Genomic DNA, 71,384 nt, shown 5'->3' on the forward strand with positions numbered 1-71,384 from the left:
AATAATCACAAAGAAAGAAATTAATTAATTATATATGTCCGATGAAGATGGTATCATGATATTCATCAGTCATTAGAATTGAGTTTCGAACATGAAATGCCGCCGTAATCATCTCGAACGACTGCACATGGCATGTTTCTTGAAGTTAGTGTTGAAACAAACTGATGATTTAATTAATATGTATAATTTCAATTATAATTAACATGAGTTGTTGTTTCATATGCTAAATCATCAAAGTCAAAAATTAAAGATTTAACATACCATTTTAAAGTAGCAGACTCCATGTGCAAGTTTGTATATATAATGATACCACCCGTTTCGCCTCACTGATGAAAATAGGTTGAAAATCTTAATGTGTGCCCTCTATAGCTTGTTGGAAGGCTAATTAATCCGATTTTAGATTTCAGCTTCTAAATTCTCTCCAAAAGTTGTTAAAACTTGTTTTACTCAAAGAAGTAAAGAGTCGAACAAAAGTCCAATGGATCAACCCGTCAACGACGCGTTCAACTTAGTTATTCAAGACGAGCTTAAACGAATTAATGGATTGATAATCTCAATCCAGCATACTATTGAGGAATTTAAGTGTGAATGATTGAGTGAAAAAGTCTTACATTGGTTAAGAATAGACTAAATGAGACCATATAAATGGAAGGACTCATGCACCTAATGTCTTAAGGTTTTGGATTTGATTGTAGTGTTCCAAATCCACTTAATATCATTGCTCACTTGGCTCATAATTCGTGGCCTCTCACCTAATGCCTTAAAGATTTTGGGTTTGATTGTGGTGTTTCAAACTCACTAATGTTGTTCTCTTGGCCCATGATTAACGGTCTCTCCCCGTTATGAGTTTTCCCTGCACTAATGGCAGGTTAAACATGCCAATTGTTTTTGCCACACACACACGTATGTATATATATATATATAGACCGTTATGAGTTTTCCCTGCACTAATGGCAGGTTAAACATGCCAATTGTTTTTGCCACACACACATGAGTTTGGTGTTTGTCATTTTAAATGACATAAGTTATGTCATTTTAGGAGAGAGATAGACACAGAAAAACGGAAATCACGGGAGAGAAAAAGTGAGTGATTTTTTTTAATTTAAAATTTAAATAAAAAAAAATTATGTGTTTGTCTCTCTCTTAAAATGACATAACCTTATGTCATTTAAAATGACAAATACTTTTCTCATATATATATATATATATATATATATATATTATGGTGTCACGAGTTTGATACTTTGATCCTTAATGCTCCTTATTTAATTAATAATTAATTAAATCTTAAATTTTTTTTAGCTAAGTGGACTTATATATTGTTCACTCTTTAAGTTCAGTAACTATTATATAAGGAAACATATTAAAAATATATAAAATAATTAAAGTAATCTCACTTATCAACTTAAACTTTTTGATTGAATTGATAAATATGGATGGACAAAATTGTTGTCAAGGGCATAGTGGTTTTGCCTGCTTTGCAACAGCACAGTTTGGAGTGAAGGGCTCGTATGTGCATGTGACAGTGAACAGTTTTGTCTGTGACCTACACCAGAAAACATCCAAGAGTCGGTTCATATTTTAACACAAATTCCAAGGCAATATGAAGTGTTTGTGATTGAAATTGAAGATGTGCATGTGAATGGCATATTGGCAATTTTACTTCAAATCTTAGTGCCTTTTCGTAACAAAGTATGTATATAAGGCCATGCTCACTTGCTAATTGCTATTCTCTCAATTTTCTTCCCAACTGGTCTCTCCACTAAAATTTCTGCTCAAAGACAAAGCCCCTCTATAACATGGGAAGCCTCTCGTTTCTGTTGCTGCTCTTGTGCTCTGCCTTCCATGTCGCCTTCTCTTTAACGGACGGTAAGCTACAAATTAAACATATGAGATACATACAAAAGAAATACTACAATTACATTCTTTTTAATATTTTTTATTATTAAACCACCCCTCATGTTGATCTTAATTGTTTTAATTATTAAAAAGGTGTCAAACATTACTCCATAAAATATAATTTGTTAAAGAGAATATTTAAAACAGACGGTTAGTAAATGCACATAATTGTAGCAACTCCGTTCTTTTAAGTTTCGAGTGTCAAGTTAATAGCAAAAATTTATTCTTTAAAGCCACATGGTGTTCGATTTGAACTCCAATGCTATACTAACTAAATTTAATCGTATGTTGTCATCCACATAATTACCAGTTAGCAAACCGTATACACAGTTACACACCCAGTTTGATACACTTCAGGGTTAATTCATCATATTTCCCTTAGTTGTTGGTTTCCTAGCTAGCAAAGCAAACACTTCCTTCACGTTGAATTAAGGTTAATAGCCTGTCTGATGGCGACATGAGTGTTTATACAGAAATCCTTTTTCAAATTTTTTTCCATGGAAAAGCACATTCTAATTAATCCATGCATTCAGAACGCTCTGAAAATTCAGATGGCCTTGTATGCTTACCGGGGATATTGTGAATGGACAGAGCGCACGTGATATCATAAAAGTTTTGAAATCAGTTCAACATTAATAGCAACTGGTCAATTTCAGCACTGTACTGGTAATACTGAATTGGGGACTCGATTTGGATTTAAAATATTTGTTGCTGATTTGCAAAAATTATGCTCCAAATGATTAATCACATGGTTCAATTTGTAAGGAATTATTTCAACTTAACCAATGGTCTCGAGTTTGAGTGGATAGCTGTATTAAAAATTTGATAGGAAAAACTTTGTCGCATTTATAGTCCTGTCTGACTTGACAGGATCAGTCAATTAATCGATGAACCGGTGGAAATTTTTTTTTAAAAAAAAAAATGCTCCAATCAAATCCAAGGTCAATCCTGTTGTGGGACTAGTTATTTGCCTATTATTATCATTATCATGAGATGAAAATAATATATTGTATTAATCAGAGAAATTAAAGCTCTAATAATATATGAATTGATGATGCAGGATTAGTGGCAAATGGAAAATTTGAGCTGGGACCAAAGGCATCGGACATGAAGGGCACGGTGGTGACCGGAGGTCCCCACGCTATACCAGGGTGGGAGATCTCTGGCTACGTTGAGTACATAAAATCAGGGCAGAAACAGGGTGACATGTTGCTAGTGGTTCCAGAGGGAGCTTATGCTGTGAGACTTGGCAATGAGGCCTCTATTAAGCAAAAGATAAAAGTGATAAAGGGAATGTACTATTCTATTACGTTTGTGGTGGCACGCACATGTGCACAAGATGAGAGACTCAATGTGTCTGTGGCACCAGATTGGGTGGTGCTCCCAATGCAAACATTGTATAGCAGCAATGGTTGGGATGCATATGCATGGTCCTTCCAAGCAGATTACCCTGAGGTGGATCTGGTTATTCATAACCCGGGAGTGCAGGATGATGCAGCTTGTGGGCCACTCATTGATTTTATTGCTCTCAGAACTCTCTACCCTCCTAGACTAACCAATAGTAAGTTTTTTCTCTTTATTTAATTAGTCTTTCATACCTTGACAATGACACAATCACACACACGCACATGCACAGATTGTTTGATATGAAGTGATATTCCTTAAGATCGTTCTTAATAACATAGCTATGAATTAGAATACTTATTAGTCAAAGAAAGCATAAAAAACAGCACAAGCCAGACGGTTTATTAATATATATTGCCAACTTGCCATGTATTGAAAGATGCCACAGGTTATAAAATCGTTGAGTGTGACCCTATAAAATCGTAGAAGTAGGTACATAGGTTGTTTCCATCGTATTTATGAAACAACAGTGATTAATTCTGAGATATTTCGTATCTTCAATGGGAAAAACTACCCGTATGCTACATGTGATAAATTTCTTTTTTACACATCTTTCAATAATTGTGCCACCTTTTTCTTTTCTTTTCTTTTTATTTTTCAAGTGGTGGAGCCCACAAATTTGTTTCTATGACATGAGATAACTTATCTCCTTTAACATGATATTAATAAAACTCATCTTCAATAGGTTGACTATTTATGAAAAATGCACCTCATAATTAATTTTCTTTCAGTAACTACGAATTTAGTATCCATTTTATTTTTTAATTAATTAATGAAGTATCTTTAAAACAATGGTTTCTGTTGAGATATAAAAAACCGTTAATGTAGCCCCATCCAACAACTTAAGCTTTTGGGTTGAATTGGTTCTTTACAGTTTCATTTATGCATGTTCTTATCTGACACTTGGCAGGGAACATATTCAAGAATGGTGGTTTTGAAGAAGGACCATATGTGTTCCCAAACACATCTTGGGGTGTGCTTATCCCACCAAATATTGTAGACCTCAACGAACATTCTCCATTGCCAGGATGGATAGTGGAGTCACTGAAGGCAGTGAAGTACATAGACTCAGAGCATTTCTCAGTTCCACAAGGAAGAAGAGCAGTGGAACTTGTTGGAGGTAAAGAAAGTGCCATTGCACAAGTAGCCAGAACCATTCCTGGCAAAACGTACGTTCTCTCCTTTGCTGTGGGAGACGCTGGTGATTCATGTGAAGGGTCATTGAGTGTTGAAGCATTTGCAGGTAAAGACACTATAAAGGTTCCTTACGAGTCCAAAGGCAAAGGTGGGTTCAAGCGTGCAGCTCTCAAGTTTGTAGCTGTTAGCCCAAGAACACGCATTGTGTTCCTTAGCACGTTCTACACCATGAGAAGCGACGACCTCTCTTCGCTGTGTGGACCTGTGATTGATGATGTCATCTTGCTCAGTGCTCGCAAACCGTAGAGGATTCAAGATTGGGAATTTGGAACACCACGGTGCATCGAATCATATGTAAAATTTATACATGGGTTCTGACATCTGAGCCTCTGATTTTAATTTATGTTAGCAAAGCGTTTTTTTTTTTTTTTTTAAAGATTTCGGTGTGATTTTAAAGAAAGTATGTCCTATATAGACATGCAGCATGCTAGCTAAATGTAATGTTGTTCGTTTTTTGACGAACACTGCTATACTGTTACTTTAAGATTCTGAAATTCTGACAAGTATCACTTAATTAATTACAAACTTAAATATTTATTAGAGATTAAGGCAGCGAATAAGACGAAACTAATGACTTAAAAAGATACAAGTCAATGATTGAATGGTAGTGGCCCAAAAATAAGAGAAATTTCTTAAATTGATCTTTCAAAAATTAGCGTGTCATTACTCATTACATTAGTTATCCAAAAAAAATTGTTATCAAATAGGTTTATCTTAAATATAAATTATTATTATGTAAATTCATCTTTTTATATTACTACTTTAATTTTTCATGAAGAAAAATGTATTGACATTTTAAATATTTTAAAAATTAATTAGTGACAAATATTTGAATAACTAGTTTAAAATTGTATTTAAAAAACAAAAAACACAAAATGATATTACAATTTGATCATGATTGTTTTTTAGTGGTTGATTATGAATGTTTTGATATCAAAATTCAAGGGGGGACAAATTGAGTTTTGTAAAATCTTTTCAAATATTGTTTCTTTTGATATTTTGAAAAATTATTTATTTCTACTATCTTTGATTTAAAATCATCAATCTTAAGTGAAAATACAAGTGTGTGATTGAAGCCACTCGACCAAAATTTTCACTAAAGATCAAACTTCATATTAGCTTAACAAACCTCTACAATTCTCCAAGTTTACGACACTCGACAATCTTACGATTCTCTTTAAATTTTTCTAGGTATTTTAGCTACCTCTCAAACTCAATGGATCTGATAACCCTCAATAAATAAAGATATATGGCTGTGTGAAAATAATGAGCATCCTCAAAGTATAGATTAAACAAATTGAAGAACTAGATGCAAGGGCGGACCCAAGGGAGGGGCGTGGGTCGGCGGTCTATTATGCACGGACACTGACACGGGACACGACACGACACGACACGCCGACACGTTAATTCTAAAAAATGGCATATTTCGACACATTGGGACACGTTTTGATATTAAATAATATTTTTAATATATATAACATTATTTACATTGAAATTATTTATTGTATTTATTTTAATGAATAATTTTTAAAATATATCAATTTGCTAATTTTTATTAAACCGTTGTCCCTTTTATTTTTTCTTATCTTTTCCACTTATTCAATTTGGTTCCCCACTAGTCAGTCGTCTCATCCTTTTAAAATTATTGGATGTCCAAGTTTACATATTTCCTCTCTATTTAAAATTATAATTGTAATATTTAAAGGTCTTTTTGTCATTCAACCATTAAAATACCCCAACCCCAACCCCTACCCCTCCCCTCTCCTCCCCTTCTGACTAACGTCTTTATGGTGTACATTGGTAATAGGAATTGCAGCATGAATACTTTCTCCCTTTAATAAGTTTTTTATATGACCAAACCCTGCTCTTCCTTCTCAACAAATCTGTTCCCGCAGCGGCCAGCAGCGACATGCAACCAGCGGCGGAGACGGAGAAGGTGGAGGCACTGACCATGACTCCCCATCTTCGACAAACCCCTTCTCCTGAGAAAACTAGCGACCAACGGCAACCTGTGACTTCGACGGAGACAACGAAGATGACCTCACAAACTATAATTTTGTGATTTTCCCCTCTCCACTTTGTTCGGAAACTTTGTTCTCTACTCTCTTTTTTTACAATTATTTTAAACTGAACTGCAAAGGTGCTTGAAATCGTGTCTGAAACCGTGTCCGAAGATGTTGACTTCGTGTCTGACTCGGTTAAAATCGCGTGTCAAGATAGTCAACGTGTCCTAAAATATTGACTACGTGTCCGACACGTAATTTTTTAAAAAAGGAGTGTGTCCGTGCATCTCAGTCGGTGGTCGCCCCTCATCCCTAAACTTTGATATTTTTTGCTATTATATATTTATGAGGTAGGATCTTTTGACACCAGTTTCAAATTTGAAGTTTGATACCTCATCTGAGAGCTGTTAGATCAAAAAAGATCAATAGTGTCACATGCTTAAAAATCAAAGTCGTTGATCTTTTTTGATCTAAGGACTCTCAGATAAGATATCAAATTTCAAATTTGATACTGGTGTCAAAGGATCCTACCTCTATATATATATATATATATATATAATTCTATTTTTGTAATAATAATAGTTCATAAGTCTTAATAGTTAGCCCATCCCTAGAAAATATTTGTAATAATTAATTCTTTTTATTAATCTTAATAATATTTATAACTTTAATATTTATTTTTGTCCTCTCTTGTAAAAAATTCTGGATCCACCACTGATTAGATGGGTGTATGACTTAAAGCAAGTAAATGAGCTTAAGAATCAAACTATCAAGAACGAGTGTAATCAATACGTAAACCAAGTTAGGTACAAGAGTTAAAGCCCAATAAATGATAAAAACAATGTTATTTTACCTTATAGTCATTTCAAATAGATTTATAAATGTTTCCAATGAAATATAGCTTTCAAACAGACGCCAATTGTCGACTCTAAACTTTTTATTTGTTTTTATTTTCTTATATGATAATTTTTTTAGAATTAAAAAAAATTATCTTCTTATATGATTATATTTAATTTTCAATCTATTATTTAAAAAATGAAATTAATGTTTATCCTTTTAAAAGACACAAAGTTGTGTCATTTTAAGTGAGAGAAAGAGATAGACAATGAAAATCAAGGGGGGAGAGTGAGAGGTTTTTCTCTTTAATTTAAATTTTAAATAAAAACATTAGTTTTAACTAAAAGGATAATTCTTTAAAAGGACAAATATTTTTCCCTTAAAATTTAACATGTTTGTATTATTTTTGTTGTGTTAACATAATAACCATTGTAGTTTCTTTTTTCCAATTATTTTCTTTACCAATTTATTTCTTCCATAATCATAAATGGAACTTTTATTATCTTTTTCATTACTTACAATTTCAAATATAATATATATCAATGTGATCAGTGAATTGCTGTTGTGCAATTTCGCAATCAAATAAATCAATCACACAAGTATGCAAGTGCACGTGTCACAAGTAATAGAGTAGATGCGTGAGTCCAAGTATCGATCCCACGGAGATTAAGTAAAGATGTGGCTCTAAGTGAAGTAATAAAAGTAACAATAATGTTTTTTGATTAATTGAAAACTAACTTAATAACTAATAATTAAAATAAACTAAGACTACTTACTAACTGTGAAAATGCAGTAAAAAGATAAGTTTCAAGTATTCAAAGATAGATTGGGATCAATTTTTTCATCATTGCAATTTCACCAGAATGCAGTCACAATGCTATAGCAATCAGTAAACATTAAGGCATGCAGGGACTCTCGCCAACCTTACATGCATACTAGTTCCCATATCTCTATGGCCAACATAGTTATGCATCCGTTAAATTCAAGTTCCATATGATTTTATGGTGTGAATGGTCTTTCTACCCACGATTAACAAATTAACTTAGTTAAATCACAATGTTTAATAACTTTATGAGTTCACCTGTATCTCTATAGCCCAAACCCTAATTATCTTGCATCTCTCTCGATAAGTCAACAATAATAGAGATAATATAAGTACTTTACCAAACAACTAAATGGAAAACCATTTAGCAAAGTTTAGGCAAACTGATCACACCACAATAAGGGTACTTTCTCACTCAATCCTAAAAAATTAGCTCATACTTGAATAGAAAGAAACAACAAAGAGGGATAAAGATTAAATAAAGCTAAAACAAAATAAACAGGGATGTTCCTATAACTCTGCTCTTGTAGCAACCGTGAGCTCCACCACCTTCCACCATATCTCAGCCACCGAAATAATGCAGGGATCCACTGGATTCAATGATCTCTCTATTAAACCTTAACATTATCCTTTGATATGTTGGATCTCTCTCAACAAACCCTCAATATCTCTTTAGGTGTTTCACGGTTTGAAACCCTAACTTTCTCTCTCTACAGCTTTGAAATTTGCTCTCTAAAACATCCTGAAAGCTTATTTGATATGTGTATATTTCCTCTTTTTATAGACTCTAATGAATTTGGCTCCAAATAATTCTTCAAATCCTCTACAATTATCGTTGAAATCTGCACTGGATAGAGCTGAAGATATGCTTTGATTTTGCTGCAGATATGATTTGTAAAACAGAGTATGTTGTCTCAGTGCTGAATCTCTGTAAATATTTTCTCAATATCCCCAAATAATATTTTGATTTGCTACAGATTCAATTCTGAATTGTTGGAGATTTGATTGGAATTTGAATGTGATTATTCTGAAAGGGGAGATAACTTGCGCGCAAAAACATTTCCTTCCTTTAAATTGGGCTTGGATCCCAACAGCTAGTTGGTGCTGATGTCAATCAATGCACTGCTTACCTCAGCCCGAGTGTTATAGCTCTGTTTTCCAATGCTACAGCTCTGATCTACAATAAAACAGTAAAGGCAATAAATGGATCTAACACTCAAAATATCATCAAGTATCAACACTTAGCATATTTCTCATTCAAATCATAAAAAAATACAATTCACGTAATAATTATGTAATTCTAAGAGAATTATGCATAAATAAAGCATCAAACCATCAAGTAAAAGCCTAAAAATAACTCTCTATAAAAGAGTTATCAATTACACAATATAATTTTTTTTCCTTGTATACTTATTGCTTATATTATGCATTCGTCAATAATTTTATAGAATACTTTGAATAAATTAAAATCTTATATGGAGGATACATTATAGTTGTTTATATTACTCCCTCTTAAAGAAATTATTCGAGTTATTAATAAATTGTAATGTAAAGAGGCTATGAATTGATATATGTGAGGCCAGATTAGGTATTGAAATATGACTTAAATGAGTTGATAACACTGATTATAGAACATAATATGCAAGAAAATAAGGTACTATGTTACATATTTTCTCTTGGTCGAACATTATAGGAAAAGTTATATTCTACGACGGACGTTTCATAACGATTATGCTGAAATCATCATCTTATCATATTCCACTGTGGTAACCGCGTCGGTTAAGTTAAATGTCGGCTTATATATGATTTAGGACGATGTTCAACAACGATTTTGACAAACCACCTTGGAATGGAGGTATTACACGACAATTATATTTATCCGCCGCATAACATAATATTCCATGGTGGTTTTTGTTTTGTTTAGAGGCAGTTTAATGATGTTTTGGGGCAATTGATTATTAATTAGTGCGTTATAATCAATGAGATATATTTTCCACTAAATTTAACTAAAATATAATCTTTTTTTGTTTGAATCTTTTAACTAGTTATGAGGAATCTCTTGATATTTTAATCTTATTACCTCATTAACTTCCCCAAAATTTCTTTGTGCAAGCATGCACATTTATATATATAACTCATCATGGTATTGTAAATACATGTACGTAAGCAACTGGAGATTATTTTCTTATTAGAAACCTTATATGTATTGGGGGTTGCATCTTGGCCCTTGCTCAATGAATAAATTTAACAATTCACCAGACCAAACAAAGAATGTCCTTGTTTATCTTTGTCCATCGATTTATAGTTGTGGATTCTCCAGAAGAAGAATATCATAATATATATCAGTTTTAAGAATGAATAAATTGCAAAAAGTGACATAAATGAAGCAAGTATCATGGTGATCGACGTTGTGAAGTTAAGACAGTTGAAATATAAAAAATATCTTATTTGATATGAAACATGCCAGGTGCTTCTTCCATTTGCACAAGTCACTATCACATGCGTGACTTAAATGCGTACACTCTCATGTGCATCTCACTATATTATTTTAGTAATATGTTTTCCTTTTGAATTAATGGGGGAAAATATTTCTCTTTTTGCATTATTACAATCAAAAAGCCTGTTTAAGTCATACATGTGAGTATTAATGTTGGTTATGACCTATACTCCACATTCAGATGACAACTCTTGTTGGCAAGGCGCACAGAAAACCAACGGGGGTCCCTGTTAAGTTGTAGGCCTCTAGCTTATTTTCTTTTTTCTTTTTTTTAGTAGTTTAGGCTTGGGCTCATGAATATATTTACAAATGCTTAAGGAAATAACCTCTAATTATTATTTTATAAATATAATAAATTTACATTAATATTATGAATAAATATTTTGAAATGTTATAAAATAACATAACTAAAAACTCGAACCCTGTTCACTTAATCTCCAAACTCATCTTAATTGCTATGCTCATTGAACAAGTTTTATTGTTTTGAACGAAATTTATATTAAAATACTCAATGGTCAGCCTGCTTTTGTCTATCCCTCAATTAGTTTCCTCTTCCACACAATTTTCATTCCCAAAACTATTAGTGCATTTCCACTTTACCATTCACATTCACTCCGAAACCCTAAATCACTTTTTACTTTTCAGATTGACTTTTCATTTTCACTATTAACATTCTCTCTTAGTCGAAAAACCTAAGTTTTTCAAGTCACAACCATTGAAAATTTCTCACTAAGTTTCAATGAATGAGGTGAATCTCTTCCCCTAAATCAACCATGCACTCACACAAGTTAATTAATCTTAATTTATTGTTGTTCTTTTTTAAAGTAGAGGTGCCAATTTTGAATACGACCCTCTAACATGAATCGTCATTTCACAAAAAATCTGTATTCAGGTCAACCCATTTTTAAATAGGTATAACTAGGGGTGTTCATCAACTGATTCAAACCGCGGTGATCGAACCGAAAAACCGATAACTAAATTAATCGAAAAACCAAAAATCAAAAAAAAAAATCCGCATATTTTAATTGGATTGGATCAATTTTCAGTTTGATTGGTAAAAACTAATTCAATCCAAACCGATCTAATGTGCTATGTATGGTGACTTAGAATCTTGTTATTTCGTAGACTTAGAATGTTGGATGTTATTGATAGCAAACTATCTTGTTTTCGTTTTTTATTGTCTATTAATTTATTTAAATCCATGAGTTTTAAGACTTGTTTTAGTTTGAAGACTTGAATTTTCTAGTGGTTTGTAACTTTGAATGACTTTATTTTGATATAGCTAGTAATTTGTTTGACTGAAATTTTAGGTTTTTCGAAAAATCAAAAATCGATCTAATCCAAATCAGATAAATGGGATTGGATTGAATTTAATTTTAAAAAATATCCAAACCAAATAAATGATTAAATGATCAAACCGCAGGGATTGGATCAGATGATTTGTGCTTCAAAACCTATCCAAGACCACGAACACCCCTAATTTGTGACTCTTACAATATATTAATGATAATTAACGTAATTATGATGACTATTGATATTATCTGCAGTTTTAATAATTGAAATAAATATGATGACTATTGATATTACCATAATTAATATGTCTCAGTTACAAAAACTTCAACTATAAATAGGAGTTTAACCTAACCAAACTAAATCACTTTCATATTCTCTCTAGTTACCTGCATCTCTCAATTTTTCTTCTTATTCCCAACCCTTTTCAAATTCTGTTGTTATAATTTTCCTTTAGCTGTCAAATGTGCTTCCCCTCACGAATCACCCATCTCCCAAGGAAGCCTTCAACTACGGAGACCAGGTAATCTTGATCCTTGGGGCATTTTAAATTAGTTTTAGATGAATTTTATTGGGTGTATCCTAATACTTTGGGAATAATAGATTAATTTTATACAAAATCTTATTTAATGTAACCTTGACCTTTATGGAATCATATATTAGTTTTATATTAATTTTTTGGACCTAATCCAAATCTTTAGGTAACCATAAATTAGCTTTAAAGAAACTTGTTATAATCCTGATCTGTAGGGAGTAATAAATTAGTTTTATCATTTTGAATTCTATTACATGTAATCCTAGTTCGTAGAGATAGGTTAATATAAATTTTGATGGTGTGATTATGACCTTTAGGGTTTCATAAGTTAATTGTAATTCTTGATCTTAAGGGTATTATAGGGTAAATTATATATGTTGAGAATTTTATTGAATTTATTTTTAAAATCACATAACAAATATAAAATATGATAGTATATTATAATATTAATGGAATATTTATTTTATCATGATTGTTATGATTGCGAAAATGGTATATGGCAACAGGGACTCCCAGGGTACTAAAAGCAACTTTGGAAAGAGAAGTGCACATTAGGATTGATGTGTTAATAATGGCCAATTTTGATTATATGATACCACTTTGGATTTAATTCTTCAAAGTGGTATCTGGCAACAAGGACTCTCGAGGTACTAGAAGCAACTTTGCGAAGAGGCGTTTACACTAGGATTGATGTGTTAATAATGGCCAATTTTGATTACATGTGGCTACCAACAGGGTCTCCCGGGTCACGTGGGTAAGCTGGTAACAGAGACTCCCGAGTCTACCATGGTTCTCTTCCCACTAAATCCACTACATGAACTTAATAAAGATAAATATGATGAAAAATGGAATTGATATGTGATTTGACGAGAATATTTGAGTTACGGTTATTATTTATGAAATATTATAATTGATGCTTGAGTTGAATATGCTAATTGATTAATTTATGATTATCCTTAGTAAAATATCATAATTGATGATTGAGTTGATTATGCTGATTGATTGAGTTATAGTTATTCTAAATAAAATGTCTCGATTGATGTTTGAGTTTATTATAATTATTGATTAAGTTATGACTATTCTCGTTGTGTTTTGCATTGGGATTACCAGTGTTTGCTGATTGTTGTGTTTGTGTCTTTGTGCTGCAATGATCATTCGGGGGAGCAAATTCTCATTGAACAAGTTATGAAGTTTAGGGCTAGCAGTGACAATGAGGTTAACGTCTTGGACACTTCAAGTTAGGCATGAATATGCTTAGGATGTAACAATTGTAAAGACATATTTAGGTTAATCTTAGATTCCATATTTACATTTTTTATATATTTTAAATATTTACCTTGAATATATTTTTCGTATAAGATTATGATAGAGTTAGCTTTGCACTTGTTCCTGTACAGGTGCAACGTTAATATTTTCCCATATTAGTTTTAGATCAGCTTCCATAGTATTTATAAGATCCTAATCAATAATTAAATGTGAATTTTGACAATTTCTTTATTATAATAATATTTTAAAAATTGTTAGAAATTTGGGGCGTTACATAGCACCTCTCTAGCAATGCTTGCACTTGCAAGTATTGGAAATCAACTTGAATTTGATTTCCACCAAGGTAAGATATCAAAATCTAAAAGTTCTCTATAGCTTCATCCAGGTACTTATTTAATTCAGATTTAGCATTTGATTTATTCCTAGTTGTTTATTGAAATGATTAAAAAAATAATAATCATCATCTTTGAATCTCCTGTGAATTATCTTGAGACACCCCTTGACCACTATATTCTAACTTCTCTCTCAAGCCAACTGCCTCATCATTATTAAAATTATTATTAATAAACTAATTCTAAATACTCATTTTGCACCTAGAATCCAATACAACTGCAATCAAAAACAACATATTCACATTATTAGAATTTCCCAATACTTATCATATTTTCTCTTCATCCTTTGAGCCATCTCACTTATACTTGAATCATTAATTGGACTCACACATCTCTCTAATCTTCTTTCCAATTTTGAATACCTCTATCATATATATCTATTAGTGGTAACATAAGAGGTACCATAAATAGACAAAGATCTTTAAAAATAGTAACATTTGAAAAGGAATCAACTGTCGTTGATAATAACATCCTAAATTTGAGTTTAAGTTCAAGAATATAGAAGTAAATTAGGACAGAGTATAGCAAAGTACATTCCTATGTTCGAGTTTAATCTTTACGATTTCATGTCAATTTGTTGCATTTACTTTTTCATAATTCATCATAAATAAAATCCTAACCTTTCAAAAACTCAAGAAACATTGTTAAATATAACATAATTTAATAATAGTAGGTTGTGAGTAGGTATTCAGATTTTTTTGCAAGCCTATATGTAGAAATAACACATGTAGAAGAGAATAGGTCATGCATGTAACTTTCATGTCTGATGCATACAATATCAATTTGTGTCCTAAAATTAATATTTGACATTAAGAAAACATGAACATGAACAATCTTATGAACTCATAATTTTTCTCCACCTTTTTTTATTTGACTTTTAAAATTTAGAGTAAACATCCTTTTTGGTCCCTGACAATATCTACGAAATCCTTTTTAGTCCCTGGCAATAAAAAAGGACTAAATTGGTCCCTAAAATTATGAAAAAAGGGCCACATTAGTCCTTATGTCAACTCCTTCGTCACTAACGTGCCCCTTTTTACATACTGTTAAGGACCAATTTGGTCCTTTTTTATTGCCAGGGACTAAAAAGAATTTTGTAGATATTGCCAGGGACCAAAAAGGGTGTTTACTCTAAAATTTATCTTATTTCATAAGCGATGTATCACTTGTTTATTATCAATAAAATTAAATATGGTATGGGACTCAACTTATATAATAAAATATTTATATTTTTTTGTAGCCAAAAAAATTTATTTGAGCATTTTTATTTATATTTTGTTATTTTATATTGTAATTCATGCTGTGTAATTTATATGTTTTTAATATTTTTATTCAATTATATAAATTTTATTTTAATTATAAATTTCATGATACTTGTAATTTCGCTCCTTTCATAAAAAAACTTAACTAATGGTCCTGATTGGGGAGACACTAGAAGGTAGTCAGTCTCCTTGTTGATTTCCCTTAGCTTTTAGGCGAAATGTAATGTAAAAATAACTGTAACCATAAAAATTGATGAGTAACTAACAAAGCTCCATAGAGTTGCTATATAATTAAGTTCTTTAAGCATGCTGTTAGGGGTTCAATTTCTAGTCGTATGTATGAAAATGATTTTATTGATAGAGACAAAATTTACTACGGTGATTTCTACGCCTCGAAAGAATTAGTTTTCTGTTGTCGATCACCGAGAAATACTTTGAGAAAACTAAAAAATAAAATAAAATTGATGAGTAATAATTTAAAATAAAAAATATTATAGAAATAAATTTGTTGTGACTTTAAAAATTGATAAATTAAGGATAATTTTTTTAAAAAAAATAAGGACTTAAAGAAAATTAATTTTATCCAATGACTACAGAATATCAAATCCAGCGTGTTGCAGAAACCCATTATTATACATATAATTTTATCCAATTCATTTCCATTCCCGTAAAGAACCTTCCCTACCCCAATTTATTTCATTTTTCAAATATTTTGTGAAGGATTTTGTTGTTTTTGCTATTTTTTTATAAAATTTTAAAAGTACTGAACAAAATATTTTTTTTATTATTATACATATAATTATCAATAAAAATATATTAAGTACAAGTAAAAATAAAAACAAAGAAAAATAGACAAAGATAATGATAAAACTTTATATGTGTACGCACGTAGAGAATTAGATGTGGAAACAGCACTCTTGGTACTTTGTATGCTTTCGCAGTAATGAATAACGGAAATACAGTTCATTTATAGATTTTAAAAAAAATTTGTTATGGATTTTAAAAAGTTGAGAATTTTAATCATTATTTATAATAGAATATTAAAGGAAAAAAATTCAAGCAACCCAAATTCAATAATTTAAGATTTAGGAAATGAATAATGGAAATACAGTTCATTTATGGGTATAGGAGATAAATTCATCTCATACATATACATAAAAGTGTGTAGGATCTTTTTTTTCTCTCTTCTTTTTACATGGTCCCACATAAATCTCACATTTTTATATGTGTAGGAGATAAATTTATCTCTCACAACACGAGAAACATTAAATCCTTTATTTATTGAGATATAATTTTGTGTCATTTGAAGTAAAATTATTGTGTTTTGATATTTTTTATTTTCTATCTTTTCTATAATACTCTCTCCTTCTAATTTTGTGAAAGAGAGAATATAAAAAACTATTAATATACACCAAAACATGATGTTTAACTTAAAATAAGATAATGTTGTGTTATTTAAAATAATAAATGTTTTTACCTTCATTTATTTCAAAAAAAATAAATATAAATTACATTCTTTCTTTCTTTTTTCGAATCTAAACGATTCTTCCGCTTTCTCTTACTCGGGCAGGTTTATCTAAGCGACTGATTACAAAGTAGATTATTAGTTAGTACTGTATATTGTATAAGCAAATAACTGATTAATTCAAACAGAAATTAAATGCATGTCTGATGAAGATGGTATCATGCTACTCACAAGAATTGAGTTTCGAACATTAGATGCCGGCGTAATCCTCTCCAATGACCGCACATGTCATGTTTTTTGTAAGTTTTTGCTGAAAAAAGTGATGATTTCCCTTTAACTAATTATGCAGATAGTTCCCATTCCAATTCCATTTATATGAGCTATTGTTACAGGTGCTTAACCATCCAAATCAAAATAACATACCCTATTGTTCTGTTTAGTGCATGAAATTAGAAAATAAATTAGAGTTCAAAATAGCATACCCTATTTTATTTAAAGTTTATTTATGTTCGAAAAGTCAGTAGAATCAGATAGTTAGTGCTTCATATAAATATAAAATGTTCTAAAAATTTTAAAACCATTAAAACAAACATTTTTAAAAACCTAGCTCAAACTTTAAGAATTACTAATTCCAAAACCTTAAAATTTAGCTCTCTCTCTCTCTAGTTTTTTTTATTTCTTTTATTAAAATTAGTTTAACATAATTATTTTGTATATATAAAGAAATAAGATAAATTATATTTTACATCTTATAGTTTCATCGTTTTTACAACTGCAGAAGTTAGTATATATCCCTTTTAGGTAGTGTTTGGTTGAGGTTTTATTTTTGGATCCCCATCCATCTGATATTGGTATTTCATGTTGTCAACGTTTGGTAGTAGAAACACAAAAACTTACCCATCAATATGTTTTCCCCATCCTTTGTGAATTGCATGCAGGGAAAGAATGCACTCTTGAGGTTTACCATTTGTGAGAAGGTATTTCAAGAAAATTAGGGAAATAGAAAAAGGTGAACCAAAAATATGACTTATTTAACCCAATTTTTTTAGTAAAATTTTGTTCAACCAAACAACTTTTTTTTTTAACTTTCCTACCAAACTCACTTTTTTTTTTTTTGAGTTACCCAACCCTAATTATCTCTTTGAGACGAGTTGGCTCCCTCTGGTATCCCCACGAGCTTCGACTCTTTGAGCCGACTATGGGACTAATCCGGAGTGCGGGAGAACAGTGATGGCTAAAGGTTCAGCCCCCTCCCCAAGAATGCATTCAGCGGGAATCGAACACATATCCCCGCTGAATGCATTCTTGGGGAGGGGGCTGAACCTTTAGCCATCACTGTTCCCCCGCACTCCGAATTAGTCCCATAGCCGGCTCAAAGAGTCGAAGCTCGTGGGGATACCGGAGGGAGCCAACTCGTCTCAAAGAGATAATTAGGGTTGGGTAACTCCAAAAAAAAAAAAAAAAAAAAAGTGAGTTTGGTAGGAAAGTTAAAAAAAAAAAAAAAAAAGTTATTTGGTTGAACAAAATTTTACTAAAAAAATTGGGTTAAATAAATCATATTTTTGGTTCACCTTTTTCTATTTCCCTGATTTTATATCTACCTGGTTATTATATTTCCAAACTCACTTTCTTATCTTTCTTATCATATTCCTGGTTATTATATTTGCCTGATTAAAAAAAATATCTCTTCTACCAAACATAACTTCTCTTTTTACGAGAGAAATTCTCTCTCTCCCTGCTGACAGAGTAATTATGGAATATCAGGAGAGAAAAAGCAGAAAAAAGGCATATCTACGAAATAATATATATTATGCGCATACAAAGTTGTGAAGCTCGTCACTAAAAAAAACCACTACAATCGATGGCTCAGCTGCAAAAAAATTTCCTCATATGCCACTGGAGTATATATCCCTTTTAAAATAACCCATCTCAATTTATCATGTTATTTGACTTCTTTCAATTTAAGTTAAAAACGTAAATATTTTATTTATCGTTAATCTTAGTTACTATTTAATTTACACATTACTTTAATGTAATTTAACAATTTTTACACACATACCTTCACTAAAATTAATACTTATTTTACATGTTTTTGCTCAAAAAAACTTATAATGAGATAACTTGAAAAATTTTAAATTGTTATTAAAATCAAATTTTAAAAAATATAATTTTCAAAGTCAAGTAAGATTAAGTGATATAAAGAAGTTGTTATTGTTATGAAACAATAGGTAATTGGAAAAATAATAGAGATAAAAAAAATATTATAAAGTAAAAGGAAACCAGAAGAGTAGAGATAACTTTTCATTCTATTGTAATGAATTAAATGATAAAAAATAATCATCCTAATTGCATATCATTAACTTATAAGACAGAAGTTATACATTATTTTTTGGGAGTTATGAAAATCTATATTAATATTATTTATAATATTAAAGTGGAACTAATTAAATGGATAAAGTGTAATTTATACTGAAAATATATACTTTTTTTACGTAAATAATAGTTAAACTTTTGTATGTATCATCATAAATAAATAAACAATATTTTAAATTGTATATTATGGTATTCTTTTATGTCTTCAACCATAATTAGTTTTTTTACCCATCTCACTGTAATTTAATTACGGGTAATAATATTTTTCTAAAAGGTAAAGTAACAGTTATATAAGAAAACTTCCTATAATCCAATACTTTCAAATAATTTTCATAAAACAATACAATATGATAACAATGTGTCTTTCGTATTTTTTTACTAATATTTAACTAACAAATTATATTGATTCTAATTTTATTATATAATGAAATTTATAAATAAATAAATTTAAAAATTTAGATAATAGATTTAAACAATTGGATTGAAAGTGGATTTATAATTATAGTTTCATGTCCCTATTTTTTGAGAAATTTTTGTGTGCTAATTACGGTCTGAATCAATGGTGGACCTGCACTATTGCCCATGTGGGCAAGTGCAGACACTAAATTATAAAAGTAACTCTTTTTTTCTATTAAAAAACTGATTTGTTTTGCTTTTAGAGTTGTATAGTTAACTTAGTTTAGATTTACTAAGTTGTTACTTTCTCTTGTCTTAATGGTTGGTATTGTGGTCATGTACCTAAAAGTCACATTTTCAATTCTTATATTTAACATTTTGCAAATGCAAAATAAAACTATCTATCGTATACCCTTCCATGGATCATGTGCATGGCGAGAGCTTTTAAACAAAAAAAATTCGGGACACTGCTGTCGAACTCCTGCCAATAAATGTGCATACATAAATATAATTTTCTAGGTCCGCTGTCTGAATGAACCCGATGAATGTACATTTAACAAAAAATTTGATTTATATATGAAATCCTTTTGTTAGAAAATTTATAAAATAATAATTCATTTATTTGGAAATCAATATTTATTTTATATAAATTTAAGTTTATGTAAATTTGTTAGATTTTAATGATTTTGATTTGATATAAATTTTGGATTTAAACATGGGGGAAGTTAAGTTACTACCTCTTACTACTAAATCTTAACCGTTGATTTTCATCAATCTAATGGTTGTAATTATTGTTGGACTTCCTCTTCAATGCTAAGCCCAAACCCATTAAGGGGTTTTCTAAAAACTCTAAACCCTATATTTCACCTCTCTATATATTCATTAGTTGTGGGTGGAGGCTAGGTTAGAACAAGAGAAGATTATTTGAGAGATTTGTGAGCAAAGCTTTGAGCTTTGTATTTTGAGAGATCTCTAGAGAGAGTTTGAGTGAAACTTCTTTAGGAAAGTTTGATTATCACCATTGTTGAAGAGGTTGAGTTAACCACCACTTTGGTGAATCTTGATTCTTTGTACCCATTGTTTTCATAGTGGATGTTTGAACTGGATTAGGTCTCGTGGGTTTTTACTTCTTCATTGGAGAAGGTTTTCTCACGTTAAAGCTGCTTGTGCTCTCTTTCTCTCTCCCCTTTATTTTTTGTTTTTTTCGCTGCGCTGCCCGACTTGGTGAAGTTCAGGCCGAGGTAATATTGTCAAGATCCGAGATCCAGGATCTTGCTTGACTGACTTCTGCAAAAGGCTTCTGAGTCGAGTTGAGGGAACCGAGTTTCCAACAATTATTGGGTCATACTTATTAATTAATTATTAATTTCCAATAAATTATAACCATTAGAATGGTAGAAATTAATTTTTAAGATTTAGTAATAAGAAAAGGAGGTAGTAAGTATAACCTCTCCTTTTAAACATTTGAAATTATTTATTAAGTCATCTTAAATATTTTAAGTACCGTGAACTTGTCAGAAAGGAGTAGTAGTTGATGTATCACAGATAGGTGGAGTATGTCAATATGATGGTGGTGATTGAAAAGGCACTAATATACCTCAGCTCAAAGAGGTCATCATTCAAGTCTCCGACAAGTTAAGAATCAAAGATGGGGTAAATGGACATGTTTATGGTTGGTGAGATGTTAATTCAATGGAGTTTCAATAAGGTCGTGATGGTGACGAAGATGGGAGGTGATGGAGTATTTATAAAGTGGAGAAAATTTCGCTAGTACGAAAAATGTGACGTCATAATCATTTTCAAACTCTATCAGCCTCACAATGAGGTGTGGCTGCAGGACTCCTCACGTGTACGGATCGCGCGTGAGCGTGTGAGAAGTGTAGGGTAATCACATATAAAGAGGAACCATCAATCCTTTAGTGCATAAGCATTTTGGCTTTGTCGTATTATGTTTGGCAAAACGGGTCAAACCAGCACGACCCGACTCAACCCGCTTGCAACCCGAAAAAAAGAGTCGGGTTAGAGTTAGCTCGCGGGTTGTCTCAATTTCAGCCTATGTTTATTCCTTGTAACAGATCATGTGTGCTTATCTATCGAATTTGTATTCCTTAAACAACTGATTCATTAACTAAGCCTCCACATACGATTTCAATAAGAACCTTCCCTTTTACTGCCTAGCAGACAAAAAGTAATTAAAAGGAGGAGGGAAATTACACTTGCTGATTTTCACCACCATGCTTCTATTAACATACAATTTTAAATTTCTTTTTCCTATGTTTATTTTCGGTCCTGCCAAAGACTTTCGTTGATCATTAAATAACAATTGAACATTTCATTCTATAACCTGCTAGGACCGGAGTACCCATGGCCTATATCAAGGAAGCCTATGTTGCAATCAACACAATTGCACTATCATTTTTCCATGTCCAAATGAACATGCATGCTCATGAAATATATGTTAGCACAGATTTTTTTTCAGCTGAGAAAAGAAACACAACAACAACAGTTGAATTTTGGTTATCCGATCAAGATCATAAAATTTAAGTAACATTTTCCTGTTTGAAAAAAAAAATGAGGATATACGCCAACACCAAAAGAAAGATCCATTCTCCTCTCTTTATTTTCTTCTTATTTCACATGAATCACGTATTTTTTTCAAAAATAAAATAATAAAAGACTTCTAACTCCAACAAATGAAACCATTCTATGAGAACCACAAAGGGAAGCCTCGAAGCACAGAAGCGCAAAAGTATACACAAGCTATTACTGATAGCAAGATCGAGTATACTCATACTGATACACAAGCTGATGCTGATAATGATAACCCATATTTCCAGTGGCCGTTTTTTAATTCCTCGAGCCACTGAAAACAAAAAACAAAAACTAAAGCAACCCCAATTTTGAGTTCACCTTAAAATCCTAACTCACAAACACAGTATCCATTTTCCCAAGATTCCAAATCACCCATGAGTCATCCCTCCAAGCAGATGAAAACCCAAAAGCCAAAAACAAAAAATAAGCCAAATTTATAGAAACCCAGAAATCAAAACAAGCACAAGAACGAGAAAGATGAATATTTTCACTTTACCTTTGAGTTGATCCAATCCAATTCAATCTTCCCAGCCGATGAATCAGAACCTTCGAGTGAACATGGGCGCTGATGTAAGAAGATTAGGTTAGAGAAAAAACTAAAAGCGTGCTAAGAAGAAAGAAATCGAAGGCGGCGTGGTGGGTCTTTGATATTTTGTATTTTTTAATTAAAAAAAAACTCAACACGTAGGCAGGCTGACTCGTTTGACCCGCGAGTTGGCTTGACTAGATTTTTTTCAAGCTGGCTCAGGTTATCAACTCATTTGTATCAACTCCACAAGCTCATTTTTAGCAGGTTGCGAGTAGGGGTGTAAATGAATTATGCCGGCCTACAGGAGCTTACGACTTAGCCTATATTAGGCCAGACTTGGCCTATTATAAATAGTAAAATAGAATAGGCCTAAGCTTTTAAGAAAACCTATTTAGAAAACAGGCCATAGGTTTTTTTTTTGTACATATCACGCCTATAAGCCTACAGGCCGGCCTATATCATATTATTTATTTTAAATTAAATACATAAAATTAATATTTTTATAATTTTTAATAATAAAGTAATATTTTTGTAGTTATTCCTTTAATTGTTGAATGTTTAATAGGCTTAAACAGACTAACAGGCCTAGGCCAATGCTTTTATTTTTTAAATATAAGTCAGGTCAGACTTATAATTTGAGGCATACACAGGCTAACAGGCCAGGCCATACCCAATATTTTTTACATAGGCATAGCCTATTTAAGTCAAAACCTAGTGTAGCTTAGCCTATTTAGACCCCTAGTTACGAGCCAATTAGACGAATTGGCTCATTTTTGCCATCCCTATGCCAGATGATGCAGTGAAAAAGCCGGCCAAGGTCATATAGTCGCTTTTGAACATACGTGTAATATAGCAAATTTATAGGGAAAGAATTCGTTTACAAAATTTTGTTTTACAAACTTACAAATTACACTATGTTTGATCGATAATACTCTACTCCAAAGTATATTACGGTCAGACATGCATAGTTTAGTTTGTAAACAACAAATTTGTAAATATAATTTTTTCCAAATTAATAATATAAAATAAATTCATTGAATCATAATATATGTGTTCTAAAGGTGAATTTTAATTTGTATGTAATTTTAAATCACATTCTTAATATATATTTTTAATTTTAATCCAATTTTTTTTTTAGTTTTTAATGATTCCAAACACAAACACAACCTTGGGTGTGAGCTAAAAAACAAGGTTTTACAGTGATTAGTCCTCTCTTAAATAAATAAATAAAATAAAAAGTCATTTGAAAATAGCAGACTCCAGCTATATATGCTTAATGAAACCCAACAATTTTATAGTTAAGATTGGTACCGGGATAACAAAAAATGCCATCCGGGGCAGTAGTGATATAGTGAGGTGAAGGACCTAGGAAAATTTGTCATCAGGGGATAGCTTAATTTCATGCTTTGCAACGAGTGAAGGACCTGGGAAGAGCATGTGACAGTCAATAGCTTTTGTCTACGACCTGCACCAGAAAACATCCAAGATTCGTTTCAAATTCGATTGCAAAAAAAAAACACACACGGTCAAATGACACGCAATATATATATATATGGCCTTGCTCATTCCCTTCTCTGCTACCTTCCTTTCTCTCAATTATTTCTCCCCTTCTACCTTTCACTCTCTTGAAATTGCTGTGTTTCACAACCCAGCACACATGGAAGGACTCTCGTTTCTGTTAGTACTCTTGTGCACCTCCTTCCATGTTGCTTTCTCCTTTATTGACGGTAAGCTACTAACAAAATACGTACGTTTATATATGCTTACCCAACAAATATATATATATGGCAAAATGATTTCTGCAGCTGCCTGTTTTTTTTTCTTTTTAAAGCTGCGGGAACTATTTTTCTGTGTCAGCTGCAGATAACACTGTCTACGGTAGCGGCAAAAATGTTAAGCCCTATATATATATATATATATATAAAGTCATTAATGTACGTGATTGCCAAAGAATTTGCAGATTAATTGTAGCAACTCAAGTCTTTTTAGGATTCGAATGTCATGGTAATAGCAAAAGTTCCCTGCTTATTTTGTTTTATTTTACTTGGATATACGGGTGGAAATTAAACACATAATTTGATATACAAACTACCCAAATCCCTTACCAGACCAATCCTAGTGGTTTGTTGCTTATTATTTTTATTTTTTTGTATAAATGTTGCTTATTATTTTAAAAAGCCACATTTTCTCCCTTATCAAAGTGTTTGCGCTGTCTCATGTCCATGCGTGCAGAGTGCTTTTAAAATTCACATTACCCTGTATGATTAATTACTGGGAATGTTTCAATTGGAGAGTCAGAAAGGCACTAACATGGCATAAATATTCGAAATGGAAAATATGATTTCAAATGTGCTGTTGATTTGCAAAATATGGTCCAATGAAATCTGAGTCAATCATGTTTTTGCTCATTATCATCATTAGATAAATAATATTGCTCATTAATTAATACAGGATACGTGGCAAATGGAGAATTTGAGATGGGGCCGAAGCCATCAGACATGAAGGGCACGGTGGTGACCGGCGGTCCCCACGCTATACCGGATTGGGTCATCTCTGGCTACGTTGAGTACATAAAATCAGGTCAGAAACAAGGTGACATGTTGCTTGTGGTGCCAGAGGGTTCATATGCGGTGAGGCTTGGCAACGATGCTTCTATTAAGCAAAGGATAAAGGTCACCAAGGGAATGTACTATTCTATCACGTTTGTGGTAGCACGCACATGTGCACAAGATGAGAGACTCAATGTCTCTGTGACACCAGACTGGGTGGTGCTCCCAATGCAAACATTATATAGCAGCAATGGTTGGGATGCTTATGCATGGTCCTTCCAAGCAGATTTCCCTGATGTGGATATGGTTATTCATAACCCGGGAGTGACAGAGGACCCAGCTTGTGGCCCACTCATTGATTCTATTGCACTCAGTGCCCTGTACCCTCCTAGACCAACTAAGAGTAAGTTTATCTTTTTAAAAATCTTGTCTCTATTAGTGAATCTCACATGATAATTAAACCCATTATCAAAAAGAACGTATTATTAGCATTTTTCTTATGGGTTTTATGTTTATTATTTTACATAACTTCACTTTCCTACACACACATTAAAGAGGTGGGGTCCACATGTTTTTCTTTCTCTTTCATCATTCCACTTTTCTCTCTCCATTATTGTATGTGTTGGAAAATCCACTTATATCATGTCAGATAACATTAATAAAACTCTTTTCTTATTTAATTAATTACTCTTCCTACTCTCTGACATAGAACCATATACACCCATACAGGCTGTTTGATTTGATGCAGTATTCCTTATAAAATGATTGCTATTTGCTAATATACTATGAATAGAATGCTTATTAATCAAACAAAGCATATAAAACAAGTGAGTAATAGCACAAGAAAAGGACGGCCTATTAATGCGCATAATGGAAACTAGTTAACATATATTGCCAGCTTGCCATGTAATGTAAGATGCCAGCAGGATATAAAATCGTTGGCTGTGATCCTATAATGAGCTTCATAATTCCTCATAGAGGAAGATAGACTGGTTTCTTTCGGTCATATATTTATGCAAAAGGAGTGGTTTTGAAGAAAAACAGATATAAAAGGAGTGATTTTCATATATTTCATATCTTCATCTGGTTGACTATTTATGCAAAATGCTCCTCGTAACTTTCTTTCAGCAATTAATTAAGAATTTGGAATCCATTTTATTTTATAATAAAGTTCGTTAATGATTATGCATGTTCTTATCTGACACTTGACAGGGAACATATTGAAAAATGGTGGTTTTGAAGAAGGACCATATGTGTTCCCAAACACATCTTGGGGTGTGCTTATCCCACCAAACATTGTAGACCTCAACGAACATTCTCCATTGCCAGGATGGATAGTGGAGTCACTGAAGGCAGTGAAATACATAGACTCGGAGCATTTCTCAGTTCCACAAGGAAGAAGAGCAGTGGAACTGGTTGGAGGAAAAGAAAGTGCCATTGCACAAGTAGCCAGAACCATTCCTGGCAAAACGTACGCTCTCTCCTTTGCTGTTGGAGACGCTGGTGATTCATGTGAAGGGTCATTGAGTGTTGAAGCATTTGCTGGTAGAGACACTATAAAGGTTCCTTACGAGTCCAAAGGCAAAGGTGGGTTCAAGCGTGCAGCACTCAAGTTTGTTGCTGTTAGCCCAAGAACACGCATTGCGTTCCTTAGCACGTTCTACACCATGAGAAGCGACGACCTCTCTTCGCTGTGTGGACCTGTGATTGATGATGTCATCTTGCTCAGTGCTCGCAAACCATAGTGGATTCCATATTGAGAATTTCGAAAACCACAGTGTGCAACGAATCAAATGTAAAAATTACACATGGGTTTCTGACCTCTGAAGTGTTGTTTTATATTTTGGTTTGTTTACAAATTAAGGAAGCGAAAGGCTGTAGTTTGTTTTTTATTTTTTATATGAAAATAAGTGTATACGAAATGATGTTGGTATAGACGTGTACGATGCATCAGTGGGTTTCTTAAAAGTGTTTTATGTACTTTCAGCAAATAAACAATGGAACTTTTTAGACTTTTTGACTCTAGTGATCTCTGTTTTATATGGTTTGACCGGAATAATTTTTTAGTTAAATTTATTATTTATATAATGCATAATCACGCGGCATTAATGGAACCACATTAAGATGTGACATTACAAAGAACCGCGTCCGAATTGGCCAATTGCTTGAGAATGAGTGCTGCAATTAATGGCTCTGAGACGCAGCAGTTTGGGTACCACTTTTTTTGAGTGTCAACACGTGAGAATGAGTGCTATAATTAATGGGAGTGACAGTTTTTCTACTGCATTTACGTGTAACCAGCCTATCACTGAGATCAAAATTGTAAAGTATGTTTTGTGACCATGGCTTTGGTTTGAATTTGAAAAAATTTCGTGTGTGATATAAGGAAAAAATGAAAATTTATTTACTAGATGGTCCAGTGCATTAAGTTTTTCTGCGAGAATTTAGTGCACTAAATATTATAATGGTGTTTTTTTGAGAGAACATAGTTATAATATTTACTATAATTGTGTTCTCGCAGGAGAATTTAGTGCACTGGACCAAATTTTGTATCCAATCATTGTACACTTGCTGAACCCGTGATATAAATGTATATTTTGTGATTGAGATTGATATTTATTTATACTTTTTTATAATATGTTTTGTGATTAAGAATGATATTTATTTGGGATAATCATTTGTCATGTAACATCACACCATTTGTGTCATGTTACAGACACAGAAACACTGTGGGCCCTATTGTACAAAAAAAAGCAAAAAAAGTTGAAGTGGGTCCCACATTATATTGAGTCGGTAGAAAAGTGGAGACTTTTCATGTTACATAACACTTGCATTAGATGCCTTATTGGTAAGCTGGGAAATGTTACTACAGAAAGGTATACAACTAGAGGTTACATTCAAACGAGATACATCCAGAGAACGTGTGTGAGCTGTTACATCTTTACTTTCAACCACGTACAATCCTCCACGCTGCTCAGCAGAACCAATCAGCGTCTGGTAATTGGACGTTTTCTGTTGGATGAAACAATGAGTTTTGTTAAAAATAACAGAGTAAAGATTTGAACTTAAAAGTTTCGAAACTGAAAGAAGATTAATACGAAATTGTGGTACATAGAGGACATTGTTGATGGTGAGTGTGGGAGAAATGTGTATAGTACCAAAAATACAAGCTGTAACATTAGCACCATTCGGTAAGGAAACAGAAATTGGTGAGATTTTTTTAAAAGATGAAAAATGAGAAAACACGAAAGTGATGTGATCAGTATCACCTGTATCGATAATCCATTCAATGATACCGATACCTGGTTGCATATTATCAGCAATGGAGTTGGAGACAAGGACTGCATTAGCATTATGAGCAGCTGCATCAGGAGGAGTTGGTTTCTGCAACAAACTCAAGATTTGTTGGTACTGATCTTGGATCATGTTGATGTTAGGAGGAGCTTGAGGATTGAATGGAGCTTCTGAATGAGTGGACACATTGTTTGCCATGTTCTTTCTGTAGCCAGGGGGAAAATCGTGTAAAAGATAACACGTTTCAATGGTGTGATTGGTTCTATGGCAGTGAGTACACAGTTTACTGAAGTTTCTTCCACCATAGCTTCCAGCATAGCTACGGCCTTCGCCACGTCCTCTAAAAGTACGACCTCTTCTGCTGTTATCATGATAAGTTCTTCGAAAAATCTGATCATTGACAACAGCCTGAGCTTGAGGAAGATTGTGATTGTCTTCGGAACTAAACTGTCGTTCTTGTTGGATCACAAAAGAAAATGCCTTGACAACATTAGGCATGGGCTCCATCATCATAATCTGGGAGCGTGCCTGGGCGAATTGTTCATTTAATCCTCTCAAGAACCTTATGGTATGATCTTGTTCACGAGATGTTCGCATTTGAGCTATAACACCACATTTGCAAGGAACTATTGGAGAATGAAGTGGTTTCAAGTTATCTAATTCATCCTATAGTGTCTTGAGATGAGTGAAAAATTCAGATACAGGTCTGTCACCTTGTTGTAATCTACATATCTCTTCTTGAAGATCAGCGATTCTGAAGACGTTTGATTGAGAGAATCTGTCATGCAGATCTTGCCATGCATCAGATGCCTTTTCGATCCACAAAATGGACTGTGTAATCGTTTGTGAAATGGATCTATGGATCCAGCCTAGCACCATCGTGTTGCAGCGATCCCAGGCTTGAAATTATGGATCATCTTCTTCTAGAACTTCTGTAGTACCGTTGATGAATCCCAGCTTGTTTTTAGAACGTAATGCCATGGAAAAAGATCGCGCCCATGAGTGATAGTTGCGACCATTCAGAATTGGATTAACAAGAACTTGCGATGAATTTTCATTGCTGTGAAGTGGAGATTGAGTCGGTAGAAAAGTGGAAATTGTTCATGTTACATAACACTTGTATTTCCTTATTTATTTATACTCTTTTATCTGACATTTATTTATATTCTTATTTAGTTTTATATGTTAAGAAAAAAAGTACCGTTAATGTCCCATGTTTTTTATGATTTAGTAAAACCGTAGGTTATTAGGCTTAAATTTTGTTTTAATCATTTTACATCTATTAGGCTTAATAGATGTAGATTTTTTTTTTTTTTTTTATGAACCAATTTATTTATCTACATCTATTAAATAACCGCAACAAATTATTAACAAAATACTAAAATCCTAGCTTAATTTAAAATCAAATATATGTAATACAAAAATCCTAAGCCCTAAAATTAAACACGAAAAAAATGTGTGTTAATTTTGTTCTTAACATATAAAACTAAATAAGAATATAAATAAATGTCAGTTAAATAAGTATAAATAAATATCAATTCTAATCACAAAACATACTTATGTATCACTCATGGAACTTTTTCGAATTCAAACCAAAGCCATGGTAACAAAACATACTTTACAATTTTTGATCTCAGTGATAGGCTGGTCACATGTAAATGCGATATAAAAAAGAGTTTTATTAGTGTTATGTTACATGATTTAAGTGTTGTTTCTAACACACACAAAATTGGAGAGAGAAAGTGAAATGATGCAACAGAAAGAAAAACATGTGGACCTCACCTTTTTAATGTATATGTAGAAAAGTGATGTTATATCATATTACATGATAAACATAAAACCCTATAAAAAATGTTGGGTCATAGTCCCATTAATTACAGTATTCATTCTCACGCACTGGCACTCAAAAACGCGGTACCCAAACTGCGCCGTGTCTTGGAGCTATTAATTGCAGCAGTTACTCTCACGCGATTGGCTAGTTCAAATTGTAAAGGACGCGGTTCTTGTAATGTCGTGTCTTAATGTGATTTTATTATAGAGGAATTTTACATGAGAGTAGCTCTCTCACGATACAGAGAGAAATCATGTGGGATCTATTATTAAAAGATAAAAAAGAAAAAAAAATGAGTGAAATTTTCGATGTGAGACAACATGAGATAACTACCTCGTGTAAAATGAGAGTAGTATTTCTCTTTATTATATCCATAATAAGTTTGACCAAAAAATTATTCCGGTCAAATTTTATAAAAAAGAAATTACTAGGGTCAAAAAGTCAATTTGTATGTTTATTTTAGTTTGTTTCATAATTATAATTATTTAAATTTAAAATTTGTTTGAAACTCATAACTAATTTTATAACAAATGTTAACATGTGTTTGTAATTGATATTGCACTAGTATAAGATAAGATGCACGTACTTATAAGAAAGATAGCAATCATCCATTGCAAGTTAACTCCTAAAATTACTTTAGTTGAGTATATTTTAATAAAAAAATTATGGTAGTTTATATTAGTTATTACAGTTTTATACTAACAATATTTTTTTATATGAATTGTAAAAAAAATAAAAATTAATATCAACATAGTCAGATATGTTTTATTTTTGAAATATTTATAATACTACATATATTTTTAATTCGTACGGATCATTAATTCTTAGGCAAATGTTTGTTATTTTAGTTTTTTTCTTTTTTTTTTATAGTATTTTTGGAAAATCAATAAATAAATTCACTTGAACCAGACATCTTAAAGTAATTTTGTTGGAAAGCAATATTATTCTTATGAAAGTTTCAACTCTATATTTTGGGCCGAGATTATCATAAGTGTAGTTTTTGAGTCTCCTAATCTGGTTCGAGCACTATCGGATTTTATAACGGGAGTGGCTCTCTCAAGACTATTTTTTTTATTCGCAAGATGAGACTTCTGGTTAAAGGACACAAGCTCTTTACCACTTGTGTCAATGATGTTTGGTATCATAAGTGTAGTTTAGTTATGAATGAACCATTCTTTCCGTCACACATAAATTAATCCAAGGCTTTTTTAATATTCTATTTGGCTAGAAAAAATAAATTTTAGGTCGTCCAATAAAAAAGAAAGGAAAGAGAGAGACTTGTTTGGGTGGACTGAAAAAGCCTGGAAAAAAATAACTTTGTAATTTGTATAGTGGGCTCAGCCAGGGGTGGAACGGTGGGCCGAGCCCAGTTGTAGTTCAGTGCTTGTTTGGCATTTATATTCAAACTGAGGAGGGGTGTGATTTAATCCAAGGGCTGAGAAAGCTGCGTAAGTTTGAAGCTAAAGGAGGGCGCTTAGTCGAAACCCCTTCAAATATATAAACCCTCGCTCCTTCGCGAACTTTCTCAGATCCATTAACAATTGTTCTTCTTCTCCTCAACGCAAAGAAACGAAACAACTCTAATCCCATTCCATGGTACGTTCTGGTACTCTCTCTTTTTTGTTGTTGTTGTTGTTTCTACGTTCAATTTAAATTTGATGTTTTTTTGCGGTGCAGGCTCTGCCCAATCAGCCAACCGTTGATTACCCCAGTTTCAAGCTCGTACTCGTTGGGGATGGTGGAACTGGTAAGTTTTTCTTCCTACAAGTTTATTGCCTTTTCTGTTGTTCTTTTCGTAACGATCTAGGTTAGGTTGGAGCTTCATTAGCGTGGTGTTTCGCCTTATACATTAGGTTATGAACTTTATTGTACTGAACATACGTTTGCAGGAAAGACAACCTTCGTGAAAAGGCATCTTACCGGTGAATTCGAGAAGAGATATGAACGTAAGATTGATTTTTAATTAATGATGTTCATGTATATATGTTCATCTTCCTCCGTGATTAACTTATTCTTTTTTTTTTATTTTGTTCAACGCAGCAACCATTGGTGTGGAGGTCCACCCGTTGGATTTTTTCACAAACTGTGGCAAAATTCGCTTCTACTGCTGGGATACTGCTGGACAAGAAAAGTTTGGTGGCCTCAGAGATGGATATTAGTAAGTGATTTCTAGGAGTGAGTCATTTTTTTATTGTGATGAAAATTGAAATTTGTTTTTATATTTAATGCTTGGAATCAAATTTGAAGATTTGGAGGGTTCTTCGGTTTACATGTTGTGAGCTTTCACCTATGTTTTTTTTGGTTTCTTGCAATGATTAATTGTTTAGTATTGGTGGTCATCAATCATCTTTCTCTCTTTTGGTACCTATAATATTGGTTCTTGAAACCTGATAAATGTAAAATTTGTTTCACATTCTCAACTTCTGCATGGGTGTTAAATGTAAAATTTGTTACTTGTCATTAATCATAGCCGTTCCTTGGCCATGATGCCATGGGATTTATCAATATTGTAGTTTTGCTTTTGTAGTGTTTATCTCAATATTATATGGATGACTTTGTTATATGCGTAGGAATTCCACAATTTAAGAACTGCAATGAAATATTTAATTTGATCCGTTTCAAATGTTTTGTGTAAGCTTTTTATTCTGCCATTATTCAAATCCCCCATCTAGTGCTTTTAACATTATATCTTTTATTTTGCAGTATCCATGGGCAATGTGCTATTATAATGTTTGATGTGACTGCCCGACTAACATACAAAAATGTCCCTACCTGGCATCGTGATCTTTGTCGGTTCGTGCATGAAATCCTTCAAAACCTTTTTAATTGTTTCATCTCTAATTATTCAGCACAAGTTGTTTATATTACATGACGGACACTTTCTACACAACTGATTTTCAGGGTCTGTGAAAACATTCCAATTGTTCTCTGCGGTAACAAGGTTGATGTGAAGAACAGGCAAGTGAAGGCAAAGCAGGTCACTTTCCACCGGAAAAAAAATTTGCAGTACTATGAGATTTCAGCTAAGAGTAACTATAACTTTGAGAAGCCTTTTCTGTACCTTGCTAGGAAAATTGCAGGGTAGGTACAATTAGTTTCTACCTTTTACATAATAAGTAACAACACATCAAACTTTTAAATGCATTTCAACTTACGTTTTGCTACTTGTGTCAATTATGCAGCGATCCTAACTTGCACTTTGTAGAATCTCCTGCTTTGGCTCCACCAGAAATTCAAATTGATTTAGCTGCACAACAACAGTAAGCTATCTGACATGAACTGAATTAGTTCTTTCTGCTGTAACTGTAAGCCTGACTTATGGGCCAGCATGATAAAAACAGATAGATTGTAGAAATTGAAAGTTGCATTTTGAATTTAAATCTGTGTTCTAATAGTGAATTGTCACAATCAAGATGGATATAGGGTTTTTAGAGTGATGTGTTGTTTTACTTTTAAATATAGTCCACGAAATCCATTAGTAATTTCATAGCGATCTTGAAGAATTATTGCTCCCGTTCAATTGGAATTGTTCCTTTTAAATTTCTTAAAATTTATGTATTGGTGGCTTTTGCAGGCATGAGGCTGAGCTTGCTGCAGCCGCTTCTCAGCCCCTTCCTGACGATGATGATGATGCATTTGAGTAAGACTTGCGTCTGTGGACCATCGTCCTGAGTTGGTGCTACTCTGCATGCTACAATATATAGTCTTATTTGAGGATGTGGATTTGAGGATCAGAAATTTTATTCATTTTGAGATGTTTTGCTTAAATTGAAAGTCTCATTTGTAGTCAGACATATAGTTGTAGTCACGGGCTTCAAATATGTTTCATTGTGTTTGTGTGACCCGTCTCTCTCGAAGAGGATGCGGTTTGGTGGTTTCAGCACGTTTTGAATATTTAAATACAAGCGACTATGGGAGTTGGCGACTGGTGAAAGGCATGGGGAGGAACGAAGGCTGTGCTATCCGTTTGAGCCTTGAACCAGTCATTCCAACAATAAATAACTTGCTTGGTTTCTAACCTTTGTTTAAACGTATAATTTATTGAAATTAGAAAGTATTTCTTAAATGAGTATTCTTAAGTTTAGGTGAAATATAAGAATATAAATTTAAAAATATGTTTAACTCAAAAAATATTTGAAATTATTAAGGAGGGGTGTATAATTATAGGTAGATTAAGTAAAGGACCGTCCTCCTGAGTTGCGGCTACTGTGTAGGCTACAATATATGTTTTGGGTTGTATATCGGTATTTGAAGTTGTGGTTTCGAGGATCAGAAAATTTATGGTGTGTTTGAAATTTTTTTAAAATTTGAATAAAAATTTTGAAAACTTATTTTGAGAGTAAAAGATCAATAAATTTACTTAAATATTCTTAAATTTAAAGTTGTAAAAAATTTATAGTTATTTATAAAAAATATCATTAATGAAATTTTATAATTATAAGATTGTTATTTTAAAGTGATTTAAAATTTAAAAAATTAGATTTATTTATTGATGAAAAAGTATTTATTATTTCAAATGACATAATTTTATGTTGTGTTTTTTAATATAATGATTGTACTTTGATGTGGTGTTTTTTTTTATATTTCCTTTCTTTCTTAAAAGTTGTGTGGATTTAAGTGAAATGATTGTATTTTGATGTGATGTTTTTTCATAGGAGAGACAATATAAAAAGTCATTTTATTTTTATTTTTTATTTTTTTGGTAGACAAAAAGGCTAAAAGCCCAAACAAAAAAAAGAAAGAAATACAACCAAAACCAAATATCAGAAACTAAAAAACCCCTAAATATGTCTAGGCCTACTAATAGAAGCTAGGTCCGCTTGAAGAACTAAAAACATCCCAGGAGGAGGATCTTCAAACCACAAGAAAGAATAATGTTGTCCTTTATCCACTCCAAAGTTGGCTAGTCAGTCTGCACAAGAATTACCTTCTCTAAAGGTATGAATAAATTTAATATTTCACTCTCTTGCTATCCATGCTCGTAGACGAGTCACTAAATGAGACTCATGAGCTGCATCACCATTCTTGGTGAGCAAAGTGATGACATTGAAAGCATCATTTTCAATAATGACCTGTCTCCACCCTTTGTTCCAGGCTAATTTCAGGCCCTTTAAAACACCCCATAATTCAGCAATAAAGGCAGTGCATACCCCTATATAATATGAGAAACCACCACACCAAGCCCCATCAGAGTTACGAAAAATCCCTCCACACGCAACCTGACCAGGACTACCTCTAACTGCTCCATCCGTATTCAATTTCACCCAACCCTCATCCGGTTTCCTCCATTGAATAAATTCAACTTGATTATTAGTAACCAAAAGTGGGCAAGCAATACTCTCAGCTTTCCAAGATTCCTGTATCTCCACAGCTCTATCAATTATCATTTGCACCATCATGTTGCCATTAAGTGTGTCACAATTATGGACAGTACTATTTCGCCAAAACCAAATAAACCAAACAGTGCACATAATCAAGGATCTCCAAGAAACGTTGAAAGGCCCCGTGCTATTGCATAATAAATTATCCTCAATCCAGTTCTCTTGGTTAGCGTTAAAATTCGAACCACCTATACTTGGGGAGCAAATTCTTCCATATTGACTTTATGCGATCATAGTTTGTAAGAGCATGTAAAATTGTTTATCTACTCTTCATACATATATCACAAGTTGAGTTATCAACACCCCAACTAGCAACCCAATCTCTTGTGAGCAATCTACCATGCAAGAGTTTCCACGTAAATAATGTCATAATTTCATTTTTTGAGGCCCTTTCCACTTCCACACAATATCCCATTTACGATCTGTATTACTAACACTCTTATCCCTAATATCCAGCATATCATAAAAACCTTTCACTGTTGGTGTACTATAGCCATTACAAGACCAAACAATCTTATTCGGACCATCTAATTGATTAGGCGGAAGACAACTTTTGATTACTAGGATTGTGTGTTGGTTCAACAGGTTTTCAAGCGGGCTTAAATTCCACTCACCGTTATCATCTACTATATCTTTAACCCTTAAGTGACGATGATCAATAAGAATCGAGTCAAAAGCTAAATCCACCAGAGCAGTAGGAAGAGGTGTCCATTTATCATCCCGAAATCTAGCTTGGTTACCATCACCAATTTCCCATCTTTGAAACACTTCCATTTTAACCCAAACTCTACATAAGTTAGCCCACAATCTAGAATCACCCATTTTATGAACAAACAAATTAGGCCTTCTTATGTTGCTATTATATTTAACCATAAGAACTTGAACCCACAATGCCTGAGGATTATCCTGAATTCTCCAAATCAGCTTAGCTAGAAACGCATCATTCATGATGGTTAATTTTTTAAAACCAAGACCCCCTCCGACTTAGGCTTCGTGAGGGTGTCCCACCCAATAAGATGACAAGATCGTTTATTATCCCTATCTCCCCAAATGAAATTACGTTGAAGCTTTTCCACCTCCTTGCAAATAGAGATATGCATCTTTCCACTTTGCATATGAAAATAAGGGATAGACGAAATAACAGACTGGGCTAGAGTAATTCTACCCGCCTGTGAAAGGCATCTAGTTTTCCACCCACTCAGCTTATCTTTCACTTTTTCTACAATAGCTTCGTACACTTGTTTTGTAACTCTGCCATGCTGCATCCACGCCCCCAGATACCTCCCTATATTACGAACTCTCTTGAACCCACTAGCTTCTGATATGGCCTTTGCGGTCTCCTCAGGAGTATTCCTTGAAAAAAAAATAGTAGTTTTTTGATTACTAATTTTTTGTCCCGAAATTTCTCCAAACAAATGGGAACATTTTAAGATGATCTCCAGCTGGTCTTGAGATGCTTCAGCAAATAACATCAAATCATCTGCAAACATAAGATGAGAAATTTTAAGCCCATTTTTCCCAACTCAAATAGGCTTCCAGAGACCACCTTGAACTGCTGTATTAATGATATGAGAAAGTTTCTCCATGCCCAAAACAAAAAGATAAGGAGAAAGAGGGTCCCCTTGTCTAGTGCCCCGTGAAGGACGAAAATCACTTGTTTTACCTCTATTCCAAAGAACATTTATGGAAGAAGAAGAAATTGCTTCTTGTATGATCTCTAAAATTTTATTTGGCAACCCAATTTCTTGACAAGTATTCTTTAGAAACTGCCAGTTAATTCTATCGTATGCTTTTTCAAGATCAACTTTGATAGCCATGAAAGCTTGTTTACCTCTCATTTTATGCATTGAGTGGATTAACTCTTGCATCACTATAATATTGTCTTGAATCTGACGATGAGGCACAAAAGTTACTCGACACGGAGAGACAACTTTATTCATTATTGGCTTGAGGCGCTTCACAATAATTTTGCTGATCAACTTATACACAACTGAGCACAAGGAGATACGGCAAAACTGGTTGATATGAGAAGGGTTCTGGATTTTTGGAATAAGTACCAGAAGAGTTGAGTTAAAGTTAGCAATATATTTAGGATTGCACGGATTGCATCTATTAGTTGTCCTTTAATCTTCTCCCAATTATGCTGGAAGAAAACCGCTGGATAACCATCGCTCCCTGGGGCCTTAAATCCCTTCATCTGCTTAAGAATAATCAATATTTCTGAGTGAGAAGGAATTTTCTCCATAATTCTTAAATCTTCCTCCGCTATACTAGGCCAAAAATTAGAAGAAGACAACCATCTTCTATTAGTATCATCCTCACTGAAAAGCTTCTGGTAGAAGTCACAAGCCATTCTACTTAATTCCTCTTTGTCGGTTATCCTTTGATGGGCATCATTCTTCAATCTGGAGACTCTATTTGAACTTCTCCGACCAATAGTCTTGAGGTGATAGAATCTAGTATTACGATCTCCATTAACTATCCAATCTTGTCTAGACTTCTGGAACCAAAGAAATTCTTCATGTTTCAGAACATCTAATAGCTGAGTTTGAATTCTATCCTCCTTCTCTTGAAGATAAAAGGAATCCTGCTTGCTTCTCTGAATTTGCACCCTCTCTAATTTCTAACAAGATGCTCTTTATTTCTCTGAATATTACCAAAGACTTCTTTATTCCACTCCTTCAAAATAGGAACAAAATTCTGAAGCATGTTGTTGATATTAATATTCACATTCCATCTCTGCTGTATCAGATTTAGAAATTCTTTATGATTCATCCAACTGGCTATAAATCTGAACGGCTTGTCATCCCATCCATCTTTTTGCTTTTCTAGCTTAACAATCAATGGATTGTGATCTGAACCTACTCTAACAGGAACCTCAACTACCGCAACTGAATATTTAACTCTCCACTCCAAATTGCTACAAACTCTATCCAACCTTTTAAACTCTATTAAGATGATTCTACTTAGGGCCTTGCCAAGTAAAGAAATGACCTTTACTACCCAAATCCATAACCTGACAATCCTCTAAAACCTCATTAAACCTCCTACATCTACCAATATTCGGATCTGAACCTCCCTTCTTCTCTGTAGGACTTATGATCTCGTTAAAGTCCTCTCCAATGATCCAAGTCCCCTCGATGAGACTACTAATGTGACGCAAATCCTCCCAAAGCTTTTTTCTATGATATTCTTGAGGGCTTGCATAAACTATGGTTAGCATGAATTTATCACCATCCTTTGGCTCTACTTCAGCATGAATGAATTGGTCAGATTAGGAAATCAAGGTCGCACTCATTCTGTTGGATGCCCACATCAACCAAATCCCCCCTGCAAACCCTTGATCTTCAACTACCAACTGTTTATCCAAACCTATTTTTTTCATCAAACTATTACATCGACTTCCTGGAGTCCTTGTTTCCAGCAAACCAATCAAACTAATCCTATTCTTTTTCAAATACAAATTGAGTGTGCGAGCCAAACTCCTTTTAGCTGCACCACGGCAATTCCAAATTAACAAAATCATAAAGAATGTGACAATTGATTATGATCTTCATTAGCCCATTCAGGATGCATATCCGCTTCACTGTTCGTTAAATGCTTTTCTAGGCGATAGCCCTCACGGCTATTATTGTTTAAAATATCTTCTTGCATCGGATCTTGTGGATCTAGTGGTTTAGGAGTATGTGGTAAACTAATAACCTGAGAATGACCATATTGGCCATGAGATGGCTGTTGTTAAGCATATATAATATTACTAGAGAGCCCCACATTGCCAACCTTTTGTAATAGCTGTTTTTCACAAGTGTCCTCCCCCTTTTCTGATAAGTAACACATATCTTCCCTTCTGTTGCTTTTAACCCGAAAATTACGTTGTTCAGCCCTTATCTTTTGTGCCTCTACCCCTTCCACATTGCTGATTGGAAGAGTGGCGTCATACCCATTATTATTCTCCCCATCTTTCCATGCTAACTTGTATGATGTTCCAATACCCACCACATAAACTCCTTTTTGTTTATTTTGCTTGGATATCGAGTGGGTGTTCCTAACCTCATAAGATAACTGAATATTCTTTTGCATCCCCGCTTCATGAGTATTACGTAATCGCTCCTCATCTTCAGCACCATTCATATTCCCCAGAACAGCAAACCTTGACTCATCTCCATTTGTCACTCTCTTTTGTGCCCTATCCTTGATCTCATTCTTTTCATTCACCGAACTTACCCCAGCAAACCTGCCTCTCCTATTCTTTGTGACTACCATCCAAGGACCATATTGCGGGTTAACTGGGCCGTCTTTATTGCCTTCCTCCTGACTATGGGTGTTATCTTCATTGACCTTCATCGTTTTATCAATAGCTTGGCTATCAACACGAATCACTGTAGGGCAGGTTTCCATACGATGACCATATTGGCCACAACCAAAGCATATTAAATGAAGACCCTCATATTCCACTCTTTTAATCCTTCCATCTAATTTGTACTCAGCTTGTAATGGTTTACTCAGATCCAGTACAACACATAAACGAGCAAATTGTCCTCTATGAAGAGTATTTGTTGCAGCATCCACCTTTATGAACTTTCCCAGCGAATCACCTATTTGTTCAATAAGTTTCATCTGAACATACTCCACAGGAAAGCTAGGTAACCTTACCCAAGCCGCGATCTTGTCAATGGTAGCCCTATAAGGCTGAAAATCTGGTTCCCATAAACGCATTGCTAGGTAATGATCAAGAATGATCCAGGGTCCCGCAGTTAATGCAAACTCCATGTCAGATTTTTTTTCAAACCTCACAAGTAAATAATCGTTATCTATATCTGTAACACGAATATATCCATCCCTAGCCCACATCGCCTCCAGTCTTTTCCTCATAAGATTTAGAGAAATACTCTTCCCTAACAGTTTTACAATGAGACATTGACTCCAAGATTTCCACGCTCGTTTCTTGAAATTCTCTGAAAGTTTGAAGTTGGTACGTCCATCTCCATCCACTTCCCAAGATATCTCAGGTGTACTATCCTTTTCTCCTTCATCCTCAATCCTTTCTTCCTCATCTGGAACGCTAGCTTCTTCCTCCATTAAGATTCTCTTCTCCTCGTTTTCTGAATATTCTCCATTATGTTCCATCAGGATTTCTCTATACGAACGTCTATCCTCCATCCAATCCTCCACTCTAGGAGCCAATGACTGATCATTACTGAATGAACCTCACCTTTGTACTTCTTTTTGGTTCGATGAAGGAGATCCCTCTCCTCTTTTGATAGGTCAGCGTCAGCGGCAGGTTTTTCCATGAAACCCTAGCAGAGCACAATACAATAGTAAAGACCTATTTTCAGAATTTTATTATTCATAGTCATTTTATTTTAAATGATACAAAGTTATGTTCTTTAAAATTATAAATATTTTAGGCTATCATTTTATAAACATTTTTTTCTTTATAAAAATATCATTCTAAATTTTCATATTTACAAAATTGTCATTGATAAAAAAAAGCAGTTTTTTTGAAAACATCCATAGATTAATAAACGTTTTTGTATTCCGGTTTTGAGAATTATTTTTTATAACAATTTTTTTAAATAACTTTTTTATTTTTAAAAATTTAAAATTGTTTTTAAAAGTAGAAATTAAACATGCCCATAATTCATTTATGAGATGTTTTACTTAAATTTATTCGTGATACTTATAGTAAATGTAGTTGTAGCCACGGCTCAGGTGTTAGATTAAATAATTTTTGATATGGTATCAGAGTTTTACTTATCACAGGGTCACTAGTTCAATTCTTATCATCCCTACTTTTTAGTCAAATTAAATAAAAAGTATAAAAGTTAAATAAAAAAATTGAACATATGGAATATTCATGCTTCAAACTCAAAGGGATCTTACATAAAAAATATGTTAAAGGATAATATAAATTATTAAAAAAATTATCATTCAATACCTTAAAATTTTTGATTGAAAATTTGAAATAATTGTTTACAACCCACGTCAATTTTGTTGCGTTGTATGTCTCTGTGCCGCTGCTCTCTTGAAGAGTTGGTTTCAACTTTCAAGCTTCAACACGTTTTGGATGCTACATAATTGAGAGTATTGAATATATTTAATAATGCATGTAAATAGAAAATAAATTTTATTTTTTAATTGATAAGGAGAAAAGTAGGAAGATAGATTGAGAATATTAAATATAAAGAAATTAATGCAGAACCATGTTTTTAAAGAAGAAACCGCCAGTTTAATGTGGGGGGGGGGGGGGGGGAATGTGAGGGGATGGGAACTTATTATCTTATTTTTAAGACGGAGTACTTTAATTTATTATATAAAGGAGAATTATTTAATATTAAGTAAATTATTCTATCCACTTTTCATTTTGTGTTTGTTACATAATTTTTTTCATTTCTAAAATTTTGCTCATTTATTTTTTTATAATTTATAAATAAGTTATGGAAAATAATAATCTCATATTGTAAAACACTAATATCTTATGCCATAGACACATTGATAATTATGTTTTCATTTTTTTTAGTGATGTGTGTCATAACATAAGATATGCTATCTCTTACAACATGAGAGTAGATAAACTCATAAGTTATACCTGATTCTTACTTTACATGCTATTCTTCATGAATTCTTTAGTCAATAGTGTAAATTTCTTTTTTATACCGACTCTAATAATTATTAATTTTGAAGAAAATTGACTATTTGAGTATCTTCACAAATTTTAACTTTTTAAACTGATTATGAAAGTAATCCACACCCTCCTTGAATGATTCAAATGGGTGGTGACACCCTAAAAAAATATAATCCTAATAAAATAGCTTTTTCCATCTTATTAGTATTATTTATATTTTATAATTACTGAAATTTAACTCGTAGTGTTCCTCAAGTATTTTATTACTATTTAATTGAGTAGGGCACGAATACATGCTTCTCCACCGGTCCATGCTTTGCCTCAGTAACCCTGATGCATTTTCGTAGCTAGAAACCGTGGAAGAGAGTTGTGTCTCCATCGTAGGATTTTGGAAGGAAATGTTTATTAGTCTCCCCATAATTGTGCGGTTGTGCCTGTCTCCCATGTAGCTAGAAACCGTGGATGAGAATTGTGTCTTGTGTCTACCCTTACTAATGTATATAATTTAGTTGAGCACAACATGCAATTAATACTTTGAGAAAAAAATTTATTCGGACTAAAATAATTGAATCTTATGAGAATATTCGGATCGATTCATCTCAAAGAAACATTAAGGGGGTGTATTGGATTGAGATTTCAAAGGATTTTAATGGATTATTTTTGGACAAAAAAATCCATTGGTATTCATTCAATTAGGATTTTAATGGATTGAAAATTTTTTTACGTGATATTCAATTAGAATTTTAAAATATTATTTTAGAGTTCGTCCAAATTCGTTGGTATTCAATCAAGATTTTAAATAATGGAAAAACAATCTTGTGAGTGTCGAGGTCGTGAGACTTTTTAGTAAGAAATATAAATAGGATATCTCTTTCACAATCTCACCATGCCTCTTTCACAATCTCACCTTAACCCCTAGGATTTCTTGAGATTTCTCTATCGCAGTGTTTTCTTCTTTCTTTGGCAAGTTGACCCAGTTGAAATTAGATTCCGCCATAGCAGCTTCGTCAAAACTCAAAAATAGCATATTTTTGACCGATTTTCATCACAAAATAACCCAGAAACAACAAACTAACGAAATTCTAATATAATGTATCTCAAAAACAGCATATTTTGAGAAATTTTGGAAGTTTAAAAAGTGATTTTTCAAATTATAGGTCGCGATTTTTCTTAGCACAAAAATGTGTGATTTTTGTATTAAAAATAACATAAACCAGTGAAAAATAATAGGGGAACTAAATCTCTCAAACCAATTTTTATTTTACATCAATGAAACAATATCAATTTAAAGAAAGATTGAAACTTTCATAATATGAATCATATATTTCGTAACAATAATTCATGAACGAAATTCTTTCACTATAGGAAACAATTTCAAACAATTTTTGTGTTAATAAACAACTAAAAACTTGTTTTTGAAAAGCCCCAAAGCAATTTAAGGTTTTAATGTATCGATTGAAAAAAAAATGAGAAATTTTCTAAACTTTCATGTAATAAAACCTAAAAATGCAGATTTGAAATTTTCTTAGAATATTCAATGAAAATATGCATATGATATATGGTTAGAAAACTCTCACCACGTAGAACAAAAATTCCAAGGTTTTCAAGATCAATTGCAAAAAATTTCAAACGAAATTTTATCATGAACTTTAGATTCTATATGCAAATTTATAATTATTTTAATAATTAAAAAAATTGGGTCTTATAATCATATATGCATAGCTTTGATACCAAATGAAAAAGATAATTTTTAACCCATTGGTTAAACTCAAGAGCATGAACGAGAAAATGTGAATGAATGGAGAACTAGTATAACTTTAGATATGTGAAAAGTTGTTGCTTCGTAATTTTGAATGTTTGTTAAAAAGTATATTATGTTTTACTGATTGAGAAAATTATATTAGGTTTTACTTTTTTTTATTAATTTTATTGCATTTCTTTGTTATTTTTTTATTGACTCTTGTAATTTTGAATTTTTGTTAAAAAATCATATGATTTTTTAAAATCTTATAAATTCATATTGTCCTTTCAAATCTTATAAATTATATTAAAATGCTTTAAAATTCAATCTTATGAAATATTGATTGTGACAAAAAATCTTTTAAAAAAGTCTTTAAAGTCCCTTCAATTCTAAATAGTCTTTTAAAATCTATAAAAAAAATTATCTAATTTTTTTTTTAAAATCCTAATCCAATCCCCGTAAATAGAGAAGATTTACCTAAAAGGTCATAATAAGATAAGAATAAAATTCCATTTCGAGATAAGAAAGTCCATATGTGTTCCTAATTTAATACAATTTTTAAATACTATTTGAGAATTTGAACCACAATTAAAACAACTTGTAGAGAAGAAATAGAAAGCAAGTGTGAATAAAATTAGAAAAAAAATCTGCAAAGAAAAATGTTAATAGGAAATGAGTTATTTAGTTACCGTATGCATAACAGAATAATTTTAAGAACATATATTCATTAATATGAAATAAGGGTAAAAGTTAAACATTAAAATGTTTAATAAATATTTTAACATTATAAAAAACTTTAAAATAAATATATGTTCGGAAAGTATAATAAAGAACCAGAAAAGAACATTTTCACCCGAATAAACAAAAAATATGGATGGATCCTTGAGGATGGACGGGCTAATGGGCGGGTCGAGCCCAATTTGGATTGAGATTGAAAATTGAGGAGTTGTGATTTAATCCAAGGGTGAGAAGAGCTGCGTTAGGTTGACGCGGAAGTAGGCTCTCGAAAGTCGAAACCCAAAAATTGGAACCCTTCTTCGTAAATATAAACCCTCTTCTCTTGTTTGCATATTCTCATACTCATTCCCTCTCCATCCACAATCCACATCACTCGTTCTTCTTCTCAACGAAACGACACCACTCCACTCCGCATCTATGGTACGCTCTTTCTGCTTCAACTTGCTTTTCACTTTTTTCGTTTAGCGTTTTGTTTAAATTTGATCTTTCTTTCTTCTCTTTTTGCGGTGCAGGCTTTGCCCAATCAGCCAACCGTTGATTACCCCAGTTTCAAGCTCGTACTCGTCGGTGATGGTGGAACTGGTGAGATTTTCTTCTTTTCTGATAATAAAACAGAAATTAATTCAATTATTGATGTGTCTATTGTTCATTTCGTAACGATCTTGATCGGTGTGGTGTGGGCTCAGCGTTTTCGCCTTATACATCAATATATGAACCTTTTTGTGCTGAACATTTGCAGGAAAGACAACCTTCGTGAAAAGGCATCTTACCGGTGAATTCGAGAAGAGATATGAACGTAAGATTGATTTACAATTAATGATGTATATGTACATGTTCATGTTTATCGTTTGTTTAAAGTATTCATTATTTTCATTTTGTTCAACACAGCAACCATTGGTGTGGAAGTCCACCCATTGGATTTTTTCACAAACTGTGGCAAAATTCGCTTCTATTGTTGGGATACTGCTGGACAGGAGAAGTTTGGTGGTCTCAGAGATGGATATTAGTAAGTGATTTCCACGAGAGAGCCCTTTTTACTTTAGTTTCTAACTTTTGCGTCTTATGATTAGTGTTGCATGCTGACCAATTGGCAATTAGTGTAATTGATTGTGTTTTGTTAATCAAATGTCCTCTTGACTTATTTATACATATCATGCATGATATTTCATCTATTGCTGAAATTTTAAATGTGTTTTATATTTAATTCTTAGAATCAGATTTCAAGATTTTGAGCTTTTCTTTTGTTTTTATATACTGAGCTTTCTCCAGTGCATTTTTCGTTCTTGCAAGGATTAGTAGTTTGGTATTGATGGTCATCAAATCATCTGTCTTTGTTTTGGTACCTATATCCTATGACAGCTTGAAATATGAGATTTTGAGTTCTTTTATCATATTGTGCTACCAACACATAACTTGATTTCCAGACTCACCTTCTTTTGTATGGATGTTAAATGTAGAATTTGTTAATTGTCAACATTTATAGCTGTTCCTTGGTCTCGCTGCCATGATAAAACTCTCCTTCACTTTTTGTTTTTGTACTTTGTTTTACTTCCTATCCAGTTCTTTTAACATGGTGTTTTGTATTGCAGTATCCACGGGCAATGTGCTGTTATAATGTTTGATGTTACTGCCCGATTAACATACAAAAATGTCCCTACCTGGCATCGTGATCTTTGTCGGTGTGTACATGAAGTCCTTGAAATTTTTTTTTAACTCTTTTGTCTCTAATTATTCAGCACCAAGTTGTTTATATTACATTATTGACGCTTTCTGCATGATTGATTTTCAGGGTCTGTGAAAACATCCCAATTGTTCTTTGCGGTAACAAGGTTGATGTGAAGAACAGACAAGTGAAGGCAAAGCAGGTTACTTTCCACAGGAAGAAGAATTTGCAGTACTATGAGATATCAGCTAAGAGCAACTATAACTTTGAGAAGCCTTTCCTGTACCTTGCCAGGAAACTTGCAGGGTAGGTACCACTTATTTCTACTTCGATCATAAGAACCAAAAACACATCAAACTTTTTAAATGCATTTCAACTAATGTTTTGCTAATTGGGTCAATTCTGCAGCGATCCCAACTTGCACTTTGTAGAATCTCCTGCATTGGCTCCACCGGAAGTTCAAATTGATTTAGCTGCACAACAACAGTAAGCTATCTGTCATGAACTGAATTATTCCTTTCTCCTTCAACCGTAAGCCTGACTTATGGCAGGCATGATAATAACAGATAGATCGTAGAGATACAAAGTTGCATTTTGAATTTTAACTGTCTTCTAATAGTGAATTTCACAATCATGATGAATTTTGAATTTCTATATTATTTTAGTTTCTCCATAGTTACAGATGGCAAAGGGAGGGGAATGGGAAGGGACAAGTGACTCGTTCCCATCATTTGGACGATTTTTATTGAGTGGGAAGATGGAAGGAGGGGGAAGTGTTCATCCTCCTACTCTCCCCTTGTTCATTTTAAAATTCTTTCCCCTCAAGTTGGGGCGTTAGAGAGGGGGGGGGGGGGGGGGATTTTTTGTTTTAAAATGAACAATCCTCGTTCAAATTAAACATCGAAATAAGGGAAATTAACTGACTACCCCTACAATTTCTTTCCTCTTCTCTTCTCTCTTCATTCTTTCCCTTTCCCCTTACTTTGGAACATTCAATCATGTACTCAATTAAGTCCACAGAATCCATTATTTGTTTCATAGAGTTTTCGAAGTATTATTGTTCTCGTCCAATTGGTTGTTTCATATCCATTATTTGTTACATAGAGTTTTCGAAGTATTATTGTTCTCGTCCAATTGGTTGTGTTCCTTTTAAATTTTCTACAATTTATGTGTTGGTTGCTTTTGCAGGCATGAGGCTGAACTTGCTTCAGCTGCTGCTCAGCCTCTTCCTGACGATGATGACGATGCATTCGAGTAGGACTTTGCGTCTGGGGACCATCTTCCTGTGTTGCTGTTATTGTGTATGCTACAATATATATGTTTTTTGGGGTTTGTGTTATTTGAAATTTCTGGATGTTGATTTGAGGATCTGTATTCAATTCCTATGAGATGTTTTGCTTAAATTGAAAATCTCACTTGTTAGCCATATCGTTTTCGTCATGGGCATTAATTATGATGTGTCTGTGTGACTCGTCTCTCTTGAAGAATATTATAATCAACTTTCTATATGTCTTCGGAACCTAGATATCTTTTATTCTAAATGATAATTAACTACTCCAAAATGAACTGCCGTTTCTGAATAATAAAAAAAACATTTTATTGCGTTATTGTCATGTGGATTTTTCTTATTCATATAAAAAACTCATTTTATTTTATAAATTTGTTTTCATTAAATAAAGTTTTATTAATAACTTTATGAGGGAGTGCTTCCCATTATTCTGTTAACCTTTGTTCAACGTCCAGTGTTAAGACGCGAGTTTTTTTTTTTTCTTTTTTGTTAATCATTCAGAGTTCATACTCGAGTTTCCATAAAATTGTAAGTTTTTGGGAAGAAACTCTAATTTTAATTTTAATTTTTGGAACGGATTTACTTACCATCGAAAAAGTTTATCACTCTTATAACAAATTTAATCGTCGTTGATTTTTGTTAATTTAACTGTTATAATTTATCGAGAATTAATAATATTTATTGAGTCATATTTATTAATTAATTATTAATTTTTAATAAATTATAATCGTTCGATTGACAAAAATCAAAGGTTATTAAATTAGTTGTAAGAGTAGTAAATTTTTTTGGTGGTAAGTATACCTGCCTCATTTTATAATATGGAAAAAAAAAATTCTCTCTAATTTGCTTTAGAATCATTTAATTCTTATATTTTTTATTTATCACTTACGTCGTGATTTTTTTTCATCCAATCGATTAGCATGCTTAGAAATTAAGAGTGTGCATGGTAACCATTCTGTTCCCTGGCACTGTTTCTGAAAAGAAACAATTCTTTTCTATTTATGTGCCTTGGAACAATTTCTGAGAAAAAAATGTGTTTGATAACATATTTTATTTTTATTCCGAGAATGAAAAGTGCGTTTGATAACACAAAAAATGATAGAATAAAAAATCATTCCTATTAAGCATAAAAAAATTTCGGATCATCACTTTCCTTTTCATATGGTGTAGTGGTGATGATGGTGGTGGCGGCGGCAACGGTTGTAGTAGTGGCGTTGTGGAGGTGGTGGCAGTAGGGATGGTGTCATGGTGGTGGTAATGGTGGTGGCGACGGTGGTGGCAATAGTGGTGATGGTGACAGCGGCGACGATGGTAATGGTGGTGGTAGTGGTGTGGTGGTAGCTACGGCGATGGTGGTGACAGTGATGGTAATAGTGGTGATGGTGGCGGTGACGTAGAGATGGTGGTGGTGACAGAGTGGCCGCAGCGATGGTGGTGGCAGTAGTGGTGATGGTGACGACATGGTGGTGGTGGTGGCGGTGGCGGTGGCAATGGTGTAGTGGTGGTGGCAATGACGTGATAATGGTAGTGGTGGTAATGGTGGCATAGTGGCAGTGGCGGCGATAGTGGTGGTGGTGACGGCAGTGTCTGCGACGATGGTGATGATGATGACATGGTGGCGATGGTCGCGGTGGTTGCGGCAACTGCGATGACGGTAGTAGTGGTAGCGTGTTGGTGATGGCAATGACGACGACGGTGGTGGTGACAGTGAAGGTAATAGTGGTGGTGGTGGTGGTAATAACGGTGGCAGTGGTGGTGGTGGTACGACGATGGTAGCGGTGGTCGTGTTGGGATGGTGGTGGTGGTGGTGATGATGGTAGTGGTGGAGAGTAATTGAGAGAGATAAGTGTTTCTCATTCTGTGCCCAGAATCAAAAAAGCAAAAAAATTTTGATTCTTTTTTCTGTTCCTCAGCACAAAAAATAAACCGGTTCATCCCGGGAACAAAAAAATAAACTGATTTTACCAAACGAGTTTCCTATCCATTTCTGTTCCCGGGAACAGAAATTTAAAAAGAATTGATTCCGGGAAGATTGTCATGCACACCCTAAGAGTATCTGCATATTTTGCACTTTAAAAAACAAAAATTGCTTTGAAATTGCTTTTTGTAGTCTTTTTCCTCACTGGTGTTAGAGCTCGCAATGATTACGATTTACCTAAACAAGTTTCACTTCTGTAAAGAATTCCTCATAATTTCTCCACACGAACGACAGTTATAGACTTATAGTGTTATAACAACTCTCCCTTTATTATATTTTTATGATGTTTAAACCTTTTTTAATAAATTGATATGTTATTCAACTGTATTCTAACGCTATTTTATATTGCAAATATTAAAATAAATAAATCTATTGAGATTTTGTGTGTCAAATGTAAGACTTAAAATAATTAATAATTGAATTAAATACAACCAAATAGTATAATAGCATATAAATGCTTCTTTTTCTTTTTTTCCATTATCAGGCTTATTTTTATTCACTGAAAATTTATTTCAAACGTTAAAATGTTCTTAATTTTTTTAGTAATTGGAAGAGACTATTTTGAAGTGTCCCAATTGATTTTACAAAATTCATATTCGGGACCGTATTTGTAAGCATATTATATAATGCCTAAACTCATGCCAATATGAATTAACCTTGCAAATTAAGAAGAAGAAAAATATGCATTTTTAGCTATGATGTTATTGGCTTTTAAGTGATCATTTCAACTTTTAGGTGTTGCGTGCCTGTTGATTGTTGCTAATTTGTTGTTGTGTTTGGAATTAATTCTCTCTTAAACCCATATGACGTCAATCATGTTTTTTCAACTTGCCTTTCAATGATTTTCACGTATATGTTTTGGAGAATATATTTTACATTATAATTTAATCTCATATATGCATAAAAAAAAAAAAAAAAAATCCACTAAGAAGAAGAGGAAAAAAGTAAATAAGTGAATCTGATCCACTTTTTTATTGGTGAAAAAATCAAAATTGTAAAATTATCTTATACAATATCAAAAATATAAACACCTTTATGTTTTTTATGCACAAAAGTTTAGGCAAAGGATACATTGATCCATTTCAAGGGCATGCCCATAGGCCTCAGTGAGAAAAGCCTTCCATCAAAATAATAATAATGAGCCTCATTGATTTTTTTATGCTTTCTAAGTTAGCATAACTAGAGAATAATTTAAAATGTACATATTATTTGATCTTCACAAAAATTTATGAGTCCACCATCGATCGTTACTATTGCTTGCATCTATCTATAATTAGCAAGCTTCATGTTATAATTAAGGATGTTCAAAAAAATTGGTTCACTTGCTCTGTTCTTGATCTGATCCATAAATATTTATATATTTTTTCTGAAATGAATTTAAATATTGATCCATTTTTATTTGGGTCAATTTTAGACCTTACTTGTTTTAATAATTGACTCAAAATTTGACTCACACCCATTATGTAAAAAAAGAAAACAAAAAATCAATAATCATAACTCGTTTGTCAGTGTTGATAATATATCCCTCAAGCTCTATAACGACCCTGAAACTATTCAATTGGCTTCCATTGACTATGACAATACGGTGCGGGAACTCCCTACAGTAGTGTTTCATCCATCTTCTATGCACGACATAGTGAGGTTGATGAAATGATCACACAATAGCTCTGTCCCTTTCAATATAGCTACGAGGGGCCAATGTCACTCCACTAGAGGACAGACCATGGCACGTGATGAGGTTGTTAAAAAAATTATATTCCTTTATTTATTCAACAAATATCAAATTTATTATATAATTTATATAATATATGTATTTTAAAACAAATAAATAATTAAGTTACATGAGTTTAAAAATTAAATCAATAACTATAAAAAAATAAAAACATATTTTGAAACAAAGTTAAAAACGGATCAGGTCGAATTTGATCTGATTTTGAAACCAAGTTAGATCCACTTCAGAAACCAAGTCAGGTCAGATCTGATCTGGTTTTGAATTAGTTCAAAAAAATTCAAACCAGATCAAACCTAACTTAGATCAAATTAAATAGAATCAGATCAAAATACTTAATCTATAAAAATCAAATTGAATTGGATCGGATCGATATCAAAATTTGAGCTGACGTGACGATGCACACTCCTCCTCCCTCGTATATTGCATTCCCCATTGTGAAATTTCACTTTTAAGCCCCCAAGCCCGTTTTGAGGGTGGATGGGCTAACAATGGATGGGTTAAGCCCAGTTTGGCGCATTGTGATTCATTTAATCAAAGGGTGGAGTAAGCTGCGTGAGGTTGACGTCAAAGGAGGGGATCCTTCAAAACACAAAACTTGATTTGAAACCCTTCTAATATAAAACCCTCGCTTGCTCGCTCACTCACCCTCCCTCATTCCTATTCTCTCTTTGTTCTTCTTCTCCTCAACGCCAAAACAACCATGGTACGCTCTCTCTGATTGACACTTTGCTTTTTAGTTTTCTTTCAGCATTCAATTTAATATTTGAGATCTTTTTGTGGTTCAGGCTTTGCCCAATCAGCCAACCGTTGATTATCCTAGTTTTAAGCTCGTACTCGTCGGTGATGGTGGAACGGGTCAGTTTTTCTCCTCTCTTTTTATTTTATTTTATTATTTCATCATGATTTTCATCTCGAGTAATTTTTTCTGAAATTAAAACGGAGATTCACTCAACTTTTCAAAAAAGGATTATGCCCCTAAAATTTTGTTGCTTGGTATTTCGTTCTTTTCATGACGATCTGTGTTGGAGCTTGATGGTCGTGTTGTATCGCCTTATAACATTTGGATATCGACCTTATTGTACTTAACATACATTTGCAGGAAAGACAACCTTCGTGAAAAGGCATCTTACTGGGGAATTCGAGAAGAGATATGAACGTAAGATTGATTTATAATTATTGATGCACATGTACATCTTCATCTTGATCCTTTGTTTGAATTGTTTGTTCTTGTCGTTTTGCACAAAACAGCAACCATTGGTGTGGAAGTCCACCCACTGGATTTTTTCACTAACTGTGGCAAAATTCGCTTCTACTGCTGGGATACTGCTGGACAAGAGAAGTTTGGTGGCCTCAGAGATGGATATTAGTAAGTAATTTGTAGGAGTGAGCCCATTTTACTATTGTGAAAATTTCAATGTGTTTTTATATTTAATGCCAAGAATCAAATATTGATATGTTATGGACCAATCAAATGGTCCCAACTTCCTCTCCCCAATACATGATATGCACGAAGCATGTCACCCTACCACTCTCTGTCAACTTCCCTCCACTACACTTAACCATCCACTAAGCATTGCATCACACCACTAGTCACCTGCTAAACCACCCACTATGTGCACAACCTCCCTAATTGCTAGTGCACTTCATCTATATGGCCCCCTATAGTTAATGAGGGGATAATCTCATAGGTTCTTCAGCATTCACAAGGCTTGCCACCATGGCTACAGCCTTCAAACTTGTGCCTAGAGCACATCCTATCCATTGAGCAGGTGACTCACACACACCCCTTATAGTGATTTCATAGTACTTTGGCATGAGGTGCTGGACTTCTCATTGCCGGTCATCTCTATCATAAGCTTCGTAGATACAATTTCTAGCTACCCAACTAGATATTGATGTTCACTTCCGAACAGGATATTTCAGGGGTTCTTCTGTTTGCATGTTGTGAGTTTGTACGCCTATGCGTTTTTGGTTCTTGCATGGATTGCTGGTTTGGTATTTGTGGTCATCGATCATCTGTCTTTGTTTTGGTACCTATATTCTATGTCGACTTGAAACTAGGATTTTCAGTTCTTTCATGTTGTGCAGTTACATTTCATAATTTTACTTTCTCCACTTTTTTCTGCTTGGGTGTTAAGTGTATAATTTGTTACATGTCAACAATTATAGTCGTTTCTTGGTGATGGTGCCATGGATTTTGTCAGTGTTGTAGTTTTGCATGTCAATTACTTGTTTTTGTTGTCTTTATTCCCGTAGGGGTGTCTTTGGTAGATGCGTAGGATTTTTACCACTTAAGAACTGCTATGAAATATTTAATTTGACCTATCAAAATTGCTTTTGTATGCTTTTTATTCTGCCATTAAACAAATCTCCTATGTAGTGATTTTAACATGGTGTCTTATATTGCAGTATCCATGGGCAATGTGCAATTGTAATGTTTGATGTAACTGCCCGACTAACATACAAAAATGTCCCTACCTGGCACCGTGATCTTTGTCGGTATGTATATGAAATCTTTGAAACCTTTTTAATTGTTTTCTCTCTAATTATTCAGGGCCAAGATGTTTATATTACATTATGAACACTCTGCATAACTGATTTTCAGGGTCTGTGAAAACATTCCAATTGTTCTTTGTGGTAACAAGGTCGATGTGAAGAACAGGCAAGTTAAGGCAAAGCAAGTTACTTTCCACCGGAAGAAGAATTTGCAGTACTATGAGATATCGGCTAAGAGCAACTATAACTTTGAGAAGCCTTTCCTGTACCTTGCCAGGAAACTTGCAGGGTAGGTATCATTAGTTTCTACTTTCTTCGCAAAAAGCAAGCACACATGAATCTTTTAAATGTGTTTCAATTTATGTTTTGCTACTTTTGTCAATTTTGCAGTGATCCTAACCTGCACTTCGTAGAATCTCCTGCATTGGCTCCACCAGAAGTTCAAATTGATTTAGCAGCACAACAACAGTAAGCTATCTGTCATGAACTGAATTTATTTTTTCTCCAACTAACTAAGGCCTGACTTATGACCGGCATGATAAAAGCAGTTATTGTATAGAAATTTAAAAGTTGCATTTTGAATTTAAAGCTGTCTTGTGATGGTGAATTGTCCCAATCAAGATGGATATAGGGTTATACCGATCTCGCAGTATTATTATTCTCGTTCAATTGGAATTCTTCTGTTTAAGTTTCTTATAATTTATGTATTGGTGGCTTTTGCAGGCATGAGGCCGAGCTTGCTTCAGCTGCTTCTCAGCCCCTTCCTGACGATGATGATGATGCATTTGAGTAGGATTTTTTGGTCTCTCGACCATTTTCGTAAATTGCTGGTATTGTGTGTGCAACAATATATGTTTTTTCGGGGTTGTGTATTCTTGACATTTTTGGATATGGATTTAAGGATCTGAATTCTATAATTATGAGATGTTTTGCTTAAATTGAAAATCTCACTTGATAGTTAACCATATTTTAGCCATCGGCATTTATTATGTTTAATGTGTCTGCGAGAATCATCACTCTTGAAGAATGGGAGTTGGTGGTATCAAAATGTTTTGGGTCTTTAAATATACGCCACTATGGGTAGGGGGTTGGTGGTTGGGAACTGCTGGAAGGTAAGGGGAAGAACAAAGGATTTGTCCTTTCATCCTTGAGTTTGTCCTTACTCCTTTCCATCAAGAAACTACTTGGTTCGCTTCTATCCTTTAATTTAAACGAATAGTATCCCCTTATTTAATATTTGAACGGAATTTTGTTCAAGACACCGCATGTATATTTGTATTCATCCCAGTGGTATAATCGGGGATGTGGTTATTCATTTTTCGTCATTGTTTTCTTTCGCCAAGCGGTTACGTGAAAAAAGCCTTGTTTTGTCTGGAGATATATCTAGATTTTTATAAAGTATATCATAAGGTAATTAAGTGGTGTGCTTTTAAGTATAAATTCGGAATGGTGGTTCGATTTTGTGATTGCCAAAGTAATGGATTGCTAGTGCCGTGTGCTGTTCTTGGTTTGAACTTTATGAGTAGATTATCTAATTGTCTACCGGGCACAATGTGAAGTTGTGTGGTGTAGGACAACACGGTGTTGAGGTATGGCCTAACATGAAAAACTAATGCTATTTTAATGGATCTGTTTCGCAATAAAGTGATGAGCAGATAATTAGATTAAAATGTATTGTAAACAACTAACGGAAAGGGGTGCCCTTCAACGTTGACAGTTTCATTTTTAATAGATTCAAATCTCCTGACTAGTTTTCTATCCAATGTAGGACAGCATTTTTAATTTATGTTAGCGGGGATGTCATGTTTTGATTGGATGGATATAAATGTGAAGAGAGTATTTTAAATATTTTCCATAGAAAATTGTACGAGTCAATATCGAAGCTTGTCTGTCGTTTCATTTACCCTCCCCTCCCCCCCCTCAAAAAACAAAAAAACGAAGAAATTATATTACTTGAGATAAATTCCCAACTACATTGATGTTATAATATAGGAGATGATGTATAAAATTAATTAGAGGATCGAATCCTTGTAATTTTTCTTTCCTTGAAGAGAAGATGGAATTTTTTGCTTAACGTTTTAAAATCTGATATTTTACGGTAAGAAAAGTTAAAAACAAACATACATCTTTCTTTTATATATGGGAAAAGTGTTTGTCATTTTAAAAGACATAAAGTTATGTCATTTTAAAAGAGAGACAGACACAGAAAAAAAAAATTATTTAAATTTTAAATTAAAAAAAAAACCACCCACTTTCTCTCTTCCATGATTTCTATTTTTCTGTGTCTATCTCTCTCTTAAAATGACATAACTTATGTCATTTAAAATGACAAACATCAAACCCTATATGTATATGTGTGTGTGTGGAAATAATTCTCTTATATTGTAGGAGAAAGCATTCCTATGCTTCTCACCATTCTCGTGCCACACTTTTTTTTTTAATAAGTGTGCCTTGAGTCTAACAAGAATATTTGAAATATTTGACTTGATTGATTGAACAACTAAAGGCTTGTTTAAATAAAGCCATGATGCAAAAGGAAAACCAAAACAACCTAATTAAAATCTTATCAGAATATTTAAACTATCCTAAAAATAATACAAAAGATTTACATTTATCAAGAATATTAGCTAACAACTCATATCAGCTAACAAACAAAAGAATAACAAATTAATCTATACAATCTTATCCCAATACTCCCCCTCAAGTTGGATCATGGAGGGAGGAGATGCCCGACTTGGACATTAAAAATTCAAACTGCTTTTTACCAAGAGCCTTAGTAAGAATGTTAGCTGGTTGTAAGGAGGTCTTAATATAAGCTGTAGAAATTGTTTTTGACATGAGATGTTCACGAACAAAATGGCAGTCTAGCTCAATGTGTTTGGTGCGCTCGTGGAAAATCGGATTTGAAGCTATGTGAAGAGCATATTGACTATCACAAAATAATTTCATGGATTGAGTATGATGAACACCAAGAGATTGAAGAAAAGATTTAAGCTATGGAAGCTCAGCTGTAGTACTTGTCATTGATCGGTATTCAGCTTCAGCGGAAGATCGAGAAATAGTATGTTGTTTCTTAGTTTTCCAGGAAATAGGAGAATTGCCAAGAATAACAAAATAACCTGTGACAGACCGTCTTGTAATAGGGCAGGTTGCCCAATCTGAATCACAAAAGGCTTTAAGTTGAAGGTCACAATCTGATTGAAGAAGAATCCCTTGTCCTGGATTTCTTTTAATATAACGAAGTACTCGCATGACTGCATCATAATGAGCTTGCTTCGGATGCTGCATGAACTGAGATAAAGAATGGACTGCATCGCTGAGCTCAGGACGGGTGATAGTAAGATATATTAACCTTCCTACAAGTCTTCTATATCGTGTAGGGTCTGAAAAAGCAGGACCATCATCTAGTGTTAACTTGACATTCTGCTCCATAGGAAAATCAACTGGTTTGCAACCAAGTAAACCACATTCTTTAAGAATATCTAGCGCAAATTTTCGCTGGATAAAAATAAACTAGTAGAGCTTCTTGCAAGTTCAATACCGAGGAAACATTTCAGCTTACCAAGATCCTTGATTTTAAACCAAGTGTGGAGATGTGATTTTACTTGAAGACAAATAGCAGAATTATTACTTGCGAAAATAATATCATCCACATAAACCAAAACTGCAACAAATTTATCACCAGTAGAATATGTAAAAAGTGTATAATCAGCTTTGGATTGTTGAAAACCAAAGGAAATAAGTGAGAGGCGAATCTTGGCAAACCAGTTTCTAGGAGATTGCTTTAAACCGTAGAGGGATTTTTGAAGTTTACAAGCCTGACCTGGAGAGCTATTAGTGAATCCTGGAGGGAATCTCATGTAGACTTCTTCATTGAGATCACCATGAAGAAAAGCATTTTGAACGTCAAGTTGATGTAACTCCCAACCCTTTGCAACAACCACGGATAAAAAAGTACGCACACTAACCATTTTTGCTACAGGTGCGAATGTTTCTATATAGCCTTCTCCTTCAATCTGATTATTGCCAGCAATGACTAAATGTGTTTTATAACGTTCAATGGAGCCATCAGATTTGTATTTTATGCGGAACACCCATTTGCAAGGAATAGCTTTCTTTCCAGGAGGCAAGTTAGTAATAACCCAAGTTTTATTTGCTTCCAATGCATCAATTTCGAGTTGCATAGCTACTTGCCACATTTTATTTTGCATGGCCTCCTTGAATGTAGTAGGTTCAATATGTGCACTAACAGCTGCAATAAATCTTTGATGCTGCGTAGAAAATTTATTGTTAGACAAAAATTGATCTATAGGATACGGTTTACCTGAGGCGACTGAAGAAGTGATGTTGGTAGAAGAGGGTGTAGTCATTAGGGGTGTTCGCGGTCTGGATTGGATCGGTTTTGGAAGCAAAACTCATCTGATCCAATCCCTTTGATTTGATCATGTAATCATCCATTCGATTTAGATTTTTTTTCAAATCCGATCCGATCCAATCCAATTTTTTTCGGTTTGGATTGGATCGGTTTTCGGTTTTTTGAATATCCTAAAATTAGTTTCATGATTATTTTACAAATAACATCTTTTGTATATATTGGCTTTGTAAAAAAAAAAAAGTTGAAATACAAAAATATCAGTAAACAATACTATAATTGATGAGACGTGACTAAGTTTTTTCTTGGGCTTAGTTGATGAGTTAATGGGTCTTGAGTTTAGAAATTTTTGAGCTATGATTGGAGAAAGGACAAGTAGGTAGAGGATAATTAATATATTGGATCGGTTTTCATCAACCCATCCAAAAATCGATCCAATCCAATTAAAATTTGCGGTTTTTTTTCGGTTTTCGGTTTATTCGGTTATCGGTTTTTCGGTTCGGTTTTTGCGGATTGAATCGGTTGATGAACACCCCTAGAAGTCATGGAATTGCATTGATAGTCACTAAGATAGGCAGGAGCTTTATGCTGTCTTCGCACTCGTTGATTCGGTGCAACCACTGGAAACATGGCTGATGGAGAGCTCCCCCTATCGTGAGAGGTAATAATAGGAGACAAATGAGAAGAATTAGCATCAGTATTCTCGGAAGAGGAAGGCACATTCACCACTTCGGAAACTGTTGGGATACCACTACCGCGTCGTAAGCTGAAGTCACCGCGTCAGAAGCTACAGGAGATGTAACCACAGCGTCGGAAGCTGCTGAAGTCGAACTCACCACGTCAGAAACTGGTTCGGGTAAATTGGCACATGGTGGTTCATAAATTTCTGGATTTGCATGCGGTATACCAGTTTGAGAAGAAGAAAGCCTGTTGTGTAGAGCAAAAGGAAATTTATCCTCATGAAAATTAACATCGCGAGAAATAAATACCTCATTTGATTCCAAATCAAAAAGCTTCCAACCCTTCTTATTGAACGGATAACCAAGGAGAATGCACCGTTTCGATCTAGCAACAAATTTTTCTGATGGTTTAGGCACTACAGTAGCATAACATAGACATCCAATAACTCGCAAGTGATCATATGATGGAGCTTTTCCATGAAGAACTTCAAAAGGAGTTTTGCCATCAAGGAGTTTTGTGGGAGTTCGATTTATGAGATGAGCAGCGTTGAGAATGCAATCACTCCAAAAATGAAGAGGCAGATTACCATCAAATTGTAGTGTACGAGCTACATTAAGACTGTGACGATGCTTTCTTTCCACACGTCCATTTTGTTGGGGTGTGTAGGTACATGATTGCTTATGAAGAATACCAAAATCTGCCAATAAAGTTTGCATCATAGATGACATAAATTCACTTCCATTATCTGTTTGAATGCTTTTTACTGAGTGGAAACCATGTTAAGAAAAAATCGAAAATGTGAATATGTTTCTCCTTTATTTTGCATTAAAAATACCCACACATTTCTACTGTAATCGTCCACAATAGTCAAAAAATATTTAGCACCAGTGAAGGAGACAGTAGCATAAGGACCCAAGAGATCACAGTGAATTAAATCAAAAGCATGCAAGCTGCATTTTTTATTTATTGGAAATGGACTACGAGCCTGTTTAGCTTTAGAACATACATCACAAAAACCAGCATTATTCGAGCTTGAAATAAAAGGAAGCAGTGAAAGATAATGTCGAGAAGGATGACCAAGTCTTCTATGCCACAAAGAGGAAGAATCCGAAATTTGTATTGCATTAGTGAAAATTGACGAATTCCTCAAGACACACACCCCTTCATGTGCATCACCCCATCCAATCGTTGTCCTCAAGTGTTGGTCCTGTAAGATGCAATTTTTGTCAGTAACTGAGAGACTGAAATCAGGTTGCAGGTGAGAGATGGAACATATAGCACATTAGTTAGAACTAATGAAGAAGTTAATGAAACAGTGCCACTCTTTACTGCAATTGTTCGATTTCCATTAGGCAAACCCACAGAACAAAGGGATATGGATCGAATATCAGATAAAAAAGCAACGTTACCAGTCATGTGTTGGAATGCACCACCATCAATAAGCCATGAAATAGAAGTATGTGTGTTACCAGAAAGCTTATCAGATGACTGTTTAGAATAATCAACCAGAGCCGGCAGTTGTTGAAGCACTTCCGGTGTAAGGCTCGGCAAAGAGGTAGTACCAATTGTGGAATTTTTTGGTTGGGTGGTGATAGTGTGCTCGGCTTGGGCAGAAGAGGCAGTAATTTTGAAATTTTTTCTTGAAGCAGCCATGGTTCTGGGCCCAGATCTTTTGGCTCATGATACCATAACAAGAATATTTGAAATATGTGACTTGATTGATTGAACAGCTAAAGGCTTGTTTAAATAAAGCCATGATACAAAAGGAAAACCAAAACAACCTAACTAAAATCTTATCAGAATACTTAAACTATCCTAAAAATAATACAAAAGATTTACACTTATCAAGAATATTAGCTAACAACTCATATCAGCGAGCGGAGGTTCAAATGTCTGTCCCAGTTGTCCAAATCATGAGGAAACTATTATTCATGTTCTTCGTGATTGTAGACATGCTAGGAAAATTTGGCAATCTTGGTTTATAGGTTCGATACCCAATTCCGTTATGAATTCGAATTTGCAGGATTGGTTGACTTTAAATATCGATAACATGTGGTCCTCCAATAAAGTGAAGGACTGGAGGGATATTTTCTTTACTACTTGTTGGTTTTTGTGGAAGTGGAGAAATTTGGAGATCCATGAAGATCATTTCTGTCGTGATGAGCAATCACAGGCTTCAATTTGGATGTTTGTCCAACAGATTCTGCAAGCCCGAATTTATCAGCGCCGTGGTGATTCCAACGATAGCGTTTGGACAGCCCCCAAGCAAGGGTGGGTTAAGTTGAATTGTGATGGAGCTTCTTCTAGTGGCATGAAAAAAGCTAGTTGTGGTGGTATATTAAGAGATCACAATGGATCCTTTTTGGGAAGCTTCTATTGTAATTTAGGTTCCTGCAATCCTCTTGATGCAGAATTATGGGGATTACTGAAAGGTTTGGAACTGCTTTGGGGAACAGGATTAAAAAGAATAGAGCTAGAATGTGATTCTAGCCAAGCCATCCAGATGTTAAAGGAGCAGCATGAAGATCCTAGGGACTCTCAAGTCACTAGCAGATTGAGATTATGGTTAAAAGCAGATTGGACTATTCATCTTGTTCATACCAAGAGAGAAAACAACAAATGTGCTCATTGGTTAGCTAAAGCTGGGCAAACTAATAATCTCCATTTCAAGATTTTTAAAGATCCTCCTCCTCAGTTGATGGAACTTATAGTTGCTGATGCTAGAAATATGTCTAGCTTGTTAGTTTCTGATTTGTATTTTCTTTCTGTTTCTGGGGCTTAGCCCCTCTTTATTTACAAAAAAAAAAAAAAGAATAACAAATTAATCTAACAAATTAATCTATACAATCTTATCCCAATAGAGTCTACAACATGAAATATCTCATATTTAACAACATAAGAAAATGGAAACTCATATATATAGGGCTTCTCGTTTTTCAAATTGCTTAAGATAACTTTATCTCCAGTCACTAAATCATAACCGTACAAAGATGGATCAATGGTTATAACGGAATAGAGTGAAAAAGAGAATCATAACTATTCAAAGTTGAATAAATTAATATAAGGAAATAAATAAACAAAACGACGTAGTTTTAGGGTAATCAAAAATAAATATATCTCAAGCAGCTTGAGAAATATTTTTCTCATATATATATATATATATATATATATATATATATATATATATATATATATATATATATATATATGCAGATAATAACTTTTCCTGCAACATAAGAAGTTATTATCATTCCTACAAACACAATCAACCACGAGAGAGAAGAGCATGAAGAAAAATAAAAAGAAAAACAATGGGATCCACCATTGCTTGATTATGCTAGAAGAGTAACAGGAGATGTTTAAACCTGATTATCCGACTAATTTAGTTTAAGTATGTCAAACTCTTTATAGGAGATAGTTTTCCCAAGATTTCACCCCTAGAGCTCGAATTCGAATCCCTTCATTACAAAGAATAAACTCTTTATCACTTGAATCAATAATTATTGATAAACATAAGTCTAATCCAAGTAAATAATCACAAGTGTTTATAATATTTCACCCCTAGAGCTTGAATTTGAATCCCCTCATTATAGAGAACAAATTCTTTATCACTTGAATTAATAATTATTGATAAAAATAAGACTAGTCCAAGTAAATAATCACAAGTGTTTATAATTGTATAAATTATTTTACCACACAATGAAAATATAAGTAAATTTATAAAATTTGGTAATTTTTCCATAAACTTTGCTTCTTTGAGAAGTTAGTGATATCCCTTAATCATCAATTGTTGAAATTTAGTCATTTTTCTTACATATTTGAAATATAATTAAAATATTATAATTATATTATAAACAAGACATATCATTAACTCCTAATTGTTAAGAATATAGATACTCTCTTAAAAGCTTAATTCGATATGCTTCAAGGGTGAAAGGGAGAAGAAATGAAAGGATCGAAAGAATAATATAGATTTCCTCGTTGATATTTTTGTTTGCTAGATCCTCATTGATATTAATTTACTATAATAACGAATCTGGTCAGATAGCATTTGGTAAACCAACCATTTTCTCATTCTCTCGAATGAAAGGAAAGGAAGCAAGTTTGTGCATCCTATAATACATTTCATTTATGGGTAAAGTGTGTGTCATTTTAAAGGATGTAAAGTTATGTCATTTTAAGAGAGAGAAATAGATAAAGGAGGAGAGAGAATTGACAAAAAAAAATAAAGTCTGAATCTCACCTCTTTGTGAGAGAGGAAGGATAAAAGTTATGTTCTCTTCATTTATTTTACATAACCTTTCATTCTTTTCCTTTATATATATATTTTTTAAAAAAATAAACATTCTTCTCCACTATTAGATACCACACGTCATAGTTTTTCTTATTTTCAACATTCTTTTCCTTTCTCCATTACAGGCGTATAGAAATCTCCGTAACTTTAGAGCATATTTGAACACTATTTTTAAAAATAATTTTTTTGATTTTGAAAAAGAAAAAAAAAACCTATTTTATAAAAGGAGTTCTAAAAATTAAATTTAGAGAACACATTTTGAGTTGTTTTTATTTTTAGTTTTAATTTTTAACTTTCAAAACAAAAAACACATATTTCAATAATTATTCTACAAAACAATTTTAAAAGTAAAAAATACAGAACACAATCAATCAAACATTCAACACATTTTGATAGTATAAATGAGATTATTATCATTACTAAAACCACTTTCACCCCAATACCAAAATGATGTACATGGTATCTGATATTCAATAACTCCTAAAACTATCAATTTGCTGTGACAAAAAATTAGATTCTAATCAATCTCTCAAGTGGACAACAATTGTCTTAATTCCCACAACGAAATTGCGTCGTGCACCGAGTTCGAATAGAGGTATTGTACAAAATTGTTTAGTAAATCAACTTCGCTTCCATTGCTATTTCTCTCATTTTCTGAAATATCAGCCATCAACATCATTATTTACACTTTCTTTTATATATATATATATATATATATATATATATATATATATATATATATAACTTAAGCTGGATAAAGAGTTGGTTAGTTAAAAAAGAAAAACATAAAACGCAGAACCATCACATGAATTATAAACTAAGCCAAAAATTGCAAAGGGAAAAAAAATATTAATCAAGACCAGACACTGACGTCACGCTTGACAGCCAACTGGGATGGAACAAACTCCTTGCAAGTCTGCATCAAAGTAGGAGGGGACAGTCTTGTGCTAAATTTTTTGGGTAATTGATAAAGCCCTGAGTATCAACTTAGGACAAATCATGTCATAACCAAAAATGGTTCAGTAATGAAAGTACACAGTTAGTGAGCTAACAACAAATTAACAGACTAGTAATGAATCTAAAATGCCAAACACAACTGCAAAGAAACTTTAAATTAATAATCGATTTAGATGACAATGAACTTGAATGCACAGCACTGGCTGCTAAAGTAAAAAAATTAAACGAATGGAATATAATGTAATAAGGAAAACAGGTCAGACGCTACATGTAAATGTAGGGAAACAAAATCAATATGCATCGGAGTTACTTGGTCGTATCACCTTGGATACTTCCTTCCCACAAGCCTTCTGATATACAAGTTAAAATTGATTTAGATCAGCGACAATCGCAATATAGTAATTAAAGAGATTCGAAGAAAACAATATTCTCAACTAGTTTGGATACTTAAGCTCAGAATTTTTGAAGTTATGCACCAATCATATTGGGTACTGTTTTTAAGCAAATGGAAGAATTTAAAATACCCTGCGAAGAGGTGGAATATAGAAAACCCCAGCTTCATGCTAGTCCAACATCTCCTCCCTCCCCAATCCCGACACCTGCAAACATGGACAGACTCAAGCAGCAATTATATCGAGTACTGTTTTTAAGCAAATGAAAGAATTTAAAATACTCTAGCAAAGAGGTGGAATATTGAAATCCCCAGTTTCATGCCTGTCCCCCTCCACAACCCCGACACCTGCCAACATGGACAGACTCAAGCTATCACTCTGTCGCCACGGATGCACTCTCCAAGCTATTCTACCACCATTCCAAGCGCAGAGAGCCATTGACATTTGTATGACAATACTTAAGTTGCCATTTCAACAAGTTGGTCGATAGTAGCGAAAAGCTCTTTTCGCTGGTGAAGAAAAACAACATTGAAACTTGACTCAACAGTCAAGTTTCATGCAAAGAGGTGGAATATTGAAATCCCCAGTTTCATGCCTGTCCCCCTCCACAACCCCGACACCTGCAAACATGGACAGACTCAAGCTATCACTCTGTTGCCACGGATGCACTCTCCAAGCTATTCTACCACCATTCCAAGCGCAGAGAGCCATTGACATTTGTATGACAATACTTAAGTTGCCATTTCAACAAGTTGGTTGATAGTAGCGAAAAGCTCTTTTCGCTGGTGAAGAAAAACAACATCGAAACTTGACTCAACAATATGATCACATACCAAGAGACCAGCTTGTACGTTCTAAAGGAGATGAATTCCATCGCCACTGGCGTGATTCAGAATTTGAAAATGACCATGAAAAATTCTACTATTGAGCACACTATCCACTAAGGCTGTTTGAATGCAAGGGTTTTCAGGAGAGATTCCACCTAAGACTTTCGGAGTGGATGTGCTCGATAGAACAAAGTTCGCTAGGCAAAGGCTCAAGTGGCAATAAAAAAGAGCAAGAAATTATGTGAAGGGAGAAATTTTGACGCTGCTACAGTCCAAAAAAAAATTGTGAATGTCAGAAATAGATTTGTAGCAATTCAATTTCTCTATATTTTAATTTAATTGAAATTTTGAAAAGCTAAACCCAAATACAGCCTACATGAGCTTTAGAATCACCCCACTTCCCAGTGCACGTGCACACCAAAAAAGAAAAAAAAAATCTGCGTTGTATTAAGATATTATTCAATAATATCAAGGCTGTATGCTAACATTTTAAAGAAAATACAGTTAAAAAATATAAGAATCTACCAAGGTTGCAACGTTAACACGATGTCTTCAATGCACCTAATTAGAACTCAATTAACAATCGAAGAAACCCTACAAACAACATAAATAATTGCACAGACAACAACAGAATGAATCTAGCCTCAATGTGAACAGAGATTAAAACTCTGCTCTACGTCAAAACAGTCATGGAAGTTCAACATTTTTCTTAATGAAAAAATAAATAAATAAATAAATAAAAATACACTATAATGCATTGTAAGATTTCAAATTAAGAGAATAATGGTGCACTGCTAGAATGTTTAATGGAATTTCAAAGGAGAAGTAAAGATATCAGACATTTTGAATTAATGACAACACACCTCCATACACAGAAATAGCTCAAGCAAGAAGAAAGGGAAAGAGCTATGGTGGAAACATACATTTGCGTGCCTATTTGCATTTTACTTTACAAATTATTAGATATGGTAAAAGAGCTTAAAACATGTGTGCGCCTATTTGAAAGGATAAAGTATATATGTCGCTTGCTTTTCAATTGACAGGATAAAGTATTAACGTAACATGAAGAAAATCCACATGGCATGCAAATAACTGAAATAAACTGCGATTATCTGAACAAATGTACTATAATAACTCTTCCATACAAGTTGCTGCAGCAGCTTTAAGAAAGTTCATGCCCTGACATTACATGGTAAGTGTGAGTTCTAAGCAGACCCGAAATCTGCTATATTAGTGAAAGGCACAAAAACATCATAGCAAACAGTGGTCAGAAATTTCTTATCTCTGTAAGAAAATTATTGGTAGATGTCACCAATTAATTTGCAGAGAGAAAGAAGCAAACCTAGCATCATATTTAGCCATTGGAAGCAAGGCATGGAAGCCTCCTACACTGGCCCTGGAAAAATGTAGTCGATTCATCAATAACAATAAAATGGTGGAAAATTTGGTTCTATAAAATTACAGCTAAACAAAATTTATCCAAATTAAGCAATATTTTAAATTGAGACATACTACTATGAACTATAATCAGGTTGTACAAGTCATTTCCATCTAGTTGCTAATCATTGGTAGGCAAATAAATCAACAATCAAATGAATATCGCAGAGTTGCAAATCATTGAGGGTGTTGAAGCTCACAACTCATAATGTTGAAAAGGACAATTAGGACATAAAAAAACCAAGGGCAAATAAATAAAGGGCATCATAACTTGATATTTCATAATGAGAGTAGAAACATAATTTCCATAATACAGAATGAACACGAAAAAAGGATGATTCCAAAAAATGTCTTCTCTTATTCAGAACCTAACAATTCTGTACATAGATCAAAGGAAAAATGAAAAATTGTAGGGTGACATCCACTTTGTAAACATTTAAAAATGCTGACCAGCTGAAACTAGGTTCTTAATCCCCATCAAATGTTCGTCATTTGAAATATTGAGTGAAATACGAAGATTAGTCAATAATTCTTGTTGTTCCCAACTTAAAGGACCAGACACATACATTGCCATTAAGGTACCGTGATATGCATGCAACTCTAACCTATGAATTCTTTCAGCTAAAACCTCTTTTGGAAAAATAGGGCATCCTTTATCCACATCTCCAACATCTAGAGATTCTGCATCACTACAAAGGGTATCTTCATCTTGGCAAGGACCTGCAGATGTATCACTGAAAAATTTATCTGTACTACTACTCATCACACTACAACTGCCGACTGAACTCAGATCATTACAAGAATAATCAGGTTCTTCAACTCTTTCAAGAAAGAGTGTTGTAACATTACAAGGATTCTCCTTCCCCATTTCATAATATTGGTTGGTACCATTAGTAAAGGAAGTATACATGCAATTTTCACCCATATTATTTTGTGGGTAAGCAATAGCATCTACCTTTTCAAGAAAGGGGGCTGTAGATACTGCTTTGAGTCTTTCACACTCACCCTTATTCATAACAGCCCTCTCTTTTCTGGGATAGGCCTCAATAGGAGAGGAGTTGTAAGGGGATGCTCTCTTCAATGTTGAGGAAAAGGTAAGATGAGGCTCCTCGAGACCACTAGAACCCAATCTGGGTAAGCAAAATTTTCTGGCTTGCTGAACTTCAGGTATCACCTTATTACTGTTTGAAATCAGATTCCAGCTAGACTTCCCAGATGCAGAATTACCTAATCCCTGAGACAATCACAAGAAAATGTAAGGACAAAGCACAGCAACAAATTACATAGTATTAATGGAAAATAAAAATTACCTCAATTCTCTAGCAATATGAGTACTAACATAAAGGGTAAAACTATTTAACGGAACAGTTATATTCTAACACTAAGCAAACTACCAAAACAATGAGAATACTTGCTAGTTAGGAATAAAATAAAAATAAGATGATAAGCAAAGTTGAACTTGGTATATTACGGAAAAAGAAATTTACCATTGGCTTAAGGACCCATTGACCATTTTGCCAAGATTGGCGCACCCTCATGTTTACTTTGTGGACCTTTAACTCCTTGCAAGATACCCACAACCTAACCAAGTAGAAGTTCCCACCTATGACCTTCAAAACAGAAGCAGCTTTCCAAGAACCAACATCGTAAACCTCCACAAGATCATTAGCTGCCCAACTCTCAATACCTTTAATAAGAGGGGGACATGGTCTGATAGCCTTCCTGGGAACTCTCTCCATACTAGCCTCACTTGGCATGCTAGAACAGTCATACTGGACATTGTAAGTGTGCCCATTACCAGAAACAATATGAGCACAACGCCATTCCACACTAAGCCTCTCGGTATTGCTTAGGATCTCCACTTTACTTCCCTTTTTGAATCTCATTGTGACTACTTCAATTCAAACTCAAACCTGTGACATTCATGAATAAATTTTATTACTTATTTGCAGAACAGAAAAATCTCACAATTATTGATATTTGATACACTAAAAGGATTATAGAGATTTTTTGCTTGTTCAACTACAAGAAAATCTTCAAGAATATTTATTTCTCAGCGGTGAAAACATAATCATCACTCGTCAGTCAAGATCTTTTAATGTGTTTTACATATATATGTATATGTGTATATACACATACATTTACATATACATATACAGACACATCTATGTGTGCGCGCGTGCAAAACCATATATTTCACTGATTATTTGTAACAACGAGAAAATAAAATGTCATATTGTTAAGTTGATTTCGAAATATCATTGACATTGCTGTTATTTGAAAAGTAATTAGAAAATTATAATAATTATAATACACAGACAAACAATACAATAAAATACAAAGGATCGGGAAAATAGAGAGAGATTACAAATCAAAAATCACGCAGGCAACTACCACGAATCGAAGTAGCAGCACGTTAATTGCAAAAGATGAAATAAAGCATAACCAATGTAATCAAATGAAGAACGAGAACACTGACCTTTATCGGCGATTCACGATGTAAGATCGCTTAGAGTCTTTGACCTAATCGCCGCGATTCCCTTTGATTCTTTCTTTCCAAGGGAATGAGTTTTGAAACAACGTAAAAATTAGGGTTTCTGAGTATCTATGATCAATATTAACAGAAATGTGCTTTCTGCGGTTTCAAGGAATATAAATAATAACTTGAACACGGTCGCGGTGGTAGATGGGCCGCATAAGTTTGAATCGATATTTATGGGCCTTTGCAGCCTTGGTATTTTAAAAAATTTGCAGGTTTTTTTTTTTTTTGGTGGTACAGAATATAAGTAAATAAAAAAAAAACTTGTTTAAATAAAAAATAAGTTTAGAATTTATGATAATTAAATAAATTGAAAAATATAAGAAAATCTTAAATATAAATTTAAAAAAAAAAAACTCAACAAAATTAACATGAAATTGCTTCTTCTTTTTTAATTCATGATTCAAACAGGCTTACATATACATCACTTGAGTTCAAATTTCATGTATTTAATTTATATAAGGTGTTTGGATTAATTTCTTTTGGATGTAAAATAATGTAAAATTTTTATTGAATCTTTTAAAATTAATCTAAAGATTTTATTCAAATCCCTAACATTAGAATATGACACATACTTAATTTATTTAGGCACGTTTGGTAAACATGATAGTGAAAATATGATAGGATAAATCATCATACCCAGCTCTTATTTATTATTTGATAAGATAAAATGATATTGTAGATTTATCTTGTTGATTCATTTTATCTTTTTCGTAGTCTTACAGGTCATGATAAGGGTATTGGATTAAAATTCAATAGGATAAAATAAAAAAAGTATCCTTCTAAAGTTCCTAAGAACATAAAAGTTTGTTCTGCCACCACCTTTCTAGTTATTGTCACTAGGCAAACACTATTGTTATCGTCGCCACTGGCAAACCATCAATTGAAATTAAATAATTATTAAAATAATCTGTTTAATGTTTCTGTTTTTATTATAAAAAAAATTTGCGTCACACTAACATAAAAATGAATGGATCTACTAATCTTTTGTCTCCCTTCCCTTTACAATATGACTCAATCACTTTATAAAAGTGTGACAGATAAATTGGTTTTGCAAGAACAGCTAAATATCTTCCCTTTAAATAATAATGTGAAGGAGGATAAGTCAATAAGGTAAAGAGAGTAACAAAGAGGGTCACGATGCGAAGACATAAAAGGATGTTATTCCCCAGTTGAGTACGAAGAAAGCTAAAGGAGCAACTATAGAAAATCGTTATAGATGATAAGATGGGTGAAGGGGGTTAAGAATGAGAACAGAAGAATGTGAGTTAATTTTACATGAGTAACAAAGATAATCGTTATAGAAAATTAACATGAGGACAGAAGAAAAATCATGGTAAGAATGAGAATCTCAACAATTTTCGCGAAATGTAATCTCATCTAAGGATCCCTCCTCTGTCTCAATGGTGATGTGAATAACATAGTGGTGAGGATGCTGATACTATATTTAATTGAATGTCAAATAGTACTAAGAATGTGAGTTGGTTTTATAAGAATAACCCCGTTTTCCAATCTCTTTTTCAAAGCAATCTTTTAGTTTTTTTACAAAAAAAAGGGGCACAGCCCCAAAACAAGCAAAAACAAACATAAACCATAGCAGAAAAAATAAAACAATATAGAATAGCAAATAAAACAAGACTGAAGCGGGATAGCTTAGGGGGCGGTCTCTAAGATCAAGTCTGTCAGCCGGAAAGAGGAGCTGCAATTCAAGCTTGGGATTGGGAGAGGAAAGAGAAGAGAGAGAGAGACCATAGTTTTTCATAATGGCTTCCAAACCCCTTGCATTTTGTGCAACATCTCCAATACCAC

At 33.4% G+C, this 71,384-nt stretch overlaps 7 protein-coding genes across 14 annotated transcripts; 5 read left to right on the plus strand and 2 right to left on the minus strand.

Annotated features, from left to right (window-relative positions):
- Positions 1-1,799: 1,799 nt before the first annotated feature.
- On the plus strand, positions 1,800-4,746 carry LOC133291914 (BIIDXI-like protein At5g11420). Its single transcript, XM_061490270.1, has 3 exons — positions 1,800-1,869; positions 2,966-3,460; positions 4,214-4,746. Exons 1-3 carry the CDS (start codon positions 1,800-1,802, stop codon positions 4,744-4,746), a joined length of 1,098 nt encoding a protein of 365 aa, XP_061346254.1.
- Positions 4,747-24,417: 19,671 nt separating this feature from the next.
- Positions 24,418-27,054, plus strand: LOC133291915 (BIIDXI-like protein At5g11420). The gene is made up of 3 exons (XM_061490271.1): positions 24,418-24,487; positions 25,212-25,712; positions 26,522-27,054. The coding sequence occupies exons 1-3, from the start codon at positions 24,418-24,420 to the stop codon at positions 27,052-27,054; spliced, it is 1,104 nt and encodes a 367-aa protein (XP_061346255.1).
- Positions 27,055-28,126: 1,072 nt separating this feature from the next.
- On the minus strand, positions 28,127-29,200 carry LOC133291936 (uncharacterized). Its single transcript, XM_061490292.1, has 3 exons — positions 28,579-29,200; positions 28,421-28,479; positions 28,127-28,321 (listed from the first exon to the last, which is right to left on the minus strand). The coding sequence occupies exons 1-3, from the start codon at positions 29,198-29,200 to the stop codon at positions 28,127-28,129; spliced, it is 876 nt and encodes a 291-aa protein (XP_061346276.1).
- A 2,681-nt stretch (positions 29,201-31,881) lies between these two features.
- On the plus strand, positions 31,882-34,456 carry LOC133291901 (GTP-binding nuclear protein Ran1B). Its single transcript, XM_061490257.1, has 8 exons — positions 31,882-32,030; positions 32,112-32,181; positions 32,324-32,380; positions 32,475-32,592; positions 33,138-33,227; positions 33,336-33,515; positions 33,617-33,694; positions 34,009-34,456. The coding sequence occupies exons 1-8, from the start codon at positions 32,028-32,030 to the stop codon at positions 34,076-34,078; spliced, it is 666 nt and encodes a 221-aa protein (XP_061346241.1). The 5' UTR covers positions 31,882-32,027; the 3' UTR covers positions 34,079-34,456.
- Positions 34,457-45,186: 10,730 nt separating this feature from the next.
- Positions 45,187-47,992, plus strand: LOC133291899 (GTP-binding nuclear protein Ran1B-like). The gene is made up of 8 exons (XM_061490255.1): positions 45,187-45,339; positions 45,432-45,501; positions 45,659-45,715; positions 45,808-45,925; positions 46,509-46,598; positions 46,709-46,888; positions 46,991-47,068; positions 47,771-47,992. The coding sequence occupies exons 1-8, from the start codon at positions 45,337-45,339 to the stop codon at positions 47,838-47,840; spliced, it is 666 nt and encodes a 221-aa protein (XP_061346239.1). The 5' UTR covers positions 45,187-45,336; the 3' UTR covers positions 47,841-47,992.
- A 4,156-nt stretch (positions 47,993-52,148) lies between these two features.
- Positions 52,149-55,025, plus strand: LOC133291900 (GTP-binding nuclear protein Ran1B-like). The gene is made up of 8 exons (XM_061490256.1): positions 52,149-52,283; positions 52,366-52,435; positions 52,680-52,736; positions 52,829-52,946; positions 53,990-54,079; positions 54,186-54,365; positions 54,467-54,544; positions 54,800-55,025. Exons 1-8 carry the CDS (start codon positions 52,281-52,283, stop codon positions 54,867-54,869), a joined length of 666 nt encoding a protein of 221 aa, XP_061346240.1. The 5' UTR covers positions 52,149-52,280; the 3' UTR covers positions 54,870-55,025.
- Positions 55,026-64,140: 9,115 nt separating this feature from the next.
- LOC133291871 (uncharacterized) lies at positions 64,141-69,653 on the minus strand. 8 transcript variants are annotated; one of them, XM_061490203.1, is made up of 6 exons: positions 69,516-69,653; positions 68,524-68,949; positions 67,642-68,270; positions 66,942-66,995; positions 66,745-66,778; positions 64,153-64,979 (listed from the first exon to the last, which is right to left on the minus strand). In XM_061490203.1, exons 2-5 carry the CDS (start codon positions 68,920-68,922, stop codon positions 66,772-66,774), a joined length of 1,089 nt encoding a protein of 362 aa, XP_061346187.1. In that variant the 5' UTR covers positions 68,923-68,949; positions 69,516-69,653; the 3' UTR covers positions 64,153-64,979; positions 66,745-66,771. The 8 variants fall into 8 exon arrangements, 6 of the variants coding, with proteins under 6 accessions (XP_061346187.1, XP_061346189.1, XP_061346186.1 ...); XR_009748846.1 differs by having other exon boundaries at positions 64,141-64,730; positions 64,905-64,979; positions 66,745-68,270; XM_061490205.1 differs by lacking the exon at positions 64,153-64,979 and having other exon boundaries at positions 66,689-66,995; positions 67,642-67,756; positions 68,042-68,270.
- Positions 69,654-71,384: the final 1,731 nt, after the last annotated feature.

The sequence above is a fragment of the Gastrolobium bilobum genome, unplaced genomic scaffold (genome assembly GCF_033153095.1).
Source record: "Gastrolobium bilobum isolate Gb01-03AN ecotype WA unplaced genomic scaffold, APGP_CSIRO_Gbil_v1 utg8480, whole genome shotgun sequence".
NCBI lineage: Eukaryota > Viridiplantae > Streptophyta > Magnoliopsida > Fabales > Fabaceae > Gastrolobium > Gastrolobium bilobum.

What these genes read in the sequence shown, in the direction of transcription:
- LOC133291915 (XM_061490271.1), top strand. Translation starts at nt 24,418, where the DNA reads ATGGAAGGACTCTCGTTTCTGTTAGTACTCTTGTGCACCTCCTTCCAT. An exon ending in TGCTTTCTCCTTTATTGACG is followed by an intron (nt 24,488 to 25,211) that starts GTAAGCTACTAA and finishes TAATTAATACAG; the next exon opens with GATACGTGGCAAATGGAGAA. An exon ending in CCCTCCTAGACCAACTAAGA is followed by an intron (nt 25,713 to 26,521) that starts GTAAGTTTATCT and finishes GACACTTGACAG; the next exon opens with GGAACATATTGAAAAATGGT.
- LOC133291899 (XM_061490255.1), top strand. An exon ending in GGTCTCAGAGATGGATATTA is followed by an intron (nt 45,926 to 46,508) that starts GTAAGTGATTTC and finishes TTTGTATTGCAG; the next exon opens with TATCCACGGGCAATGTGCTG. An exon ending in GATTTAGCTGCACAACAACA is followed by an intron (nt 47,069 to 47,770) that starts GTAAGCTATCTG and finishes TTGCTTTTGCAG; the next exon opens with GCATGAGGCTGAACTTGCTT.
- LOC133291871 (XM_061490200.1), bottom strand. Translation starts at nt 68,922, where the DNA reads ATGAGATTCAAAAAGGGAAGTAAAGTGGAGATCCTAAGCAATACCGAG. An exon ending in AATGGGTCCTTAAGCCAATG is followed by an intron (nt 68,271 to 68,523) that starts GTAAATTTCTTT and finishes TGATTGTCTCAG; the next exon opens with GGATTAGGTAATTCTGCATC.
- LOC133291901 (XM_061490257.1), top strand. An exon ending in CGTTGGGGATGGTGGAACTG is followed by an intron (nt 32,182 to 32,323) that starts GTAAGTTTTTCT and finishes ATACGTTTGCAG; the next exon opens with GAAAGACAACCTTCGTGAAA. An exon ending in GGCCTCAGAGATGGATATTA is followed by an intron (nt 32,593 to 33,137) that starts GTAAGTGATTTC and finishes TTTATTTTGCAG; the next exon opens with TATCCATGGGCAATGTGCTA.
- LOC133291914 (XM_061490270.1), top strand. Translation starts at nt 1,800, where the DNA reads ATGGGAAGCCTCTCGTTTCTGTTGCTGCTCTTGTGCTCTGCCTTCCAT. An exon ending in CGCCTTCTCTTTAACGGACG is followed by an intron (nt 1,870 to 2,965) that starts GTAAGCTACAAA and finishes ATGCAGGATTAG; the next exon opens with TGGCAAATGGAAAATTTGAG. An exon ending in CCCTCCTAGACTAACCAATA is followed by an intron (nt 3,461 to 4,213) that starts GTAAGTTTTTTC and finishes GACACTTGGCAG; the next exon opens with GGAACATATTCAAGAATGGT.
- LOC133291936 (XM_061490292.1), bottom strand. Translation starts at nt 29,200, where the DNA reads ATGCGAACATCTCGTGAACAAGATCATACCATAAGGTTCTTGAGAGGA. An exon ending in TGAATGGATTATCGATACAG is followed by an intron (nt 28,480 to 28,578) that starts GTGATACTGATC and finishes CTAATGTTACAG; the next exon opens with CTTGTATTTTTGGTACTATA. An exon ending in CCATCAACAATGTCCTCTAT is followed by an intron (nt 28,322 to 28,420) that starts GTACCACAATTT and finishes TTCATCCAACAG; the next exon opens with AAAACGTCCAATTACCAGAC.
- LOC133291900 (XM_061490256.1), top strand. An exon ending in ATTCGAGAAGAGATATGAAC is followed by an intron (nt 52,737 to 52,828) that starts GTAAGATTGATT and finishes TGCACAAAACAG; the next exon opens with CAACCATTGGTGTGGAAGTC. An exon ending in TGGCACCGTGATCTTTGTCG is followed by an intron (nt 54,080 to 54,185) that starts GTATGTATATGA and finishes ACTGATTTTCAG; the next exon opens with GGTCTGTGAAAACATTCCAA.